The sequence below is a fragment of the Oryctolagus cuniculus genome, chromosome 8, assembly GCF_964237555.1.
Source record: "Oryctolagus cuniculus chromosome 8, mOryCun1.1, whole genome shotgun sequence".
Classification (NCBI taxonomy): domain Eukaryota; kingdom Metazoa; phylum Chordata; class Mammalia; order Lagomorpha; family Leporidae; genus Oryctolagus; species Oryctolagus cuniculus.
Genome location: NC_091439.1, coordinates 118,907,688 through 118,965,731, shown reverse-complemented (window position 1 = coordinate 118,965,731; position 58,044 = coordinate 118,907,688). Strand labels below are relative to the sequence as shown.

Here is a 58,044-nt window from a genome sequence, read left to right as displayed (position 1 = left end):
GTGACCTCATCTAGGGGCCAGGACACAGCCCACTCAGGACCCCTACAGGTCTTCTGATCTCACCCCTGGACCCTGCAGCCCCCTCCCCTCCCCACCCCTGGACCCTGCAGCCCCCTCCCCTTTCCACCCCTGGACCCTGCAGCCCCCTCCCCTTCCCACCCCCATACCCAGAAGCCCCCTCCCCTTCCCACCCTGGATCCTGCAGCCCCCTCCCCTCCCCACCCCTGACCCTGCCGCCCCCTCCCCTCCCCACCCCTGGACCCTGCCGCCCCCTCCCCTCCCCACCCCTGGACCCTGCAGCCCCCTCCCCTTCCCACCCCTGGACCCTGCAGCCCCCTCCCCTCCCCACCCCGACCCTGCCGCCCCCTCCCCTCTCCACCCCTGGACCCACAGAGCCCCCTCCCCTCCCCACCCCTATACCCAGAAGCCCCCTCCCCTCCCCACCCCTGACCCTGCAGCCCCCTCCCCTTTCCACCCCTGGACCCTGCAGCCCCCTCCCCTTCCCACCCTGGATCCTGCAGCCCCCTCCCCTTCCCACCCCTGACCCTGCAGCCCCCTCCCCTTCCCACCCCTGGACCCTGCAGCCCCCTCCCCTCCCCACCCCTGGACCCTGCCGCCCCCTCCCCTTCCCACCCCTGGACCCTGCAGCCCCCTCCCCTCCCCACCCCGACCCTGCAGCCCCCTCCCCTCCCCACCCCTGGACCCACAGAGCCCCCTCCCCTCCCCACCCCTATACCCAGAAGCCCCCTCCCCTCCCCACCCCTGACCCTGCAGCCCCCTCCCCTTTCCACCCCTGGACCCTGCAGCCCCCTCCCCTTCCCACCCTGGATCCTGCAGCCCCCTCCCCTTCCCACCCTGGATCCTGCAGCCCCCTCCCCTTCCCACCCCTGACCCTGCAGCCCCCTCCCCTTCCCACCCCTGACCCTGCCGCCCCCTCCCCTTCCCACCCCTGGACCCTGCCGCCCCCTCCCCTTCCCACCCCTGACCCTGCCGCCCCCTCCCCTCCCCACCCCTGGACCCTGCCGCCCCCTCCCCTTCCCACCCCTGGACCCTGCCGCCCCCTCCCCTTCCCTGGACCCTGCCGCCCCCTCCCCTTCCCACCCCTGGACCCTGCCGCCCCCTCCCCTTCCCACCCCTGGACCCTGCCGCCCCCTCCCCTTCCCACCCTGGATCCTGCAGCCCCCTCCCCTTTCCACCCCTGGACCCTGCAGCCCCCTCCCCTCCCCACCCCTGGACCCTGCCGCCCCCTCCCCTTTCCACCCCTGGACCCACACAGCCCCCTCCCCTCCCCACCACTGGACCCTGCAGCCCCCTCCCCTTCCCACTCCTGGACCCTGCAGCCCCCTCCCCTTCCCACCCTGGATCCTGCAGCCCCCTCCCCTTTCCACCCCTGACCCTGCCGCCCCCTCCCCTTCCCACCCCTGGACCCACAGAGCCCCCTCCTCTCCCCACCCCTGACCCTGCTGCCCCCTCCCCTTCCCACCCCTGGACCCACACAGCTCCCTCCCTTCCCACCCTGGACCCTCAGCCCCTCCCCTCCCATCCTGGACCCAGCAGCCCCTTCCCCTCCCCACCCCTGAACCCTATAGGCCCCTCCCCTCCCACCCTGTACCCTGCAGCAGACAGGCTGATTCCAGGCCTATAGCTGACAGCACAGCTGGTGGCTGCCCAGCCCCCAGGACCCCCCCCACTACAGCCATGCCTTCAGCATCCTGAACGGAGCCCTGGGTTGACACAGGTGCTCAGGGGTCCCTGGTTCCCTCAGCCTAAGAACACCGTATCTGTTGACAGAAGGCCAAGCCTCAGGTCTCACTGCCAGGACGCTGGGGCAAGCACCACACTCCTGACAGGGCCCAGGGAGGCCCACCTCACCCCTGCCCAGTGTGTGCCACTCTTTGCTGAGACCATGTCATTCCCACGGGACCCCTCCCCAGAGCACCAACCCAAGGCCATGACTGACAGCAGAGCTTCTGAGAGCAGAGGTGAGGACGACATGGGGGGGCGGGAACACAAAGACATAGGAACACAAGAAACCACTCACCCTGAAACCTGCACAGCAGGGCCAGGCGGCAGAGGGCAGCACCAGGAGGCTTCAGAGAGGGGAGGCAGGAGAGGCCACACATCTGCCCCGGGGCGGTCAGGGTCACGCTTAGCACAGCACAGACCAGCTGTGGGCCAGGTGTGGCCTCGTCAGCAGCCCTGACGCTCTGGGAGGCCGGGGCTGGCAGAGCTGCACAGACCGGGCACGCATGCCCTGCCTCCCCACAGCCCGACCAGGCAGGAAAACAGCTGTGGCCACCAGAGCTGGCTGGGGCCTGCAGTGGACCTGAAAGGCAAACTGGCAGCGCCCGCTGCCCTCCAGCAGCTCCCATGGCCCCTCTCCCTGCGAGCCTCGGGCACACTGCGCGGCGAACACGGCCGCTCTACCGTCACTCACGGCCTGTGCTCATTTCTGTGGTCCTCAGCTCATGGATGCATTCGTGTCCATGGAATCAAACGTGTACGTTGGGTCTCCCCCTTGCCCACGCAGAAACCCAGGAGTAAGAGGCTACCAGCCCCTTGGGAGAGAACACATGTGGTCCCCTCGTCTGTCGCTTCCAGGAGTGCACAGAAACCCCACAGTCAGGACAGGGCTCTGGGAGGAGGGCCCGGCACTGACCGCAACCCGGACACACACAGGCAAGCAGGGTCTGCGGCCCCAGCCCAGCCACTGCTTCTAGAGAGGGTCCCGTTTGTAGACAGATGACACGGTGCCACTGTGCAATGGCCAGCGGATACTGAGAGGTAAAACCCCAGGCCCCCCGCACCTTGAGGGAGGGCGGAAGGTGCACAGGCCCTGCCTGGCCACACCTCTCTCAGAAACCATTCACTGCTCTGTGAAAGCTCCAACGCATCCTCTGCATCTGAAAATGGTGTGAAAAAGCCAGGAAAAGTGCCACCGGCTCCGGTGACTGATCAGTGCCACAGTAAGCAGAGGCCAGTAACCAGGCAGACTCACTGTGAGAGTTCAGAAACAAGTTTTATTTTTAAAAACCTCACTGTTACCACCGAAGCTAGTAGAAGAACAAATGCAGGAGGCAGCACACGGGCCGCCCACAGCCAGGCCCCAGGCCACAGCCCCACTCACTCGATGACTCCAGAGCGACTTGGCAGGTTCTCTCAAGAAAAGAGCACACCAACCAGTACTTGTATGAAAACTAGTTATTTTAGTTGAAGAGGAAGGACAACCACTGACACATGGTTCTGTGGAGAGCGTGCCCATGCTGCCCCAGTCTGCCCGTCCCAGTGTTGAGACCAGCTGCACATCAGTCACTCGGGGAGGCGGGCGGCAGGCACTTAGCATCAGCACGAGGGCATGGAGTCCCCACGTACCCACGGCAGGGCTGGGCGTTCAAGTTCCCACACAGGACGGCTCTGGCCGGGGCTGCCCGGGATTCACACCAGCATTCACCTGAGCTCGCGGGATTTTCCAATCCACTGTTACCCTAAGAATCCAAAACTTTCCTCTGCTTATGAAACAGAGAAAACCTACAATGCAGCATTTCAAGATTCAGCACAAACTGGAATTATCTGAACACCATTTAAAGCATGTCCCCTTCCCAAGTGAGCTTCTTGTCCTAGCAAAGAATGACAGATGGGTGACAGATGAGTGAGTTTTAGATCACTGACAGATCCAGACTCAGGTGGCAGGCCAACAGAGGGACACAGATGCAGACCACGGATGAGAGGTTGATCCACGGTCATTTTCCACCACCCCATGGATAAGATGAGACAACAGGGACACAGCTGTGACAGAGATGATTGAAAGCAGCCACGGATGAGACACTGGTGATGAATGGCAGGGTCTACCTTGTTCTGCCAGAACACAGGCCCTCGGGAGCGCTGACCCTGACTCCGAGCTCGGCCCCAGCATGCAACGGGAGCCTTTGCTTTTAACCGAAACAACCAGGAGCACACGTGTACATCCGACATCTGGGATACAGGCTGAGGACCTGGGGCTGGCTGTGTGGGAGAAACACAGCTCCCCATGGCTGACACCAGGCACACAGACGGCTCACTTGGGCACGACAGAGAGGCACTTCAGCGCGCACACACAGTTCTAATTCTCAGTGAGCAGCTTAACGTCTTCCAAACAAAACTCAGTCATAAAGTGACGGACCTATACCCACACTTTATAGCATTGCTCTAATATGCAAATAAAAAGAGAGCCAGTTTTCAAAGAAAATAAAGATAAATAGTTAAAAGTTCAGGAGCCATAAAAATAAAACTCCCAGAAGAGCCATCATTGCATCCGGTGCACGGAGGCCGTCGCCCCTCAGCAGCAGACGAGTGTGCAAACTTAAGCCTTGCTTTTCAGTGACTTGTCTACAGGTTTTTAATTCAGGAGGGAAAAGTTTAATTTGTTGAGTTACACAGGAGACTCATCTCATTTCCTGAACTGCAATTTTCTGGCAACTGCATGGCTGCTACATTCCCGTGTCACACATGGGACACGCATGTTGCATGCAGGAGCAGGTAGGAGGTAGGAGGGGCAGACGGCTGTGGTCAGCGGCACAGCCATCCCTGGGGTCAGCGCAGAAACCCTCATCTTGGTCTCGGCAGACAGCGGCGACGCGCAGACAAGCGTCGCTGTGGTGAGGCAGTGGACGGAGCCCGCGCAGGCGCCGCGGCACAGTGTGGAGGTCAGGTCACCTTCAGGCATTAGGTCAGGCACAGAGTGGCTTCTCTACCTCCTCTAGGGCGCCGACGCGGCCACGGCTCAGCCTCACTCGGCCTCCTCCCAGCCGTCCCGCAGGTGCCCCTTGCTCTGTCGGCGGATGCTGACCAGCTTCCCCGCGGACCTGAGGCTCCACCGGGAGCTGCCCCCTGAGCTGGCCAGGCTGGTGTACTTGGTGGAGCCCTTGGTGGCATCCTCCCACTCTGGCCAGGGCGGGCAGCTGCCCAGGGCGTCCCCTGAGTTGGCTGCTGCGTCTTCCAGAGCAAGCCTGGGAGGCTCCCAGCCTTCAATCTCATCCGGCTTCTTGGACTGTGTGTTCTGTTTTAAGACCAAACTGTCCCAAAACCCAGACTTCTTCTCTGTCTTCAACTCTTCTTTTAGCCGTGAATTAGCTCTACAGGAGACGAAAGAGGGATCTTAGGAAAGTGTCCTACATACAAAGTTCTCTTCTAGAAAGTTACAGTGTGCAGAAAGCTATGTGAACACTTCTGAATGTGAAAATTATTGCAGACAATAAGGAAAATCAGTTCCACCCACTGCTTAGCATGCTTGGTGGAGGCCGTATCTGAGCACCTGACAACACCTGGGGACAGTCGCATCCCAGACCAGACTTGGCTGTGGGGGCCTCAGTGAGGCCGAGCGAGGGCAGAGCCCCAGCGTCTGAGCAAACAGACGCTCACACATCCAGGGTCCAGACTGAGGGACAAGGGGAGAAAGTGCCCCAGCATCAGACGGGCGTTCAGTGGCGTTGTTGACAGCACAGGGGTGAGGCACTGTCAGAGTCCAGGAGTCCCTCTGTTTTAAGGAAGTGGGAGCCGGGCTGACCCTCAGGCACTGCTGTCCCTGCAGGCCGTGACAACGAGGGGCCCCCACCCCTCGCCCTGCATGGCCCAGAACACAGGTGAAGCCTTGCTCAGCCAGAGCACACAGGGTGTGAATCCCCGCCAGGGCACAGCAGCGCAGGGACGCCCTGGGGGCAGGCGATCGGTAGGCTCAGCGGCGCCCACCGGCGACCGTGACACCACTAGGTAGCTGCTGAATCTGTTTTCAACTTTAAGGACCCTTCTTAACATTCTGGAATGTTTATAATAAAGTTAGCAGCCACATGCCGGTTCACATCTCTCACGGTCGGTGCCTCCGCCCTCTGCTTTGCAGCAAGTCCAGCGGTCAGCGCTCAGGCCGCTTCGCCTCTGCTCGGCCTCTCAGAAGCCGCTCCCCAGAGGAAAGCCTGCTTTGTTTTGTCTGGAACATGCAAGGCCGCCCATTTCTACTGACTCAAAGAGAGAAGGAGACACGGCACCCAGCTGGGACCCCCAGCAGGGGCAGGCAGGGTGCCCTCCCCACGTGGAAACCACTGCCCCGGTCCTGGTGAGCCCAGCCGACTTACCCTCTGGACTTGGGAGGTTTGCGGCTTTCGAGCAGGTACTGTTCATCGTCTTTGTTGAACAGAGAAGTCACCTCTTTCCAGCCTCGGAAGCTGGCTCCCTGAACCCAACGAGAGGGTGAGGGAGATGTCAGAATCACGTCACGGATTGAGAACCAGAGACGTTTTCCACCCCAGCAACCACGGCGCTGGAACGTTGGAATTCTCACACCTGTGCATGGCTTAACAAGGACACGTCCTGAGACGTGCCTGTCCACTGGCACACACACACCCATGTGGCCAGGCCAGCCTCGTGACACAATCAAGCACCTTGGTGAGCGGCCGGCGCTGTAGTGCAGCAGGTTAAGCCACCAATGGCAATGCTGGCATCCCATAGGGGCGCTGGTTCTAGTCCTGGCTGCTCCACTTATGATCCATCTCTCTGCTCTCAGTTCCAGCTTCCTGCTACTGCACCCTGGGAGACAGCAGGTGATGGCTGGGACCCTGCCAAATTTGAGGAGTGACCTGAAATAATTTTTTGAAAACAAATAAGGGGAAGCTTCTATTGTGTGACCTTCAGCACAGCCGGGAAACAACAGGATGTCAGCGACAGTCACCAAGTTCTGTCCTATGATAGTGGCTGTCTCAAGGTCACATGTACCTGGGGTCTAGGGGCCCCAAGGTGCAGGGGCCCCCACCCCAGGGACCCCAGGTCCTCTCCTACCTTAGACCCTACCCTAAGGTCCTCTTTCAATAAAACCAACCCCTCCTGCCTGACAAGCCAGTGCACACCTGGAAGGGGCAGGGGAGGGGCCCAGGGACCCTGTGGAAGCCCCAGGCCCAGCCATGGCCTCCCTGTTCCCCAGGAGAATGCATATCCATAGCTGGGGGCAGAAGGAAACAGCAAACCAAGAGTTAGTAAATATGGTGATAAATTTCAAAAAGGGGTAATAACGAGACGGTAGTGCTGACTCCTGGAAAACTCGGAGCTTCTGGGAAACCTGCTGGCCCTCTTGAGGGTCCTGGGACAAGAGGCAGTCAGCAAAGCAGATCGATCATCGTTGAAAACCAGGCCGCCCCACCGGTTCCCATACATTGACTGCCAGCAAGTCACAGGTCTCAGCCACCCTGGCTCCAGTCTTGTCTGGAAGAGAGCTCACATCACGACGGCCCCTTCACAGTGCCGGCCAGAACCTGAGGGGTCCATCTCAGCCGAGCAGCCAGGGCAGGCTTGAACCTCCGCTACCACCTGCACTCCCCACACGTAGGGGAGAGATGAACTCCGTGGCCAGAGCCTCAGCAGAAGGAAGCCACCTGAGACACCTCGGCCTGCAGCCACCGCAGGAATGCCATTCCTAACCCGCGTTCTCCAACTGGAAAGCACCAAGAGGACCCTACTGACGACCTTCTCTCAACAGAAGCCGAGAGAAATCTGGGGACCATCAGCTGTGACAGCGGTGGCCAGGTGCCAGGGGCCGACACGGCGTCAAGTGTCAGCCCCTCTCCACCGCCCACCTCCTCGTTCACAGGGAGCCTCGGGTTCGGACAGGTCTGACGCAATCCATCACCCAGGCCCACAGACCTACGTGGCACAGCTGTTTAACACCCAGGAATATCGCCAAATCACGCAGTCAGTGCTAAAACGCCTGGAAGAGCATGCTCTGAGACTGTAAAGGTCCACTTTCCTGAAGACAAATGAAGCCCTGGAGTCTCGAATGCTGGAGAGCTGTCAAGAGGCTCTGTTAAATGGCGGGAAGGCAGGAGGAGGAAAGACCGTGAGTGTGAACAAAACCTCAGAAGTGCTGCAAGGGCCTGAAGCGAACCCAAGTTCGTTCTGAGAGGCCGTGTGAGGCTTTGTGTCCACATGCCCTCGACCCCGAAGTGGCAGAAAATCAATGGGTGGTGGACACCACCTTCGTTGGCCAGGCCCAGGGAGACATCAGACCCAAGCAACACAAGCGAGAGGGCTTTGCTGGAGGTCGTCACCAGAGGGCTTGTCGGGGGCTTCTGGAAGCCTGCCGGGAAGCTGCCTTGCTCAATGCCACAGCTCAGTGCAACAGTCAGGACACCCCCAGAGAGGCACTCCAGCAGCTGCATGGTGAGGACAGGGAGAGGTCGGCCAGACTGGGATGGAACCAACGTGCCACTGTCACCAGGAAGGCCACTGGAAAACAAGCGTCCCCAACAGTTGGGAAAATGTCACCCAACTCCCTACCACTACCAGCCCTGACAGTGACCGCCCAAGACCTCAGGGGAAGACTCTGTGCACCCAGGACCACGGGGAACGACGAGGGAGCCTGTGTGCACCCAGGACCACGGGGAACTACGGGGAAGAGCAGGATAGACTGGGCCCCCAGGAGCCCATGCTCAGAACGACTGTAGGGGGCCTGTGTGCACCCAGGACCACGGGGAACTACGGGGAAGAGCAGGATAGACTGGGCCCCCAGGAGCCCATGCTCAGAACGACTGTAGGGGGCCTGTGTGCACCCAGGACCACGGGGAACGACGGGGAAGAGCAGGATAGACTGGGCCCCCAGGAGCCCATGCTCAGAACGACTGTAGGGGGCCTGTGTGCACCCAGGACCACGGGGAACTACAGGGGAGAGCAGGATAGACTGGGCCCCCAGGAGCCCATGCTCAGAACGACTGCAGGGGGCCAGCCCACGGACTTCATGGAGGACACAGGGGCAGAGCTCTCAGGGGTGACCCCATCTGTGGGCCCCTTGCACGGAGGAGGCTTCTACTACGGGAGCCACAGGTCTCCAAGCTCGTCACCCTGTTCTCTGCCACGGCGATGTGGTTTAGGCGGCCATGAAGTTATACAAATTCCTCTCTCTCCCTGTCCAGTGGCCTCCATGGGTGAAGATATGAGGGAAACCGCAGGCTCAGAGAACTTTCAACTCCCGTGGCCAAGCAGCCCTCAGCCAGGGAAGGCCGGAAGCAAAAATCATGGCTCTTAGTTCCCCAGAGAGAACAGTGGTGCCTTATATCCTCTGAGAAGAGCCCCATGAAGGTGCCTGCGCTATGGGCTTTTTCTGGAACAGTGACAAGGGCCAGCTGACTGAGCCTAGACTGCACAAGGATTCAAAAACTCTCCAGCCATGTTAGTTCCGTGCTGGCCTCTGCATGCTACTCCAGTATGTGGACCTCCTGTGAAAAGGGCAGACTGGGGAGGATTGCATGGGGGCATACACCTGCTCCTCACCCTCCTGTGGGAGGCTGGCTACGAGGTCTCTAGGAAAAAGGCTCAACTCTGCCAAGGAAATGGAGGTAACGTACCTCGGCTTCCACCTGTCCCGAGGGCAGCATCAACTCGGTCCAGAGAGAGAACAGATGGTCTGCCCCCTCCCAACCCCCCTCAACCCGACACCAGGTTCTGCAGGATCTGGATACCTAATGTCTCCCTTTCGGCAGAGCCTGTGTGTGAAGCCACAAAGGGAGGAGAGAGGGAACCTTTGCTGGGGAACAGGCACGGGAAAGGGCCTTCGAGCAGAAGGGCACTCACCAGCGCCCCAGCTCTGGGGCTCCCGGGCGTAGCTAAGCCTTTCCTCCTGTAAGCACGTGGCCAGAGAACTGACTCCAGTGTTGGGGCCTTGGCTTCTTCCAGTGGTGTCTCTAAGGCTGGCCACCCTGTCTCCGAGCCCTCCTAGGATGGGAGGAGATAAACTTACTACGGGGCAAGAGCGAACACTCCAGGTGCCTCACCCAGTCCTCACGAACGGAATACAAAGGGCAGTACCGGCTGGCGACAGCCCACTTGGCCGGTGTCACAGGATGCTGTGTGAAGCCTGCACACTCACCCGGAGGTGGCAGAAACCTTAAACCCAGCAGCTCCACTGTCTGGTCGGGCCTGGCGGGCCAGACCCTGGCTGCCCAGAGGTCACGGAAGAGGTGTTCTCCAACCAACCGGACTGACCGGGCCAGCCCCTAGGTGAGGACAGTTCCCTCAGCCACAGAAGCTGAGCCCCTGCTTGTGTCGGCTTCAGCACCAAAGGTGGAGCCTGCCAACCTGCAGCAGGAGTTGCTGGCGACTGGTACACAGACCCCCCAGGACACGCTCACCACTCTGCACGGGCACGGGCTTCCTGTGGAAAAGGGGGAAAGAAACCCTCCAGCTGTTGGACACTGGGGGGCCCCTTGGGGTGGCCAGGGCCAATGGCCCGGGGCGACCAAAAGACTGACCAGGAAGCCAAGCTGGCACCACCAAGCGATCCTAGAGCCAGTCGCCCTGACCTTGTTCTCCGTCCACCTAGCAGAGTGGGACCCAAACTACTCCCAACATGAACTCAAAGTGAGAAGCCAGCTCTGTGGTATAATGGGTTAGGTACCGCCTGTGATGCCAGCATCCCATATGGGTACCGGTTCAAGTCCCAGCTGCTCCACTTCCAGTCCTGCTCCCTGCTAATGTGCCTAGGAAAGCAGCAGAGGACTGTCCAAGTGCTTGGGCCCCTGCATCCATGTGGGACACCCAGATGGAGCTCCTGGCTCCTGGCTTCAGCCTGGCCCAGCCCTGGTTATTGCAGCCATCTGGGGAGTGAACCAACAACTGGAAGATATCTCTATCACTCTCTCTCTCACTCTGCATTTCAAATAAATAAAATAAAGTTTTATGAAAAAAAATGGAAGTTACATCCCCAGTGGACGGTGGAAGTCTGAGGACAGGCGAGCTGCAGTCCCGGGGCCCTGGCCCCAGCTTTCATCAAGCAGTTCCACCAAGGGGCTTGTACTAGCCAGAAGGCCCTGGAGTCCACACTGGGCCAACACCTGGATATCCCAAGGTGCTCCTGCACAGCTCGAGCAGTATGTGAACAATGCAAAACGTGTGCCTGACACAGTCCTCGCTGGGGGCAAGACTGCCCCCTCCAGGCACAAGGTGTAACTGTGGACTCCACAGAGCTCCCTGTGTTGGAGGCTGCAGCGTCTTTTTTTTTTTTTTTTTTAATTTTTGACAGGCAGAGTGGACAGTGAGAGTGAGAGAGAGAGAGAGTGAGAGTGAGAGAGTGAGAGAGAGAGAGAGAGAGAGAAAGGTCTTTCTTTTCCGTTGGTTCACCCCCCAATGGCCCCTGCGGCCGGCAGTAGGGCTGGTGGCCACCGCTCCAGCTAACGGGAGCCACGGTTCTGTCAATTCACTTCCCTCTTGTGGCTGGGACTCGTTGTCATCCTTGGCTGCTTCTTCCTTGGCTTGCTGTATAGACATAAGCCCCTCACTGTGACTCGTGTATCCGTGTGACATGAACAGGTCAGCATCACCACAACTCCACTTCCCCACACCCATTTCCCCTACCAGGGAGCGGTCTCAGGAGCCTGCAGGCAGCTCCACCTGCCAAGAGGAGCCGTACACTTGTTCCGACCCATGGAATTCCTCAAAGAGCAGTCAGAGGTCAGGAGCAGTGACAGTGAAGGTCAAATAGCGGAATCCAGATCACCAATGCGGAACAGCCAGTCCCCTCTGGTGTCTGTGGGGACTTGGTGTACAACAAGCCACCCCACCTGTACGTGAGCTGTAAGGGGTGCTGGTGGAGACCAGCTGCTACAGTCCACGTGGAGCTCTGTCTTGGGAGTGAAGAATACAGGCTCAACGACAGAGCATGTGCACAACAACCTCAGGCAGTGCCCCTAACTGTCCTTGTTAGAGTTGTGATCCATGCGCCACTTGGTGCAGACAAAACCACGCTTCTTCCCGAAGGAATCACCACATCAGATGGTCGTCCTGGGGCCTGTAACCCAGTTAATTTCACTGTCTTCAACCTAAAAGACCCTGCGTGGGGACTGAGCTGGCAGGCTGGGATATATGTCTACGGAGGAGGCTAAGACCCTGGAGTCTCGTTAGATTTCAAGAGTTACGATCAAACCCCAGGCCTGCTCTCACAGGAAGTAAAGAAAGCCCTCCCCACCACATCCATCACAACCAGGAACCTGTTCCTGGCCCTGGCAGAGACTAACGCTCATCTTGGTGCCTCTTCCTGCCATGTCTGTGGAGGAACCAATGTGGGGACCAGTGGCCATGGGAGGCTACAGAATTAGACCCTCGGAACCCTATAATGAGATAAAGTCTCCCTGCCAAGCTAAGGGTGTTTAGTTCCTAAAAACACCCTTGCCTGATGGGGAGGACTGTAATGCTCCAGTTGGAAACCTGACATGCATGGGCCAAAAATTCTAACACAACCACTCAGGAAACCCAATGGTGGGGAGCCCCAAACCACACAGAACGAGAGCCCCACTCCGTGTCCAACTTCTCCAAACTCCAGCTGGCCTGGGACAACAGCCCTTGGGGGCCCCGCCCTGGGAATGCAGGAAGGCCGCTCGCATTAAGCTGCCCTGATACTGGTCTGGGTCTCGTGTGCTGGAACTATCCACCTCTCCTTCCTACCCCCACCAGCCAGGGGAGGACAGAAAAGCCGCCTGAGTAATCCACTACTTGGGTCCTGCCACCTGGGCAGACAGGTCCTGGGGATATCATTCACCCATCTACATGTGAAACTGTATCACGGGTTACAGGCTGCTGCTGCAATTATAAGGAAGCTACAAGGTCTCCACTGGCAGACTACACAGATGTGCAGTGCCATCTGTCAAAACCCACTTGCTTGCTTCTGAGGGGGTTTATGGGAAATTTAACTCAAGCAACTGCTGCTTACATATGATGAGGGCAAAGTCGTAAGTGAGGAAGGCTGGAACTCCAGAGACTTGTTTGGGGGGTGGCTTTCAACCTTTGGAGATCCAAGCCCCTTGTAAGTGCTGTAGTTCTAATGTCAGGGGATTGTCTGAGTCTACCTTGCCTGGTGCCCGATGGTGAGATCCATCTGCAGCCACACGGAGGCCAGTGATGGTGCTGCACCAGTGTACATCCCCGAACCAAGGTGACGCTCCTTGACCCGAGAGGGTCCCAGCATCAGGGGCAGAACAGGGCGGGGCCTTCCCCAGGGAAGGGGACATGACAGCTTCAACTTGCGTCCCTGCGACCTGTTTCTCTGTGACAGTTTCAACAACTCCTTGTAGCACCATGTCAATCAACAGACAGTTTGCTGTGTACAGGGGGAAAGTACCAGATCTACAAGGAGACTGGTTGGCGCGGCCAGCAATCCCTACAGCCACCATGTGGCTTCAGACACCCGCTGGAACGTGCGCAGCCCTGTAAGGACACACGGGAGCGGAGGGCTGTGTAAGGCAAAGCCCCCTGTGCAGGCTCAGTCTTTCGCATGTGAGTGCTCTGGGCCTCAGCCCGGCATGGATGAAGCTGCTCCCGCCAAAGCCTCGGTGTCGCGTCTCTGTTCAAGTATCCCGCAACGTGAGCAAAGGCCATGTCCTCAGAGTTCTTGGGACCTGAGAGCCCCAGGCTGCTGGCTTCAGTCTGGCCCAGCCCTGGTGCATGCGGGCATTTAGAGAACCACCCTGCAGATGGAAGCTCTCTGTTTTCACTCATATAAGACCAAAATAAGTAAATGAAACCTCTAACATGTTTAAAAAATAAGTTTCAAAGGGATGGGCTTTTAGTGCACAGCAGCCAGGATGCCGCGTGGGATGCCTGCATCCTACACAGGAGTGCTGGGGTCCAGGCCGCTGCTCCTGTTCCGATCCAGCAAGGGTCATTGTACCCCTGCCCAACCAGACAGACCTGGCACCTAACCCCTGGACTGAGTTCCCGGAACATAGAATGACGACGCCTTGCCAGGGTCTTACTGTGTACCGTGGGGGCGTGGGCCCTGCACGCGGCCTGGGAGGTGCTGGCTGCTCTGAGACATTCCATATGACTACTTTTTAAAGCACAAATGCCATGATTTTTCTGAATTTGAAAAACAAAATGGGGGCATGATTCTAGGGAAACTGCAATATAGAATGATAAAAATCTAAACTTTTCATCGAGAGCAGTGTTTTTACAAAACAAGAAGAAAAACAGCCACGTAGAAGAATGGGCCGAGCAAGAGTGCCTGTGACCACAGGAGCCTCCCTCCGGGCCGCAGGAGCAGGCGGGCAGGCACCGCCCTAGGCCAGTCCTTCACCTCCGTGATACGCCTGGGCCAGGCAGACGAGCGGAGGAGTGCAGGCAGGCTCAGCGCCCAGGAGCCGGGCAAGGTGCACAGACTCTGCTGCCCTGAGCCAGCCAGCCCAGGACTGAGGAGCGGGCAGAGGTTCCCAGGCCGGCAGCAGTGAAGCAATATGAGAGTTACTCTGCCCCTGTGATTTCTGTTTCCACCAGCCAGGCAGGCGTTGTCCTCGAGAAAGACCCCCGCCAGCCCCATCTGGCTGTGCCCGTACTCTGAGCAACGCTCCCACTTCTGGGTACTTTCCCTCCTTTCTTTTTCCCATGCACCCTGGGGAGGTCGTAGTGAGGGTTCCTGAGCCCAAGCTGTGAAGGGAGGCAGAGGGCCCCTCTCCACAACATGGTGTCCCCTCTGCATCAGGGTTCAGTAGACCCCAGACGCGCACCGACCCTGCTGAAGCCGCCTGTGCCCGCTGCTCCCTGGAGGGACGGCAGGCGACAGCCAGAGACCAGCCTCGCCCCCGAGAGCTCGCACCACGTAACTCCTCACGCACACGGCAGCCCCCGAGCTCTCCCTTGCACTTTGCAGAACCCAGAATTCATAAATTCACAGCCTGTAAGCTGCATGGCCATCATTCTCATCATGAAACATTTCTAGTACCTCCTTCAAAATATGTATTTGACAACTCAGTGTCTGTTGTATATTAACAACGGTAATCATGGACTTGGAACAGGAGTTGGGGAATGGGAGAAGGGAACTTTCACTCTCCAGGCCAAACTTTTCTAACAAGTGATTTTGCTGAAATAAAAAGTAACCTTCTATAAATGATTACTTAATATTCAATTTACAGAGCTGGTACACACAAGCTTCACAAGACCGTGCAAGCCTGAGGAAAACCAACATGCACCGCTCGGCACATGTGGAACTGCTCAGGAAACCCAGCCTCGAAGCCACAGGGAGCCCCCCTCAGCACGTGGCCTGCAGGCCGGCGTGAGGCTGTGAAGCACGCAGAGGGCTCCCCGGAGTGTGCTGACCCACGCTGCAAGCATCCACACGGGCTGTCGCTGAGCACCAGCTGCACCATGACATGGCCCTCTGTCTCTCTGAGGGATGATCATCGCCTCTCACCCTTCAAATTTCTCTCCTGCTCTTAAGGAACTGAAAAGGCAGTCCCACCACAGAAACGTACAACCCACTACCTTCATCAACCAAAATCAAAAGCAGAGGTGGGGGAGGGAGTGCTGCCGTGCTGCCAGAGCCCACACTCAGTTCCACCCCCACCCCGCCCCCGCCACTTCCTGCAGTCTCAGCCACAGCCATGGAATAGGAGCTCCAGGCCTCAGGGGTGAGGATAATGTGGGAAATCATGGATCCACGGTCCAGGCTCATGCACAGCAGTGCAGACGTCAGGACCCAAGCATCAGCACCAGGGGCCACAGGGTGGCTGCAGGCACTCCCAGGACGGGAGCATCACGTCCGGAGCCGGCAGCTGCTGGATGCTGTTGCCTCTCCCCCACCCTCCCTCCTTTCCCCCCTCCTTCCTGTTCATGTTGTCCCCCCCCCCCCCAGCACAAACGCCTCCCTCCTGGGCCCAGGTCCACTTCAGACAAATGCCATTTTTTTTCAACAAGGTCGCCGCAGGCAGTAAGAAGTGGACGAGGCAATGACTTCCTCTGCCCCTTCAGCCAGGGGAAGGCGCCTGGGCTCCTGAGCCTCCCCGGAACCAGGACAGCTGCCCAGCTGTGCCACTCCAGGTCCCCGCTGTGGCGGGGACCCAGGCAGGGCCGAGCATGGTGCGCAGAGCGCTGTGGACGGAGCTGGCTGGCCCTGGATGGGGAAAGCACCCAGATTTCTGGGACTTCCAACAGCAAACTGCAAGTGCAGTAGGAGACAGGAAGAAAGGGGTGCAGGGGTCACTGGGAGGTGCTGCTGGGATGAGCAGGGCTGGGCACAGCTGGAGACAGGGCACCCCTACGGCACTGAGGACGCTGCTCGGGACGCCCACCCCCCCCCCCGGGAGTCTAGTTCCAGCTAAGCTCCCCACTTCCAATTCCAGCTCCTGCTAATGCACCACGGGAGGTAGCAGGTGGTGGCTCAAGTACTTGGTCCCTGCCACCAACACAGGAGACCCAGAAGGAGCTCCTGGCTCCTGGCTTCAGCCTGGCTCAGCCCCAGCTGTGATGGATATCTGGGGAGTGAATTAGTGAACGGAAAATCAATCTCTCTCTGATACAATAATGAAAAGAGTAACTTTTGACATACCACCTTTTGCTGTAAGTGGTCATTTCTGTGTCACCACCCTTGCTCTAAGTGCTGCCGGCTCCTCGGTTCCACAGACCAAGGGCTGACCACCCTTCCAGCCTCGCAGGCAGCCCAGGGTCAGCCCTGTGCCGTGGGGTGCCTGGCTTCCTCCCCTTGCCTGTGCCTTCCTGCAGTTGTTAACCAAGCTTGCAGCTCCACCTCCCTGGTGCAGAGGGTCCATCCATCCACAAGGGGGCAGCAACGCCCCTTCACCTTCTGTATGCTCCTGGAACCAGCAGTGTGCAGGGCTCCTGCTCACAGGCACCTGGGCTGCTCTTCCCCTCACGTCCGAGGCTCCCACCCCAGTCTGCAGCGTCCTGAGCACCCACACACCTGCAGAGCCTGTCGCCGGCTGCGTGCTGTTCCAGCCACACTAGTCTTTCTGTTCACATAAGGTTGAGCTCGTGCCCACCCCTGAGGAGCCAGCAGCACTTGGAGCCGCAGAGACACAGAAATGACCACGTACAGCAAAACAGCAAACCAGAGGTGTCACGGCTCCCCTCCTCCCGCTTCGCAGGCGCTGTGCAGGCTGATCAGGAACAGAACTCACGGTTCTGCCAACAGCCTGGGACTCTGCTGTCAGCTCCTACAGCTGAACAAGCAGCAGTCACAAGTCAGCCTAAATTTTAAGTACTTGCAATCACACTATAAAAATAATTGGTAATAAGAACCAAATTATATGAAATTTCAAGACAGAATACTTCCAAATTGAGTAAAGACACCAAAATAAACACATCTGAAATGCAGACCAGAGGTGGCTTCTGTCCGTGGCAATAGCAGCATCTTGGCCATGATCTCAGCTTGAACCTCAGGTCAGAGGCAGGGCAGACCATGGTGCCCAGGTGGTGGGGAAGTCTGCCTCCCTCCCAGTGCCAGCCTCCTGCTAACGCAGACTGAGAGGCAGCGGGGGGTGGTTCAAATACATGGGTCTCACCTCCTGCATGGGAGGCCTGGATTCAGTACCAGCACCTGGCTTCCACCTGGACCAGCCCTGGCTGCTGCAGGCACCTGGGGGAGTAAACCAGCAGATGGGAGATCTCTATCCCTGCTGCTCTTCCTCTAAAAAAAAAAAAAAAAAAAAAAAAAAACTGCACACGCTTACGAGCAAGCATAAGAAAGAATAAACAGAGAAGAATTGCGTCTTGAGTTACCATCCCTTAGAAATCGCTGGGACCTGTGCACACACTAACAGAGCTAATCTCAAACTCAATTTTAAAAAATGATTTAGGGGCCAGCACTGTGGCCTAGTGGGCTAAACCTCCTCCTGTGGTGCCAGCTCTCTGCTATTGCCTGGGAAAGCAGCAGCAGAGGATGACCCAAGTTCTTGGCCCTGTAGCCACGTGGGAGACCCAGAAGAAGCTCCTGGCTCCTGGCTTCAGGTTAGCCCAGCTCTGGCCATTGCAACCGTTTGGGGAGTGAACCAGCAGATGGAAGACCTCTCTGTCTCTCCTCCTCTCTGTAACTCTGCCTCTCAAATAAATAAATAAAATGATTTCAGAACTGAGCAGGTGAGGAAGCAGCAGTCTGGTCAGGGCTGGATGCACTGAGCTGCCTGCAGTGATGAGGGGCTGACCACGGGCTCCACACGTGGCTCCCACGGTGCCCTCCCTTTCCTCCCCATGCCTAGGTCACGGAAAGCACAGGGACCCCCAAGTCTGCCTTGTGCCTCCCCATCTGCACACCGTGCTCAACTTCTGCAGCATTCCTGCTAGAAACCACAGTCCCCACTAGGAGGGGAGGCCAGGACAACTGTACCTACAGCATGAGCAAAACCACCAGGCGGTACTCTCAGAATCAAGCTCAACACAGCTCCAGAAGACTGCCCGTCAGCCCCCACCCACACTTCACCAGCCCTGGGCTGCCCCCTCTGCTGACCACAGTTTCCATAACTCAGGCGTGTGCTGCCCTTTCAAGCACCACAGGAGACACAGGGAGAGGTCTCGTGGAGGCACAAGTTCCTGGCCCTGTTCCCGTGGGGTCCGGATGCTCCCTTGCCCAGCACATACATGCACCAGCACATATCTGCAGTTCTCACGGGGATCTCGTTGGGAAGGCATGACTGCTAAGTCACTGGCCACAGGACTCAACTCGGCCTCTGCTCCCCTCCCTCCCTGCAGGTCTAGCAGCTGAAATCCTCCCACTACCCAAGCCAGGCCTGTGCCTGGTCTCCATGGTCACCAGCGCCCACCTGGCAGCCAGCCAGGCCCACCCTGAGCCACTTCATTAGCCCAACAGACACTCCTCCCACTCAGCAGAGGGGCTGAGAACCAGGGAGAAGACTAGCGTGCCCTTCTCAACGCTACATAGAAACAAGCAGAGACTCTTGGGGGCAATGAGAGAGCAACTGCCACCGACCCAGGGACCCAGAGGGAAAGCTGACCTCAGCAGGCAGCGGGACAACGGCACCACAGAGCACGTGGAGAGGACACGCCACAACCACGGGGGACCAGAGTCCAGGCAGAGGGCACTGTGACACGGCACAGTGCAAATGCGATTGTGGGAAACGGTGTATGCAGACAGCAAAAAGCCTCAGCCTTAGGAATTTACCTGTAATGCACGTTGATACCCTGACCAACAGCACCACGGATTGGGAGGAGCTGATTGTGTGGGGCTAGGAAACCACCACAGACAGCAAGTAATTGAAAGGAGCCAAGAGCCACCATAAAAAAATGGGGCTCCTGAGACAAACCGTTCCAGAGACGGCCTTGGGAAATGGGGAGTAAACCGGTTCACAGAGAAAGCAGTCAGCTACTAACCAGAGATACACAGAACACCTGCCTTGTAGATAAGCCCCTTCCCTACGCTTGCTCAAGGTTAACAGAAAGCTGCAAGGCACGTAGCAACCTATTCCTCTCTCCTAGAGACCCCCTCCCCTAATGTATCCCTTTGACCTAGTACTTTTCCACCGACATTACCACTTTTAGACTGCCATACAAGGCCCGCTACTGAAAATTATCCAATGAATTTACGCCAGCCTATAATATGTTAATTTTGTGGTTTTGCCCTTTAAAAGCTGTGTGAGATAGCTGCTCGGGGCTCCTCTCACTTGCTTGCTGCTTGCAGCAGTAGGGGGGCCCATTTGCGCAAATGAAATAAAATTACCTCCTGCTCTATTGCATCGTCTGGTCTGGAGTCTGTGTTTCTGGGGTCGTCACAAGAGGACACCGCTTTTGGGGTCCTACAGTAATAAAGTTGAAATGCTTCGTTAGAAACAGACTACAGAAAACAAAAGTAATATTAAATGTAAACAAACTGGCCAGCGCCATGGCACTAGGCTAATCCTCCATCTGCAGCGCCAGTACCCCAGGTTCTAGTCCCAGTTGGGGCGCAGGTTCAGTCCCAGTTGCTCCTCTTCCAGTCCAGCTCTCTGCTGTGGCCTGAGAAGGCAGTGGAGGATGGCCCAAGTGCTTGGGTCCTGCACCCGCATGGGAGACCAGGAGGAAGCACCTGGCTCCTGGCTTTGGATTGGCGCAGCGGCACCGACTGTGGCGGCCATTTGGGGAGTGAACCAACGGAAGGAAGACCTTTCTCTCTGTCTCTCTCTTACTATCTAACTCTGCCTGTAAAAAAAAAAATGTAAACGAACTAAAAACTCTAAACAAAGGCAGAGACTGCCACACTGAACATTTCAAAAAATGATCCAACTAAAAGCTGCCTATAAGAGACAGGCAAGATAAAAGCTATTCTGAGATAAAAGTGACTAAAAGAAATGGAAAAGATAAGCCATGGGAACAGCAAATTTATAAATGTTAGTGAATATAAAGATAATTTCAAAATGATACATGAATTAACCCATCTGAAAGATAAAACTACTAAAGACAGAAATGCAAGTAACAGAGTAATAAAATACAAGAGGCAAAAATGGAGAGAAATAAGAACCAGACAATCTAGCATTTCCAGAGACTTTTGTCAAAAGGGAAGCCAGAAGACACTCTGCAGTAAGCTGAAGTGAGCTCTGACCACAGCTCGTGGGGCACAGTGAACTGGACAGCTGGAGAGAACCATGCGACTGAAACATCTAGGAAGAGAAGCAGCTGCACATCAGAAACCAGAAGTGGGAAAAGGAAGAGCAAACAGCACAGCAGGCAGGAAGAAAGCAACAAGAATGGCAACAGACATGAGTCAACAGAGAGTAACAATCAACACAGCTAAAATGTGGTTCTTTCCAAAGAGCAACAATTTGACAAATCTTCAGGTAGACTGACCAACAAAAGAGAAAAATCAAATTACTAGGATGAAGTATGAAAGAAGGAACACCGGTTTCTAGTCCTGGTTGGGGCACCGGATTCTATCCCGGTTGCTCCTCTTCCAGTCCAGCTCTCTGCTGTGGCCCAGGAAGGCAGTGGAGGATGGCCCAAGTGCTTGCGCCCTGCACCCGCATGGGAGACCAGGGGGAGGCATCTATCTCCTGGCTTCAGATCAGTGCAGCGCGCTGGCCGGAGCAACCATCTGGGGGGTGAACCAATGGAAGGAAGACCTTTCTCTCTGTCTCTAATTCTGCCTGTCAAAAAAAAAAAAAAAAAAAAAGAAGAAGAAGAAGAAGAAGGAACACCACTGTTGACCCTACAGAAACACAAAGGGTATAAAGAAACACTATGAACAAGTGGACATCAACGCATCAGAAAACTCAGATGAGAAGGACAAACTCCCAGGACACAGCTATCAAACTGACTCAAGAGGAAACAAAAGGCCAGCACCGAGGCTCAATAGGCTAATCCTCTGCCTTGCGGCACTAGCACACGGGGTTCTAGTCCCAGTCGGGGCGCCAGACTCTGTCCCGGTTGCTCCTCTTCCAGTCCAGCTCTCTGCTGTGGCCCGGGAGTGCAGTGGAGGATGGCCCAAGTGCTTGGGCCTGCACCTGCATGGGAGACCAGGAGGAAGCACCTGGCTCCTGGCTTCAGATCAGCGTGGTGCACCAACTGCAGTGGCCAATGGGGGGGTGAACCAATGGAAAAAGGAAGACCTTTCTGTCTCTCTCTCTCACTGTCCACTCTGCCTGTCAAAAAAAGAAAAAGAAAAGAAAAGAAAAACCTTAGTGGTCCACCAAAAACCTATCAGGATGAATATAAGACTGCAGCAATGTTAGAGGACACCCAATCAACACACACAGCTCAGCCATGTTCCCAAACACCTTAGCAAAGAACCCAGAAACTCAGGGAACAACTCCGCTTTCAACTGCATCAAAAATCACACATAGGAGTAAATTCAATGAACATTCAATTTTCTGAAAATTACAAATAATTGTTGAAATAAATGTTTAAAAGATCAGAATGAACAGAAAATCTTCCCATTTTCATGGATCGGAAGATACACCGTTACGATAGCAATACTCCCCAAACCTATCAACAGATTCGATGCAATTGCAGCTGACTTCTTTGTAAAAATCAACGACTCTAAAATTCACATCAACTAATAAGGGATTCCACATAGCCAAAACAACTTTGAAGAATAGTTAAGGGGGCCGGCGCCGTGGCTCACTAGGCTAATCCTCCACCTTGCGGCGCCAGCACACCGGGTTCTAGTCCTGGTCGGGGCGCTGGATTTTGTCCCGGTTGCCCCTCTTCCAGGCCAGCTCTCTGCTGTGGCCAGGGAGTGCAGTGGAGGATGGCCCAAGTGCTTGGGCCCTGCACCCCAGGGGAGACCAGGAGAAGCACCTGGCTCCTGCCTTCAGATCAGCGTGGTGCACCGGCCGCAGCGCGCCGGCCGCGGCGGCCATTGGAGGGTGAACCAACGGCAAAAGGAAGACCTTTCTCTCTGTCTCTCTCTCACTGTCCACTCTGCCTGTCAAAAAAAAAAAATAGTTCAGGGGACTCACACTTCCCACTGCCAAACTTACCACCAAGCAACAGGAATCGAGACTGCGTGGTGGGATTCTAAGACAGCAGCACTGCTTTAGGCTAGGGGGAAATGGTAGCAAAGAAGTGGAGGACGTGCACTTCCAGGGAGAACTGGAGGGAAGTCTGCTGTGGAAATTCTGCAGGAGGAGGAGGGATGCCATGGAACAGTGTGGAAGCTGCAGACGCGCGGCAACAGCAAGCACACAACACCCGACCCCACAGTGAGAGCAGGAGCCGCGCCAGCTCCGGGGAGCGAGGTGAGCAGACTGCCGCGGCACGAGCCACTGCCAGTGCTGCCAGAGGAGGGCCTGGCGCAGCTCTACAGGGGACAGGCTACCTGGCAACCCAGCAAAAAAGAGCCCATTTCTCCCTCCCCAGTCCCCCACAACAGCACCCAGCAACCAGCTGGGAGAGGGCACCATCTTGACACCAGCAGCAGCAGCGGCGGCTCGTGTGCCTGAGCCCAGTGGCTCGGGGGAGAAGGTGCCACTGTGACCTCAGTGGCTGAGGCGGCTCTTGTCCATGCTCCCAGCAGCCGGCGAGGAGAAGGCGCCATTTTGACATGAGCAGCAGCTGCAGTGGCTCCTGGCATGTGTGTGATCCAGGGATTTTACAGAGGCAACATCCACATTCCCCCCTGAGTCTGGCTGGGAAGACTGAGAAGGGCTGGGCACCGTGCAGGACTGTGAGGCGCCCTCAGCCTCCCAGCCTATCACCGGATCCAGGGCTCAGACCGCCAAGGTGGAGCACCCACAGGCAGCTGGCTCTGGGCTGTCTCAGCCTCTCTGTGCTGGGACAGACTAGCAGGATGGAGAGAGAACTCTGCATCCTGTTAGTAAAATGTACCATCTTCCTAAGCCCAGCTGGCTTACTAGAAGTCAGGTGACCAAATGGCCCAATCACAAGCGTCAGCTCCACCCCCACCTTAACGGGATTTGCGGCTCCCACTTCCTCACCTCTGCAAAGCCATATAAGACCTGTTCTCCCAGTGCAGGCCGCTAGTCTCCGTGCACGGGGAGGCAGCCTGTCGGGGTTCCCCACCTGACAAGAAACCCCCCTTACTCCAGTGTTTGGTGTGTTCTGTGGTGGCCTTTCCTCTCACAGAGTCCCATGACTGCAAAACTCTGTGACACATGGCAGGGCACAGGTGCAGCTGGGTCTCTGGACAGTCACTGGGAGCAGCTCCACACACTCAGAACTCTCCGACTGCCTGGGCTGGGTCCTGGTAGTGGGATCTGTGCTCACACAGGACTGCACAGATCCTCAGTGTGGTTCACACAGCAGTGCAGATGAGTACTACACCTACTGAGGGCTAACATCCGGGCACTGATCACCTTGGAAGAGAGGCGCTGAGGGTGTGATCACCTCTGTTGGGTGATCACACCCTCCTGTTAACAGAGGCAATCTGCCACGCCCAAGTAAGTGGCATCCAGGATACTCAACCTCACCCTGGAGCATGAACCGGGAGCCCCCTGGCCATACTCAGCGCCTGCCTCAGGGTATTCACTGAAAGGGCAGACACTCCACTAAGCCACAGAGGTTCAGTTTGAAGATAAAAGCCATCAGAGGAAAAAACCAAGTATATTCTCAAATGCCTAAAAATAAATGCAGAAAAGTAAAGAAACAAGAATAAGGCAGGACCGGCGCCGCGGCTCAATAGGCTAATCCTCTGCCTTGCGGCGCCAGCACACCGGGTTCTAGTCCCGGTCGGGGCGCCGGATTCTGTCCTGGTTGCCTCTCTTCCAGGCCAGCTCTCTGCTGTGGCCCGGGAGTGCAGTGGAGGATGGCCCAAGTCCTTGGGCCTGCACCTGCATGGGAGACCAGGAGGAAGCACCTGGCTCCTGCCATCGGATCAGCGTGGTGCGCCGGCCGCAGCGCGCCAGCCGCGGCGGCCGTTGGAGGTGAACCAACGGCAAAGGAAGACCTTTATCTCTGTCTCTCTCACTGTCCACTCTGCCTGTCCAAAAAAAAAAAAAAAAAAAAAAAAAAAAAAGAATAAGGCAGACAACATGACCCCTCAAAGCAACACAACAACGCTTCAATAGTATTGAAGATGTGAAGATGAGGAGACTGAAGAAATGCTATAAACAGAACTCAAAAGATTAATCATAGGATTATTCAGAATTAATGAGAAACAAATTCACAAATTAAAGAAATCCATAGATGACATGGAAGAAAAATCTTCCCATTTGAGATTTTGAAGACAAATCAAACTAAAATATTAGAAATGAAGAATTCAAAATGTCAAATAAAAAATACAGTGGAAAGCCTTAACAACAGACTTGATCAGGCAGAAAAAGAACATCTGAGTTACAAGAAAATCTGTGGAGGTTTCTTGTTCAGACAAAAAAAAAAGAAGGAAAATTTTAAAACAGTGTTGGAAATTTATGGGATACTTTGATAAAACCTACCATTCGGGTCTTTGGAGTTCCTGAAGGCATGGAAAGAAAGAAAGGATTAGAAGGCCTTTAGAGTGATACAATTACAGAAAATGTCCCTAATTTGGAGAAAGAAAAGGACATCCAAGTACAGGAAGCATATAGTACTCCTAATAGAAATGACCAGAAAAGATCTTCACCATGACACACTGTAATCAAACTCAACACAGTAAAACATAAAGAAAAAATTCTAAAATGCGCAAGAGAGAAAAGCCAGATTACTTTCAGAGGATCTCCAATTAGATTCACAGCAGACTTCTCATCAGAAACTCTACTGCCAAGAATGGCGAGACATAGTCCAAGTCTTTAGAGAAAAATTCTGTCAACCCAGATTGCTGTACCCTGCAGAGCTCTCATTTATGAATGAAAGTGAAATAAAGACCCTCCATAACAAACAGAAATTGAAAAAATTTGTCATCACTCATCCAGCCTTACAAAAGATGCTTAAGGATGTGCTACACACAGAAACATGGTTATCATTATGAAAGAAGGTGAAGGCAGAAAATCTCCCAGTAAAAGTAAAAGCAAATCTGATGAAACAACAGGAATATTTATGGAAAAATGGCAGGGCCAGGTCTTTACTTATCAATAGTCACCTTGAATGTAAATGGCCTAATTAAAAGATAAATTAAAAATTAATTTCAATTATTAATTTCAATTAAAAGATAAAGACTGAATGAATGGATTAAAAAACAGACCCACCTATTTGCTGCCTAATAGAAACTCAACTCACCAACAACGATAGACACAGACAGAAAGTCAAAGGATGGAAAAAGATAGTCCATGCAAATGGAAAGCAAAAATAAGCAGGTGTAGCCATCCTAATAACAGACCAAATAGACTTTAACAAAAAAACTGCTAAAACAGACAAAGAAGGGCACTATGTAATGATTAAGGGATCACTTCAACAGGAAAATGTGACTATAATAAACGTATATGCACCCAGCGCCGGGGTGCCTGGCTACTTAAAACAGATGTTACTGGACATAAAGGGAGACATACACTGCAATACAATAGTAATGGGGGAACTCAATACCCCACTTTCATCAATGGACAGATCAACCAGACAGAAAGCAAGGAAACAGTTAATCAACACTACAGACCAAATGGACCTAACAGATACCTATAGAACTTTAGAACACACATTCTTCTCGCCAGTGCATGGAGCATTCTCCACGATACACCACAATTCAAAGAAATTGGAATCATACCATGCATCTTTTCTGACAATGAAATGAAGCTGGAAATTAACAACTCAAGAATCTCTAGAACATATGCAAACACCTGGAGACTGAACAACATGCTCCTGAATGAACAGTGGGTCACAGAAAAAAAAGGGAAATCAAAAATTTTCTGGAAATAAATGAAGCTGACAATACAACATATCAAAATTTATGGAATACAGCAAAAGCATTGTTAAGAGGGCAGTTTATAGCAATTGGTGACTATATCAACAAATTGGAAAAGCATCAAATAAATTATCTAAAATCAATCTCAAGGAACTAGAAAAACAACAAACCAAACCCCTGCCGGTGCCGCAGCTCAATAGGCTAATCCTCCACCTAGCAGTGCCGGCACACGGGGTTCTAGTTCTCGTCGGGGCGCCAGATTCTTTCCCGGTTGCCCCTCTTCCAGGCCAGCTCTCTGCTGTGGCCCGGGAAGGCAGTGGAGGATGGCCCAAGTGCTTGGGCCCTGCACCCCATGGGATACCAGGAGAAGCACCTGGCTCCTGCCATCGGATCAGTGTGGTGCGCCGGCCACAGCACACCAGCCGTGGCGGCCATTGGAAGGTGAACCAACAGCAAAAGGAAGACCTTTCTCTCTGTCTCTCTCTCTCACTATCCACTCTGCCTGTCAAAAAAAAAAAAAAAAAAAAAAAAACAAACAAACCCCTAATTAGTAAGAGGAAACAAACACTTAAAATTAGAGAAGAAACAAAACTGAAACCAAAAAAGTAATACAAAAGATCAGTGAAATGAAGATCTAGTTTTTTGAAAAATAAAATAAAATTGGCTCGACTAACAAAAAAAAAGGCAAAGATCCAAGTCAATAAAATTACAGATGAAAATGGAAATTTAATGACACCACAGAAATAAAAAGAATCATTATGAATTACTACACAGAGCTATGTGCCAACAAAATGGAAACTCTAGAAGCAATTGACAGATTCCTAGACACAACCTACAAAATTGAGTCATGAAGACATAAAAGAAAACCTAAACAAACCCATAATCAATACAGAGATTGAATCACTAAAAAAAGATGCTCCAAGGAAAAGCTCAGGACTGGATGGCTTCACTGCTGAATTCTACTAGCCATACGAAGAAGAATTTTTCTAAAACACACAAATATAAAGAGAAATAAAATGTAATTTTAAAGGAAAAAAAATAAGAACTAACTCCAATTCTTCTCAAGCTGTTCAAACAATTCGAAGGGAGGGAATCCTCCCAAACTCCTTCTATGAAGCCAGCATCTCCTTAATTCCTAAACCTGAAAACGATACAACAGAGAAAGAGAATTACAGACCAATTTCCCTGATGAATATACATGCAAAAATTCAACAAAATATTAGCCAATTGACCCAGCAACAGATCAAAAAGAATATTCACCCGTACCAAGTCAAATTTATCCCTGGTATGCAGGGATGGCTCAATATTTGCAAATCAATGTGGTACATCACATTAGCAAACTGAAGAATAGAAATCATATGATTATCTAAATAGATGCAGAAAGAGAGGGCAGCGCTGTAGCGCAGTGGGTTAACACCCTGGCCTGAAGAGCTGGCATCCCATATGGGCGCCAGTTCAAGTCTCGGCTGCTCCACTTCCAATCCAGCTCTCTGCTATGGCCTGGGAAGGCAGTAGATGATGACAAGTCCTTGGGCCCCTGCACCTGCATGGGAGACCCAGAAGAGACTCCTGGCTCCTGGCTTCGGATTGGTGCAGCTCTGGCCATTGCGGCCAACTGGGGAGTAAACCATCAGTTGGAAGACCTCTCTCTCTCTCTCTCTCTCTCTCTCTCTCTCTCCTCTCTCTCTCTCTCTCTCTCTCTGCCTTCTCTTCTGTGTAACTCAAATAAATAAATAAATCTTAAAAAATAGATGCAGAAAGAGCATTTGATAAAATACAGTACTCCTTCATGAAGAAAACCTTAAACAAATTGGATATAGAAGGAACATTCCTCAACACAATCAAGGAAATTTATGACAAACCCACAGCCAGCATCCTATTGAATGGGGAAAAGTTGGAAGTATTCCCACTGAGCCTGAGATCTAGAACCAGACAAGGATAGCTACAGAAAATATTAATTACCTTGGAATACAGTTAACCAAAAAGGTGGAAGATCTCTACTATGAAAATTATAAGCCATTAAAGAAAGAAATAGAAGATGAGAACAAAACGGAAAAATCTTCCATGTTCATGGATTGAAAGACTCATATCATAAAAACGTCCATACTACTGAAAGCAATTTACAGACCCAGTGCAATCCCAATCAAAATAGCAAAGGCATCCTTCTCAGATCTAGAAAAAAAAACGATGTTGAAATTCATATGGAAACATAGGAGCCTCGAATAACTAAAGCAATCTTACACAACACCACCAAAGCCTGAGGCAACACAAATTGAGATTTCAAGACATACTTCAGGGCAGTTATTATCAAAACAGCCTGTACTGGCACAACAATAGATATGTAGACTAATGGAACAGAATAGAAACTCCAGGAATCAACCCACACATCTACAACAAACTTACCTTTGACAAAGGAGCCAAAATTAATCTCTGGAGCAAGGACAGTCTGTTCAACAAACGGTGCTGGGAAAGCTGGATCTCCACATGCAGAAGTAGGAAGCAAGACCCCTACCTCACACCTTATGCAAAAATCAACTCAAAATGGATCAAGGTTCTAAATCTTTGAAATTACACCATTAACTACTAAAAGAGAACATTGGGGAAACTCTGCAAGACACTGTCACAGGCAAAGACTTCTTGGAAAAGACCCCAGAGGTACAGGCAATCAAAGTCAAAGTTGACAAATGGGATTACATCAAACTGAGACGCTTCTGTACTGCAAAAGAAACACCCAGCAAAATGAAGAGGCAACAGACATAATGAGAAAGATTATTTGCAAACTATGCAACTCACAAAGGACGAAAAACCAGAATACACAAAGAGATCATGAAACTCAACAACAAAACAACCCAGTAAGAAATGGGCAAAGGCATTTTTCAAAAGAGGAAATCCAAATGGCCAACAGACACATGAAAAAATGTTCAGGATTATAGCTGTCAGGGAACTTCAAGTCAAAACCACAATGAGTTTTCACATCACACCAGTTAGAATGACTCTCATACAGAAATCAACAACAGGTGCTAGTGAGGATGCAGGGAAAAAGTTACCGTAATTCACTGTTGGTGGGAATGTAAACTGGTTTAGCCACTGTGGAAGACAGTAAGAGATACCTCAGAAATCTGAATACAGACCTACCATATGACCCAGCCATCCCACTCTGGGAATCTACCCAAGGGAAATGAAATCAGCATATGAAAATTATCTGTACCCCATGTTTATTGCAGCTCAATTCACAGTAGCTAAGATATGGAATCAACCCAGATGTCCATCAAATAATGACCAGATAAATTATGAGATATGTACACTAGGGAGTACTACTCTGCTGTAAAAAATGAAGTCCTGTCTTTCGCAACAAAATGGATGCAACTGGAAACCATTATACTTAGTGAAATAAGCCAGACCCCAAAAGGACAAATAACTCACGTTTTTCCTGATCTGTAGTAACTAACAGATAACCTAAAAGGTAATCAAATCTATAGGCATGAAATGGACATTCTGAGCTTTGATGTTCACAGCACTTGTCGCCACTATTCAGGAACAGTGGGATTTTTTTTCTTCATACTATTTGTTGAACTCCTTACTGAGTATAGGGTTGATCTTATGAGTATAAAGTAAACTGAAAAGGAAATCATTGCAAAAATTAAGAGGAGGGAATGGGAGAGGGGGAGGAGAAAGGGTGGAGTGAGGGCGGGAGGCAGGGTAGGGTGAGGAATATCACTGTGTTGCTAAATCCCTATATATGAAAGACATGAAATTTGTAAATAAAATTTTCTTTAAAATAAAATTTTCCTTGGGGCCGGTGCTGTGGCACAGCAGGTTAACACCCTGGCCTGAGGCGCCGGCATCCCATATGGGCGCCGGTTCCGGTTCCGGTCCCGGCCCCGGCTGCTCCTCTTCTGATCCAGCTCTCTGCTATGGCCTGGGATAGCAGTGGAAGACGGCCCAAGTCCTCGGGCCCCTGCACCCACATGCGAGCCCCAGAATAAGCGAGTCCAGGCCCAGCAGCGCCCAGGGAATGAAACCACACAGAAGCATCATGGCACCTGGCCACCAGTTGCTATGGTAAAAGGATTCCATGTCTCAGTGCATGGTGCAGATCTGAGTTCTCATCCTGTACGGTGAGGCTCAGGACTTTCTGTTCCAGGTTATAGCCTCACCTAAGAGGATCAGGCTGTGTCTGTCCATCTCACTGAAGTGAGTGTGGCTCATTTCACTCGGCCCAGTGTCCCAGGTGAAACCACATGAAGAGATGACTGGTTGTCTTTTTAATGCCGATTAATATTACATTATATGCATGTGCCACCTTTTTATAAAGATTTATTTATTTGAAAAGGAAGAGTTGGAGGAGAGGGAGAGGGAAGGAAGGAGAGAAAGAGGGAAGGAGAGAGAGAAGGAGAGGAGGAGGGAAGAAGAGAGAGGAGGAGAGGGGGAGGGAAGAATGGAGGAGGGGAGAGAGGGAGAGGGAGAGCTCTTCCACCTGCTGGTTCACTCCTCGAATGGTCACAACAGTCAGGGCTGGGCCAGACTGAAGCCAGGAGCTCTATCTGGGTCTCCCACATAGGCGCAGGGGCACAAGCACTTGGACTTTCCTCCACTGCTTTCCCAGGCACATTAGCAGAGACCTAGATCAGAAGTGGAGCAGCTGAGATCCAAACTAGTACCTGCATGGGACGCCAGCACGGCAGGCAGCAGCTTAACCCACTGTACCAAGGCACATGCCCCATGCACTATGCCCTCATTACTGACGCACCCATGAGCATGAAGACTGCTCCCACCCCTTGGCTGCTATGAAGACGCTGCAGGACTCCGAGTCTGCCTTCAGTTCTGTGGCCTCTGCCCAGCGCATGGACACGGATCCCATGAGATTGCCTGAGGGACTGCTGCCATTTCCCACTGTGGCTGCTTCACGCTACACTCCCACCAGCAGTGCAAGAGTGTCCCTGCTTTCCACACCCTCTTCCATGCTGGTCGTCTCCTGGGCTGTGCTAGTGGGCACACTCATGGACCAGAGAGGACGTGTGCTACCCTGGGGAGGGTAAAGTTGGGCCTCTTTCCCTCTCCTCTGTCCACAGTGTTCTGTGCCTCCATCCAGGTGGCCAGGTGGGCGCTCCCTCCAGCACACACCTGGGAGAGACTTACCCCGCCTCAGAGGGCGTGCACCCCAGTGCTCTGCTCACGGCTTCCTCGGCTGCACAGCAGTAGCTAACGGTGATACCGTCACATTTGCCTGGGCTTCGGTGTCACAGCCAATAAGTCACTGCCAACTCCAGTGTCCTGAGCTTCCCCCTGGCTTCTAGCTTTATGGTTTCAGGTCATCAGTCCCTAAGCCAAGGGCCCAACGTTGTCCTGTGCTCCTTGGGGATCAGTTTCCCCAATATCACTGGTTAGAGATACTGTCCATCCCTACTGCGTGACACGCCCCTCCACAGAGAGCCCCCCTACCCACTGCCCCTACTGTGTGACAGGTGCCTCCTCAGAGAGCCCTCCTATCCACTGTCCCTACTGTGTAACAGGTGCCTCCTCAGAGAGCCCCCCTACCCACTGCCCCTACTGTGTGACAGGTGCCTCCTCAGAGAACTCCCCACCTACTGCTCCTCCTGTGTGACAGGCCCCTCCTCAGAGTGCCCCTCCCCAGTCTCTGGGGCTGGTTCTGTGTCAGTTCCGTGTGACTCTGTCAAGTTTTCAAGTTGGGAAGCAGGAGGCCTCCACTTTTGCTTTTCTTCCTCAAGATTTTTCTGGCTGTGGAGCCCTTTGAGGTTCCACATAAATTTTAGAGTGTTTTTCCTACTACTGCAAAAAACTGCATTGGGCTTTCTATAGGAATTACATTCAGTCTGTCGGTTGCTTTGGGTAATATGGTCACCTTAACTCCATTAAGTCTTCTCATCCATGTACATGAGATTTCTTTCCATTTGTGTCTTAATTTCTTCCAGCAATATTTAGAGTTTTCAGTGTGCAAGACTTCCACTTCCTTGGCTAAGCTTATTTCTAAGCATTTTATTCTTTTTGACACTGTTGTAAGTGGAACTGTTTTTTAATTTCCTTTTCAGATTGTTCATTGTTAGTGCACAGAAATACATTTTGGCCCAGAGATTTTTGTATTCTGGAATTTTATGGAATTTGTTTTGTGAAATCTGTTTTATGGAATTTATTATATGGAATTTGTCGCAACTTTATTCTGTGGCATCTTTGGGGTTTTCTAAGACCACAGGCTCCATTATCCCAGTGTGGCTGTTTCTCCCTACAAGTTGTCAGTGTCCACTCCAGGCATCTGTGTGCTGTGCGGCTGGGAGGTCTGTCACCGCTGCTTCTGCCTGCCGAACCGACCCTTGCACAGCATGTGTCTTTCCATGTCTTGTGAAAGTTCTCCACCTCTGTCTGACGCCAGCAGTCACCAGGCTTTCTCTGGACGGAAAGCAGGGGACATCCTTTTCATGAATTATCTTTTACTATATTTTAATGTTTATCCTATGTGTGTCCTTTCATCTAAAGTAACTTAGGGATAGCATATAATTGGATCTCATTTTTTCAAATTTATTTTTATTGATGCCACTTATTTGAAGGGCAAACAGACAGGTTCAGAGATCAGCCATCCACTAGTTCATTCCCCACAAGCCTGCATCAGCTGGGGCTGGGCCAGGACAAATGCAGGAGCTGAGAAGGTTGCAGAGAGCTGAGTACTTGAGCCATCAACTACGGCCTCTCCAGGTGTGCATCAGCATGACGGACGCAGGAGAGGGGCCAGGTCTCAGACCCCAGCCCTCTGATGGGGGACACAGGCATTGGCAACGCCAGCTTAGCCACCGAGCCAGACGCCTGTCCAGGGCTCCTTCCTTAAATCCATCCACCGTGGTGTCTTTCAACTGTGGAGTCCCACCCCAACATTCGGATGATGCCGCCTCGCTCTCCGTGGTCTGGTCTTGTACTGATTCTGTTCCTCCTTTGCTCCCTTCCTCTGTTTCATCGTTGTTTCCTTTTTTCTAACATTTCAATTCCTTTCTCATTTTCTTTTGTGCATCTTCTCCAGGGACCTTCCTTGTGGTCACCCCTGAGACTACACAAAACACCTTCTACTTAAAAAAATTGTCTGTTTTAAATGAGTAATTTACTCCGTGCCTTCACATTCCAACCTTTGTGTTGATGTCACAAATTATATATTTTATCCCTGAATACAGTCACTCTTTTACTTTCACCTTTTAAAATATTTATCTATTTATTTGAAAGAGTTAGAGACACAGAGAGAAAGAGATCTTCCATCCACTGATTCACTCCCCAACTGGCTGCTGGGTCAGGCTGAAGCCAGAAGCTGGGAGCTTTATCCTGTTCTCCCACGAGGGTCCAGGGGCCCAAGCACTTGGGCCTTCTGCAGCTCTTCCCAGGCCATTTGCAGGGAGCTGGATCAGAAGTGGAGCAGCCGGACTCAAACCAGCACCCACAGGGACACCGGTGTTGCAGGTGGTAGCTTTACCTGCTAGGCCACAGCACTGGCCCCAGCATATTTCACCTTTTAAGAGCTGTACTAGAACTAACAGTGGTTTACTGGTGTCACAGGTGGTATTACAGGATCCTGTGTTCACCTGTATTGGAAGGTTCCAGGTTGGTCTTGCCCACGTTGCTGTGCACATCCTCCCAGTGTTTCTCACGAGGCAGGTGGTACATATGGACATCCTCTGTCTTCATTGGGAGGTCCTTCTCTCTGCCACCTCGGGGTCCCAGCCTGCAGCCCCCACTGCTCTTGGCACTTGCACGCCTCTGCTGGGAGACGGCTGCAGCTCTTGGGTGGGTGACAGCCTGTCCGGCTGTAGGCTTTTTGGCTTCATCCTTGCTGGAGCCCTCTGGACTTCTTGGAATGGTGCCCAGCTCCTTTGGGGCTAAGCTCGTCCTTCCTCCCTCCTCCTTCCGGGATTGGTCCACTGCATGTGTATGTGAGTCCATAAGCTTTCTCCCTTGTATGTACTCCTCCTCTGACGTGACCACTTCAAACCCGTGAATTTCACGCACTCTCTTCTCCCTCGACTGAGCTTTTCCTTCCCCAGATGGTGTTTGGTTCTTTCCACCGTTTGTCTGTTGGTGCACCCTGTTTCTGATTTCACTTGGCCGACCTGTCTGTCGTGTGTGTCACCCTGCACTCCAAGGTGATCGTTTGAAATCCCGCGAGTCCCGGGTCTGGGGAGCGACTCTGGGGTGGTGTCTGCTCCGTGCCTCCCCGTCGCACAGGCTGGCCGGTGTCGGCTCAGCTGCTCGTGATCTCGGCACTGCTCTGGGATTTGCTGTGATGCTGCAGGTTGTCTGGCACTGCAACAATCTGCTGAGCTCTCTGTCAGGGCCCCCAGGCCCCAGCCCAGCCTCAGGGAAGAGTTAGGAGAGGAGGGCTCCTCCTGATGAGCCCAGCTGTGCCTACCTCCATCTAGGGCGCCACCATGGTGCTGGTGCTCTGATTCTCCTTCTCTGGTCAGGAGAGGCAGAGCCCCGTCAATCGGGCAGTGCCCAGAAGGCTAGGATACCACTGTGGCCCCGGCTCCCAGGCTGCCCTGGCTCGTGCTTGCCTGGGTGCTCAGACTTCTCAGCTGGTTGGTTCTCCGCACTCACAGCTGTTGTTCGCCCGGCCCACGTGGGAGCGAGGCCTGGGCCTCCCCTCCCACCACCTTGTATCTCACACCCCAGGTAAAGACGTGGGCACCTGGCTGCAGCTGGCATCTGATGTGCATGCGTCTGGTGGGACGGGACCTTAGTCCGTGGGGTCTGTGCTAATTCTCAGCAGTGGGCCCAGACCTGAGCTCAACTGCAGGATACTGGTTGGCACTGGGGTTTGGGTGGTATCAGAAACACATAGGGACATACAGTTTTCCCTGTGACAAAATGAGAAGTTTTATGTTTCTAAGAACACCTCATTACATGAGACAATACATGTGTGAGTTATACTATGGGGAAGCCTGCAGTTGTTTTTAAAACCACCACCAATATGAAACAGCTTTGTTTTCAGAAAGGGTTACACATCTGTGCTCGGTCGCAGCCAGAGCCCTGCAAGGGACTAGGAGGTCTAAGTGGTGACACAAACGCACCAGTAGGCCCCATGGCACTGGGGAGGGGGGACAGACACACCTGCAGGCTCATGGCTGGGGGAGGGGTGACACAGAAGCACCTGCAGGCCCCATGGTGGGGATGGGGGTACAACAAACCCCATGTGCCTGTGGCCTCTCTGCCAGGGTTGAGATACACATGCGACCACACAGCTCTTAATGCCGGCTCCTCAATGCACGGTCGTCACTCATTTCCTCCCGGAAGGAGATAACAGATCCGATGAGACAATTTATGTGCAAGCACTTGGAGCTACACTTTTTATTATTATTTTTTTTTTTTTTTGACAGGCAGAGTGGACAGTGAGAGAGAGAGACAGAGAGAGAAAGGTCTTCCTTTGCCGTTGGTTCACCCTCCAATGGCCGCCGCTGCAGCCGGTGCACCGCGCTGATCCGATGGCAGGAGCCAGGAGCCAGGTGCTTTTCCTGGTCTCCCATGGGGTGCAGGGCCCAAACACCTGGGCCATCCTCCACTGCACTCCCTGGCCATAGCAGAGAGCTGGCCTGGAAGAGGGGCAACCGGGACAGAATCCGGCGCCCCGACCGGGACTAGAACCCGGTGTGCCGGCGCCGCAAGGTGGAGGATTAGCCTATTGAGCCACGGCGCCGGCCGGAGCTACACTTATAATGCACATTTGTTAACAAAATGGAAGCTCACAGGTGGGTGTGGCGCAGCAGGGGAGACGCTGGGTGAGACACCTGCACCAGAAACTGCAGGCCTGGGTTCAAGGCCCTGCTCTGCTCCCTGTGAACGCACACCCGGGCATCACCTGGCAGCAGGTGATGGCTTCAGTGCTGGATTTCTGCATCCAAGTGAAGACACAGACCCACCTAGCCCCAGCTTCTGCAGGCATTTGGAGAGTGAACCAGCGGACAATAGATCTTTGTTTCTCTCTCCATCTTTCTGCCTTTCAAATAAAAATGGGAAAGTGTAAATAAAACCATATGGAAGCTCAGGAAGAAGGCGGATGAGCTCCAAGCTGCTTGCTTCTGGGCCTAGCAATGGAGACTTCCCACTGTGCCTTTATCAATGCTCCGAACACACCAACCCTGGAACCCCTCATTAATTCCTTTAGATAAAAAAATAAGAATTTGGAAATAGTTTTAGAGAGCATCCTACACGGACCACAACTCGTACCGCGAGGGCAATGATGATACGGCAGAGACCACAGATCCACAGCTGGGCTCCATGTCACATCACAGTCACCAGCCGCCCCTCACCCCCCCAGTGTAAGAGGAAGCATGGCAGCTGCCCCAAACCCTCCCAGTGACAGGGGCAACGCCAGCTGAGGCCTTCTCACCCACGGCCTCCTGGCCTTGCCTCACGATTCATTACACTGAACTCACGGCCAGCAGCCAGGACAGGTCTGACGTGAGTCATCGTCAACTGTGCTCGGAGACACAGGACAACAGCAAGCCAGCATTCGGAATGCGGAACCTCCAAAAGAGGGCACGGAAGTGGGGAAACAGCACTTGAGCCGTGCAGCTGGCCAGGGCTCAGCTCTCCAGTGAGAGAGCACAGGAGGACTGTACCTAAATGGTAAGCAAGTAGCTGAATCTGCAAAACCAGATCCCCCAAGTAATGGAGTCCCTTAGTGAGGTCCGCCACAGCATGCTCCCAGCACACAGCAGGGTCACTGGCTGCATGGCCACCTCCCAGCCAACACACACCCAGTCAGCAGCAGCGGCTCGGGGCAGGCGTGCGGTCTTGTGCCCAAGACACCGGCTGAGCTCCTCGGCTCCAGCTCCAGCCGGACTCTACCTTCCTGACAACGCAGACCCCAGGAGGCAGCCGGACCACCCCTACAGGCTGCTGGGGAGAGAGCCAGTGGACCCTGGGGGTAGCCGCTCTTCCTCTCAAACAACACTGTCTTACAAAAGTAACTGTTGGGTAAACCTTCATCCACTGTGCAGGCAAGGAAGCAGTCAGAAGGGCTCCACCCGGTCTCCAAGGCTGGAGCTGAGGCAGCATTTGCAAAGACTGTCTCCCATCCACAAGGTTATAAAGCTAAACTGCAGCTCGCTTTCTTCAGTAAACATCTGTTAACATCTTGAACCCCTGGAGTCCCTTCTCCACCTTGGTCCAGGGCCTCCCCCTGGGCCCTGTGTGCACTGCTGTCCAGCCCCCTGCCCACACCCATGCTGTTTCCTGGTGTTAGCAGAGGCTGCAGTCCCTCAAAGCCAAGGTGAGAAACGGCCAAAGCAGACGCACAGCACCAACACACCCGGCTCCACACGGCGCAGACAGCAAGACCCACGACCACTGTGCACGGCGGCTCCTGTGGGGTGTGGATCCCCTGGAGCCCCCACATAGGCCCCACTCCACCAGAGGGCAATGCCGTGACCTCCCCCTCACTGTGGGCCCCACCTCACAGGCACAGGTTGGAGCCCGGGCCCTAGCCCAGCAAGCCAGGGTTCAGCCTGAGTGACACGGGAGAACCCACAGGGTCTGACACAGGCTGAGCGAGAGGGGCAACTCTGGGTCATGCACCGGGTCCTCCAGCGAGGACCGCCCAGGCGACTCTCAGCCATTCTTCTTAAACTCACTTCAGCATCTCACGCCGGCACTCCAGGTGAGCAGGACAGAGCAGGATGCCAGGCCCTCACCGGCCACAACAGCAGCACACGGCATGGCCTTGGAATCCCCGCAGCCCACTCCTCCAGGGGCCCGGAATCTGGGAGAGATTCTAGGACTCTGCTCTTTGGCCTGAAATAGGGCCAGTGGGACTGAACTGTTATTTTTCAATTTAAAAACAAATACTCAATTTTGTTTATTGGAAAACTCTCAAATTTGTGTTATTTCTGTTTTGTGAGAGGCGGGGACACAGACAGACAGACAGAGATGTCCCAGCACACGTTTTTCACTCCACAAATGCCCAGGACGGGCCAGGCTGAAGCCAGACACTTAACTGTGGATGCACCAGGTGGGTGCCAGGGACCCGGCCACGTCAGCCCTCACTGCCACCCTCCAGGGTGCGCACAGGCAGGAAGCTGGAGGCACAGAAGAGCTGGGACTGCAACTGGGGACCAGGGACACGGAACACGGCATCCCATACCGGGTCCAAGTGCACCCCCAATTCCTGCCGCTGGGAAACGTCTCACAGTGCACAGAGCAACTGGGATGGACCAGTCTGCTTCCTCAACTGCAAACTCACACCAGCCAACGCTGGCCAAGCACTGCTGAGGAAAATCCCGCAAGCACAAGAACATGATGGTGGCACACACGGAGCACGCCCCAGCGAGCTCACCCCACTCAGGTCACATCACCAATTCCACCTTAAACTCTGTGGATGTTCCAGCACAGCTCCTAGAAACCCTGCACGACCCACGACATGTCCATTGCTGTCCTGTCTGGGCTCCCCAACCTTCCTTAGGCCCAGGGAGCTGGACAGAGGGAGGAGGCCCTGTACCCAGAGAGCTGGACAGAGGGAAGAGACCTCACATCAGAGAGCTAGACAGAGGGAGGAGGCCTCACACCCAGGGAGCTGGACAGAGGGAGGAGGCCTCACACCAGAGAGCTGGACACAGAGAGGAGGCCTCACATCAGAGAGCTAGACAGAGGGAGGCGGCCTCACACCCAGTGTGCTGCAGAGGGAGGAGGCCTCACACCCAGGGTGCTACAGAGGGAGGAGGCCTCACACCCAGTGTGGTGGACAGAGGGAGGAGGCTTCACCCCCAGGGAGCTGGACAGAGGGAGGAGGCCTCACCCCCAGGGAGCTGGACAGAGGGAGGAGGCCCACTCCTGCTCTCTTAGAGTCTCTTTCCCCAGAACTCACCCACCCAGATTTGACGGAGCTCATTCAGTATCTTCAGCTGTGACGCGCGTCTCTAAGACCTTGGTACAAAGGAGTACGTGTCTCCAGCCACAAATCTGAATGTAGCCACAAACCGGACCTGCCACGGCTGCAGAGCCACTCGCTCTCCCAGGTGCTGCCACAGGCCCTTCAGCCACATGTCACACACCAGCACAGGGGTTGTCACCAGGTGACAGGGGGCCTGGGCCCCCTGGGCCTCCTCTGCCTGCCCCCTGAGCACCTGCAGGCCTCAGCCTGGGCCCAGGGGCCCCACACTGACACAGATCAAGTCCTTTCTCACCGGACGTCGACCAGACCTGAGAGAGATAGGTGCACTCTACGCACACCTCCACGGGGACGTCCACCATCACCGGGGGCCAGGGGGTAAAGCAGCCGACGAGAGCTGCTCAGCACTGCAGCTCATCACACAGACCTGCTTTCTTCCTGCCACACAGGTTTGCCAGAGAAAGCTGGGGGAGGGGGCTCGGCTTTATCTGTCACTCTGTCCTGGCCTACAGGAAGGGCCCTCCACACACTGCTCCTCTTCCAGCCAGGGTGACCACACATGACCCCGGGACGACCTATGCCCTTGAGATGCTCGGCCACAGTCCAACCCTTGCTTCCCCTCCCAGCTCCATGGGGAAGGTTCTGGGCTGGCAAACACTGTGTGTGTCTGTGAGTGTGTCATCTGTGTGCATGTCATCTGGGTGTGTGTTGTGTGTTTGCATGTTGTGTGTACATGTGTCATGTGCATGTTTCGTGTGTGCATGTGTGTCATGTGTTGCATTGTTGTGTGTGCATGTGCCTTGTGGGGGGGGGGGCTGGCAGACTTTTTAAACCCATTTCCCAGCGGAGTTACAAGGGGAGGGGGGAGGGCCCACAGCCAGGCTCCTCCAGATGCCCAGCACAATCTTGCCACAGGCAGGTCAGTGGCTGGGACACAGGTCAGCGTCAGAGGATTCTCACCAAACCAACTCAGCAGGATTTCTGGGAAGACTGGGCTAGGCAGGCAAAGGCGCCGACCCACCCATCACCTCGAGGCCTTACCCGGCTGCCCTCCTGCCTCGTGACTCGTCCCCTCCCACGGCAAGCAGTGGCGCTGACCAGAGTCAGGGCTGCAGCAGCACCGGGGGCACCAGGCTGCTCTCCCCTCCCAAAGCCTGGCTGGGCCAGCTGTGCCGGGCAAGGCCAGCAGAAACCAAGGCCCAGGCACTTCCATGGAAGCACAGCGATGCCAGACCATGGCTGTATCCTACAGTCAATAACATGACACACATCTGAGCCACACACTAAGGCACCACCTTCCCCATTGGGGGTAGCCTTCCTCAAGAACCGCACGAGACACCGCAGGAAAGACGGCTCCCACCTGCTGCTGCTCCTCTACCTGCAGGCAGCCCCCTGACGCCACAGCCATGGTCTGGAATGGAACCAGAGATGTGAGCCCCCAAAGGTCGCCCCAGGAGACCAGCCTTGTAAACAGAATGCACCCCTGCTCCTGCCACAAGGGGATGGCGCATGAGGTGGTGGGGGCTTCAGGGGCATGGGGAGGCCCGGGCTGAGGTCCCTAAGCATGAGGAAGAGCCAGAGGTCTCTCTCCTCCACAAGGCTGGCTGCAGGAACCAAGTCCAACCGTCACTTTCTGCATCAGCGTGTACCCTGGCTTCTATTTTTGAGGGAAGTAATGAGAGCAGTAGCGGAATGTCCGCTCTGGAGGCAGGGTGGGGGGGACAGGATGGAGGCACAAAGGCCTCGCTCTGTCTGGAGGCCCAGCTCTTCCTGTGCACCATCCATCACGCAGGCCAGGACGTGGCACGCTGGCTTTCTGCACTCGGGAGCACAGAGCAGGGGCCAGCGTGGACGGTCACACCCTGGACCCTGCCCTGCACCAAGTCTGACTGAAACAGTCCTTGAGTTCCTTCCTTCCTTCCTTGTTTCCACAAGCCCCGAGAACACGTCCCAGCCTCTCAGCAGGAACACAGGCCAGCAGCTCAAGGCCATACTCTGAGGCTGGTGCCTGGCTGACGACCCGACCACACGGTCAGTGCGCCGCCCCTCCCGCTGTCTGCACAGAACACGGGGGCAGAGGAAAGGGCTGGGCAATCCCAGGGCCCGTGGGGAGAGGCCCAGCTCCACAGCCTTTGGTGCATCCACGAAACTGCACGGACGCCACACGGTCTCAAAGCCCATCTTTTCTCCTCAGCTGGCCAAGCTCAGACAGGAAGCACCTCACGGAGGAACAATTCCAGGCCCCACGTGGGGGATGTGAAAGCAGAAGCCAGTGTACAAACACGGGAGAGGCACACACAAGACACACACAACACAGACACGCACATACGATGCATACATGCACACATGACATGCAGAAGCACACATTCACACAACACATGCTTACACACATGACACATGTGTGTGACACACATGACACATGCATGTGACACGTGCACGGCACAATGACACGCGACTTGCGCGCACAACAGATGCGCACACATGACATTCAACACATGCACACATGACACATACACATGGCACATGCACACACACGACACTCAGCATCCCCAACGGCAAGGGGACAGGCGAGAGTCTAACACGTGAGCAGCAGTGAGCAACACTTCGCTGTCGGCACTGGGGTTTTGCTTTCAGCAGCCATCAGACTCATGAGAGCTTCTCTCTGCTCTAGTGCTGTGCCTTCACGCCAGATGGGTGTGAGCGCACAATCCCACTCCACAGCCTTACCCCTTGTCTCCCGAGGGCGGCCCTGAACCCCAAGGAGCCAGTTCCTCCTTAGAAGGCAGCAAGACGTGGCACGGTGGGCTGCTTTCTCCGTCACTGCTGGGACAGCCACCTTCTGTGTCAGTGTGCCTGGGATGCAGTCCTGCCAACACCCTCAGGTCCAGCTCCCTGCTAACACCTAGGAGGCAGCAGGTGATGGCTGCTGCAGGCACTGAGGGAGTGAATCAGCAGACGGACGGACGCACTGGCCCTGGCACTGGCACACTCTCTCTTTTTCTCCCTCTCCATCTCCCCTCTTCCCCTTTCATGGTAGACTTGTCCTGAATGTTAAAATCTAATTCCAGAAGTTAGCTCTGAGAAACAAATCAACTCTCATGAAGAAACTGAGAGCATGACTAAGTGTCACAGGGTCTTTCAACACGTCAGGCACCGCTCAGACGCAGGCCACCCGAGCGGGAGACTCTGCCAGGAGAAGCTGGCCAGGCGCCTGTGACAGAGGTTGTTACAGAGAGCCGCTACAAGCACAGGAAAACAAACCTGACAGTGGGGCAGGAGAGGGACGGGGACAGAGATGGCCAGCAAACCCAGCCGCACCCTCGGGGACATAAAGCACCCCGCAGGCGCCTGCACTCAAAGGAAGCGTTACAGAGAGGGAGAGACAGAGCTCTTCCACCTGCTGGTTCTCTCCCCAGATGGCTGTGATGGCCAGTGCTGGGCCAGGCCGCAGCCAGGAGCTTCATCGGGGTCTCCTGTGTGGGTGCAGGGGCCCAAGCTCTTGGGCCATCTTCCATTGCTTTCCCAGGCCATTAGCAGGGAGCTGGATCAGAAGTGCAGCAGGGGCCGGCACTGTGGTGTAGTGGGCTAAGCCTCTGCCTGCAGTGCCCACATCCCATACAGGCGCCACTTCAAGTCCTGGCTGCTCCTCTTCCGATCCAGCTCTCTGCTATGGCCTGGGAAGGCAGAAGAAGATGGCCCAAGGGCGTGGGCCCCTGCACCCACATGAAGACTCATGGGAGTTCCAGGCTCCACCACTGCAGCCATCTGGGGAGAGAACCAGTGGACAGAAGATTTCTCTCTTTCCTTTTGCCTTTCAAATAAATAAAATGAATCTTCAAAAAATAGCTGACAGTGTGTCAACAGAGACTAAGGGATGCCACTTACATAGGCGCTAGGGGAGGGGCACGGGTCTCCCACTCCCTCGTGCTAGAAATACTTTACAATAACAGCTTAGGGCCCGTGGCTCTGATGGAGGCCTCTGCGGGCAACTTCCCTGGGCCGGGCCTGCAGGGCGCCACAGGGTGTTGCAGGCTCCTCCAGCAGCCGCAGCTGGGGTGCAGCCTCGGCCTGACCCCAAACCTGAGACTGAAGAACGCGAGGGACGCTGCACACAGGACCCAGGGTGGCAGGTTCAGGTGGTGACCGTGCCCCGCGCGAGCTGGCAGCACCTGGAACACCCGCTCCGCACAAGGGGCTGCAACCAGGGGGCCCCGCCTGGGACGCCACAGACGCCACAGTGCTGGGGGCAGGGGGCGGCCGGGCGCTGACGTCAGCACCCGCAAACCTCAGGCCCCTCGCGCGGCTCTGTGGCCTCCGTTTCAGCGCAGGTGAAAGGGGGCAGCCCGGGAAAGAGGCGGCACGCACGGGCCCACTTGGGCCCCCGGGGTAGAAGCTGTGGACATTCTACGCACGGCCACACCTGGCCAGCGCTCAGCTCTCCGCAGAGGGCCCGGGCTTCTCCCCGGAAAGCCGAGGCTCAGGAGGAAACGCTGGGACCGCGGACGAGGGCTTCGCCGCTCCACGTCTCACCGCGCCGTCCCGGACTCCCCTGCGGGGGTCGGGGTGCGCGCAGCCAGGGCCCGCACCCCCGAGAGCACAGACCCGCGGGGAGCCCGCCGCTGCCAGGGGTCAAGGACTCAGCCTGCGCTCGGGAGCCTGGCCTCACCTGGCGCCCTCGCCCGCCTTGCCCTCCTGCCCAAGTGGCCTCACCTGCGCTCTGCCGGCCGCCCCAACAACCCGCCTGCGCGCCCCCCTCACACGTCCGGCCCCCTCTCGAGCACCCCTCACCTGTCCGGACCCCCCCCAGCGCGCCCCTCACCTACTCGCCCCCCCCCAGCGCGCCCCTCACCTGACCGGACCCCCCAGAACGCCCCTCACCTGATTGGACCCCCCAGAGAGCCCCTCACCCGACCGGACCCCCCCACCCCCTCACCTGACCGGACCCCCACCCCAGCGCGCTCCCCACCTGCCCGGCCCCTCCCCCCCAGCGCCCCCTCACCTGCCCGGCCCCGCACTGCGTGCCCCTCACCCGACCAGACCCCCCCCACCCCCTCACCTGACCGGACCCCCACCCCAGCGCGCTCCCCACCTGCCCGGCCCCTCCCCCCCAGCGCCCCCTCACCTGCCCGGACTCCACCCGCGCGCGCCCCTCACCTGACCCCTGACCGGAACCCCCAGCGCCCCCTCACCTGCCCGGCCCCTCCCCCCCCAGCGCTCCCTCACCTGTCCGGAACCCCTCCCGCGCGCTCCCCTCACCTGCCCGGCCCCGCACTGCGTGCCCCTCACTTGACCGGACCCCCCGCGCGCGCCCCTCACCTGCGCGGGGGCGGCGGCCAGTGCGGGCGGCGGCAGCTCGGGCAGGCCGTCCTCCTCCTCCGGGGGCTCGTCCAGCAGCACCCGACCCCGGCTCAGCTTCCACATGCTCGGGCAGTGCCGGCGTCCGCGCGTCCCCGCGTCCGCGCTCCTCCTGCGCTGCGGCTCCTGCGGGATGCGGGCCCAGTCGGCCGGGCGGGGCCGCCTCTGCCCGGCCGGCCCCGCCCACCTGACCCCTCACCAGGCCCAGCCCCCCAGCCGGCCCCTCACCCGGACCAGGCCCGACCCCCAACCAGGCTCAGCCCCACCCCCGGACAGGCCCAGCCCCTCACCCGGACCAAGCCCGACCCCCAACCAGGCTCAGCCCCTCACCCGGACCAAGCCCGACCCCCAACCAGGCTCAGCCCCACCCCCGGCCAGGCCCAGCCCCTCACCTGGACCAGACCCCCTCCCTCCAGCCCCCCGCGCGGCCCGCCCCCTCTCCAGGACCAGGTCCGGCCCGCCACGCCCCGCCTGCGGTGACCCAGGGAGTACCCGCCCCCTTTCCGGAGCGACCCCCCGCCCCTCGCAGCCCTCAGGGGCGGAGGCCTCACTGTAGCCTCTCCCCAGGACCCCCTCACCCCCACCTCGCCCCGCCTGGTGGGCGTGGCCACGGGCGCCTGGCTACCATGGCAAAGCCTCAGGTCACGGAGCCGCTCAGTGCGCATGCCCGGCCCTGCGGCGGCCCCTGGGGCGCGGGGGCGGCCCCGGGCGTGGGGGTGTGGCCGGAGCGGCCCCGCGAGGCGTGGCCAGAAGGCCGAGCTCCCACCCCGCGGCCTGTGTAGGGCCTGGGCATGTGGGGCAGCAGGAGAGGGGTCCGGGCCAGCGGTTCCAAGGCCTGGACTCAGCCGCGGTGGGTGGGAGGGTGTTTGGGTGGATGGGGATGGGTGGGAAAGATGGACAGACACGTAGCAGGTGGGCAGAGATAGGCAGACGGATGGATGGACAGAAAGATGGAAGGGTGTAAAGAGGAATGGATACATAGACAGATGGTCGGATAGATGGATAGAAGGACGAACGGGTGGATAGAGCTGGATGGATGGATAGATGGATGATGGGTGGATGGACAGATGGATGGACGGGTGGGCAGAGGAATGGATGGATGGACTCACAAATAGATGGACAAATGGGTGGACAGAGATGGAAGATGGATAGATAGACGGAGAGGTGGATGGACGTGTCGATGGACAGATGGATATGCAGATGTACACATGGATAGATGGATGGATGATGGACAGATGGACAGTGGGTGTCCAAACAAACCAGAGGCAGGGAAAGGGGGGGGGCTGTGCGTGTGCAGGAAGTTCCTAGGGTGGCAGAGGACAGGAGGCAGGGTCCCAGACTGGGTGGGGACAGGTCCTGTGTTCAGATGCAGGCAGAGTAGCCACAAGTAAGAGGTGTGGCTGGTGGGCAGTGTGCAGTGCACAGGCGCTGGACGCGTCTGCCCTGGCAAAGGCAGGTCCCCATCTCACTTGCAGGGAGCGAGGTGGCCCCAGCCCACCCCAGCTGCCCAGAGAGTATTTTCCAGAATGGAAATGAGTGTGTGAGCACCAGGCACCGTCCTGACTCTCACCCAGCAGCCAGAGCACAGGGGACTCCTGCCTCCCAGCACAGTCAGGAGCGAGCAGTAAGATGCAGAGACTGCCCCGCTGCCGTCTGGCAGGAGGGCCTGGACGGGGGGTGGAGGGGGGACCCTCGAAGGCTGCCTGGAGCTGGTGGCCTCGAGGGCTGCTGTGCATCTTCCCAGCTGGCACGTGGCTGCATCACCAAATCTAGATCCACATGCATCTAGAAATCCAGAACACTGGGCTCTGTGAAAACTCCCCAAGCCCTTCTGGGCTTTGCAGAGTGAACAGCAGTGATACTCCCCCAGGGAAAGGGGGCTCTGCGGTGTCTCTGAGAGGAGGCAGCGGGGATCCCAAGGGCACCTGAGGCATGGGAAGGCACGGTGGGCTCAGGCGTGCACAGCAGGCTACGGTGAGGGTCCAGGAACAGCCCGAGAACCAAGCGGCAGGAGCCACAGATTAATCATCAACCAGCCATCTGGAAACCAAGGCAGTGTGGCAGCCATCACGCCAACCCCCCTTCAGGTTCCCGGACGGAAGCAGGAATCAGGAGGCAAAAGGTTCAGACATGCCCGTGCCCTCCCCCAGTGACTGCTGCACCCAACAGGCATGAACCTTGAACATCTAGGAAACCCGAAGGGGGCCTGCCAGAGACGACTCCACCGACCAAATGGAAAGCATATGCACGCCGATGGACAGTGTGTGTTTCATCATTATTTCATTTGTTTGAAAGGCAGAATTACAGAGATGGAGAGTCAGAGATCGAGATCTTCCATCCACTGATTCACTGCCCAGATGGAGCAGCCATGTCCCAAAGAGGCAAGCATTAGCTGCATCCATGGCACCATGGTGCCAGCCCCTTGTGTACCATTTCCAGGCCAGGAAAACTCCAGGGACTGGAGGGCAAGGGCCTGGTGATTATGGGATGCAAAGAGACATGCTATAAGCAGCAACCTGCAGAAAAGTCAAATCCATAGGCAGGGGTCAAATAACAAAGCCAGAAACCAGATGCCTCTCCCAAGACACCGCAGAGGAAAAGAGGGGTAGCGGGGGCTCCCTCACAGTCCCTCTGCCCTCTTCCCCCCGACCCCACCAAGATCTCCACTGTGGCTGGAATGCAAGCTGCCGCAGGGCCATCAGGAGGACAAGGCTCGCCAGGCCTGAACACCCCGGGGGGAGAGAGGGCCGTGGAGAGAGGAGCCGCTGACCTGGGCCACCTGCAGGCTTTCCTGGAATTCTTCCACAGCTAAGTTCCTAAGGGCATTTTGCACAATCCAGAGTTACAAAAGTACAGCTCTGTCAGTATGAATCTACTGCATCTAGAAAGTCGTGGTTAGAGACCCAGCTGGGGGCCGGTGCTGTGGCATAGTGGGTAAAGCCTGTGACACCAGCATCCCGTATGGGCGCCGATTCGTGTCCTGGTTGCTCCAATTCTGATAAAGCTCTCTGCTATGGCCTGGAAAAGACAAGTGAAGATGGCCCAAGTCCTTAGGCCCCTGCACCCACACAAGAGGAAACTCCTGGCTGTTGGATGAGGCCTGACCCAGCCCTGGCCATTGAAGCCACAGCAGATGAAAGATCTCCCCCCACCCACCTTCTCTCTCCCTGTAATCCTTTCACATAAATAAATAAGTCTTAAAAAAAAAAAAAAGATCCAGCCCAGGAAGCTAATTACAGCGTGGACTGTCTTCCTGGCTGAGGGGACACAGGAACACCTCCACGCCCAACAGAGCCTGCCTCTGCCCGGTGGCAAGTGCCAGCACCAGCACAAGGCTCAGCTCTGTGAGTTCACTCTGGCAGTTAGAGTTGGAGGACAGGAGGGTTTGGGTTCCACGAGGAACTTTCTAGCGGCCTCGGGACACAGTGAAGCCAGTGAGTAGAGGCTGCCTGTGAAGGGGGCAGAGGGTTCTGCCAGGCCTCCCCGACTCTGCAGCCCGAGTCCATGAGCGGCCCTTCCCTGGGGCGCCCTCCAGAACTGCACCTGCCCTGGTCCCCAGAGGGTTCTCGTCATTGTCCAGGGAGCGATCACATATCGGAGAGTTGAGGTAATCCTAAACTTTAAGAGCAACACGACCAGGACAGGTTAAAAGCCAAGACAGCTTTATTCAGGTGCAGATTTGGAAGTTAGGACCAGGCTGGCCCCCCACCTGCAGGCCTGGTCCAATCGGGGGTTGAAACCCTGTGGGGCCCTGGGACGCCCCACCCAGTCAGGAGCAGACAGGTCTCTGTGCTATTTCTTCTTCCTCTGGCAGCCACAGTGCCCGCCTGAGGCCTGGAATTCACCCTATCTGAAAAAGCTCCCTCTTGGACCATTCTGCACCCATTCTGACCTGAACGTCCCTCAGCACTGAGGGCAAGAACACCCTGGACAGCCACCCTCTCCGCACCTGGCCATACAGGTTCTGCCGCTCAGCCGGTCACTGATGGTCAGTAGATTCTCTCCACTGAGCCGTGATATGGAAGTGAGGACAGAAGCCACAGCCAGTGTTGACTGAGGGTCACCATGGACTCCCTGGTATTTGGTGAATCTGTGTGTTATCTCACTTACTGGAAAGAACACAGAATTTTGTGCGCATTGACCTAGATTGCAGTCCTAGCTCTACTTAGAGAAAAATGCAACCTGCAATTGATGGAAGAACGGAACATGGTTTGACCCACTGTAATGTTGGTTCCCTGTGGAGAGTAGGCTTGGGGAGACTTGCAAAAGAACACTCTGTATTGCACAGCTGTGTGTGTGTGTGTGTGTGTGTGAGATAGTGTATATATAAACATTGTGTATACAGAGCTGTGTGTGTGATATAAACACTGTGTATTACAGAGCTGTGTGTGTGATAGTGTATATATAAACACTGTGTATTAGAGCTGTGTGTGACATAGTGTATATATAAACACTGTATTACAGAGCTGTGTGTGACATAGTGTGTATATAAACACTGTGTATACAGAGCTGTGTGTGTGTGTGTGATAGTGTATATATAAACACTGTGTATACAGAGCTGTGTGTGTGATAGTGTGTATAAAAACACTGTGTATACAGAGCTGTGTGTGTGATAGTGTATATATAAACACTGTGTATACAGAGCTGTGTGTGTGTGACATAGTGTGTATATAAACACTGTGTATACAGAGCAGCGTATGTGATAGTGTATATATAAACAGTGTATTACAGAGCTGTGTGTGACATAGTGTGTATATAAACACTGTGTATACAGAGCTCTGTGTGTGTATGTGATAGTGTATATATAAACACTGTGTATACAGAGCAGTGTGTGTGATAGTGTATATATAAACACTGTATTATAGAGCTGTGTGTGTGTGACATAGTGTGTATATAAACACTGTGTATACAGAGCAGTGTGTGTGTATGTGATAGTGTATATATAAACACTGTGTATACAGAGCAGTGTGTGTGTATGTGATAGTGTATATATAAACACTGTGTATACAGAGCTGTGTGTGTGATAGTGTGTATAAAAACACTGTGTATACAGAGCTGTGTGTGTGATAGTGTATATATAAACACTGTGTATACAGAGCTGTGTGTGTGTGTGACATAGTGTGTATATAAACACTGTGTATACAGAGCAGCGTATGTGATAGTGTATATATAAACACTGTGTATACAGAGCTGTGTGTGTGTATGTGATAGTGTGCATATAAACACTGTGTATACAGAGCAGTGTGTGTGACATAGTGTGTATATAAACACTGTATTATAGAGCTGTGTGTGTGTGACATAGTGTGTATATAAACACTGTGTATACAGAGCAGTGTGTGTGTATGTGATAGTGTATATATAAACACTGTGTATACAGAGCTGTGTGTGTGTGTGATAGTGTATATATAAACACTGTGTATACAGAGCTGTGTGTGTGATAGTGTATATATAAACACTGTATTACAGAGCTGTGTGTGTGATAGTGTATATATAAACACTGTATTACAGAGCTGTGTGTGTGATAGTGTATATATAAACACTGTGTATACAGAGCTGTGTGTGTGATAGTGTATATATAAACACTGTATTACAGAGCTGTGTATGTGATAGTGTATATATAAACACTGTGTATACAGAGCAGTGTGTGTGATAGTGTATATATAAACACTGTGTATACAGAGCAGTGTGTGTGATAGTATATATATAAACACTGTGTATACAGAGCAGTGTGTGTGATAGTGTATATATAAACACTGTATTACAGAGCTGTGTGTGTGTGTGACATAGTGTGTATATAAACACTGTGTATACAGAGCTGTGTGTGTGATAGTGTATATATAAACATTCTATATACAGCTCTGTATACTGTGTGTGTGATAGTGTAAATAAACACTGTGTATTACAGAGCTCTGTGTGTGTGATAGTGTATGTAAAAACTTTGTATTATATAGCTGTGTGTGAGTGATAGTATATATATGCACACTGTAATACAGAGCTCTGTGTGTGTGATAATATACGTGAACACACTGTGTATTATACAGCTGTGTGTGTGATAGTGTATATATACACACTATTACAGAGTTATGTGTGAATAATATATATAAACAAACTGTATATTTTTATAGAACTGTGTGCATACATGTGAATGATTTTTTTAAGATTTATTTATTTATTTGAAAGGCAAAGTTAGAAAGGCAGAGGCAGACAGAGACAGTTCTTCCATCTGCTGGTTCACTCCCCAATTGGCAGCAATGGCCAGAGCTGCACCTGTCCAAAGCCAGGAGCCAGGAGCTTCTTTCTGGTTCTCCCCAACTGGAGCAGGGGCCCAAGGACTCCTACTACTTTCCCAGGCCATAGCAGAGAGCGGGGTCAGAAGTGGAGCAGCCGGGACATGAACCGGCACCCATATGGGAGGCCAGCACTGCAGGTGGCAGCTTTACCTGCCACAGCACAGTGCCGGTCCCTGATTTTATATATATAAACACCCCAATGGACGGTATTGGGGGGAAGCCATTGTAATCCATAAGCCGTACTCTGGAAATTTATATTCATTAAATAAAAGTTAAAAAAAAATTTAACATTTAAAAAAAAAACCATTGTAAACAAGCCTCATAATTATATATAATTTGTATAAGTTTAATAGTTATTTAATATACATAGGAATGTGTTTAAAAAGCATTTACCATTTTGAATTTCTAAGAAATTTGTTATTCTACATAGTACAACCAATTTGCACATTGCATAGATAGGGAATTCACAATAAATTTAAATGTGATTTTTTTTTCCTAATATTGCTCTAATTTTTCATGTAAAAACCCTACTATGATGCGACAATTTCCAAATGCATATGTAATGATAATGAATATATAAAGCTCACATTGCCATATTTAAAGGAATGTACACCCTAAGTATCACCAGCAGTCACCCATATTTTCATAGTAAGCTTGTGTTGTCTTGTAGTTTTCTGTATGTCTGTAAGTTAGAAAGCTATGTGACAGATAAACAGTCATCACCTCAGCCGTGGTTCCACTGCTAAGGTTCCAGTTGCCAGAGATGATAATACAATAATATATAAATATATCTGAAAATATTATTAAATGGAAATCTGAAGGCAAACAATGCATAAGTTTTGAATAATTTCATTTGAATATAATTATTTCATTGTATTATTAGCTACTGTTAATCTCTCACTGCGCCAAGTTTACAAACTAATAGTTAATGGGAAAATAGAACAAGGTGGAAATGAAAAATGCAAACTTCCTTTCTCAACACAAGCTCCGTCAGGCTGAGACGCTGTAGCGTGCTGTTCGCCCGGGGCGTCCACCCCTGCAGAGCTGCAGTCCTGGGCGTGTGGCCTTCGCTGCTTTGTGAGCTGAAGGCTGGGAAGGCAGTGGGTGCAGGGAGCAGTGGTGGGAGGAGGTGCCTGCAGCCCTGGCCCCCTGGCGCTCCCGCCTGCCCGGGTGCTGCAGGGTTTCCAGCCCCAGTAGTGGTCCAGTGGTTCTGGGAGGGTGGAGAGCTCTGTGTTGGGGGGATATAGTAGAGACATAGAAGCCCCGTGCGGCGTCATGGGTGGGCCTGGGGCTTCGTCCACTGGGGGCTGCCCAGAGAGCGTCGTGACCCAGGCCCAGCTGGGCCCGTGTGAGCCCCTCGGTGGGCTCTGCTCTGCCGTCCACTGCCCTTCTCAGAGGCCAGCCCAGTGGGGCTGCCCCAGCTGCAAGCTGACCCTTTCTCACATCCAGCTCCCCTGGGGCTTTGCTGTTGTAAGAAAGGATGACCGACACACGTCGCAGACACGCGTCGCAGGCAGGCGTCCCTGAAGGACACCGTGACGGCTGCTCTGACGGGGCCACCTCCCCCTCTCTTGGAACCCTTGTCCTCAGGGTGGCGCTGGGAAAGCCACGTTCCATGTTTCCCGTCCAGCTCCTGGAGGACATGCTTCGGGATCTGATCTGACCTGTGGGAATCTCGGGGAGGCACCGCCAGTCTGCAGCTGGCCTGGGCACAACCTCGTTGGTGTCCATGGAACAGAGAGTGGGCTCTGCTTCAGTGCCCGGTGGGAACAGGGCAGGCGGAGCCCCCAGTGTCCACGGCCCAAGCACGGGCACTCTCTCCTCACACACTGCTGTGCGTCATCTCGTCTGACTTCTCTGGGGTGCCGTCCCCACAGGCTGTCGGTGGCTTCACCGCTCTCCCACCTGAGCATCACCGTAAGCTTGACATGCGTCCTCGCACCAGTTTTAGCAGAATCAGTGTTGCTCCGACATGGCTCCCTTCAGCCTGTGTTGTCCCTGGGGGCAGGGGTGACCGAGCTCCCTGGATTCCCGCTGGGTCTGCTCTTGGGTCCAGAGTTCTCCACAGTCCCAGGAAGCTGGTGAAGCGTTACTTCTGGGTGTGTCCGTGAGGCCACTGCTGCAAGAGACCAGCATTTGAGACAGGGGCTGAGCAGGGCTGGCACTGCCCAGCCGCCAGGGCCAAACAGAACTACCAGAGGCAGGACAGAGAGGCCTAGCTGTCTATCACCCATCCACCCACCCATCCATCATATATATGTCATCCCTCTGTGTGTGTCCACCTCTCTGTTGTCTTGCTCCTGATGGCTCTGCCCCTCTGCAGAACCCCGGCTAATGCAGGCACTGGTGAACTCCTGTGAGTGTCACGCAGGGCAGTCTCAGAGCTGCCTGGGCAAGGCCCTCACACAGCGACTCCCGCCTCCAGCTGACAGCAGATGTGGTCCTGGACAAGTCAGAATCACACACGAACCACCTGCGAATGACAGATGTTTAAAACGGCTACAGTTAAGGATCTGGGGAGAGTTCAGTGGACAAGAAAAATATTTTCCAGTTTTTATTTATTTAAATTGATTTGAAAGAAAGAGAGAGAGAGAGACTCCAGGTTTTTGCTGGTTCACTCCCCAAATGTCCACAATAACCAGGGCTGTGCCAGGCCAAAGCCAGGAGCCTGGAACTCCATCTGGGTCTCCCCCATGGGCGGCAGGGGCCGAAGAACCTGAGCCGCCACCTGCTTCCTCTGGGGACACACATTAGCAGGGAGCTGCACGGGAAGCCAATAGCCACGGCCAGGACTGGAGCCAGGCACGCCAGTATGGGTGGCTTAATCCACTGCACCACAAGGTCCACCTGGAAACTTTTTGCTTTTGTGTCACATAAAACTTAGAACAGCAGGAAGCTTAGGCCGTGATGCCATACTGGACACAGATGATGTGCAGCAAGGGTGTTTCCGTAATGCTTATTCAAGTGAGCTTGCCTGTGAGGAGGCGCCCCGGAGCCCCCCCTCCTCCTGCAACCCCACACAGAGAGGACACAAAGTGCGCGTCTGTCTCTCACCTGCATTGACGGTGGAGGAGCATACCCTTGGGAATTTTCTGGGCTCCTCCGAGGAGCCCCAGGGCCAGCTCACAGCCAAGATCTCACGGAGGGTCTGCTTTAGAAAGGTAAAAATGTCGAACACGTTTTCCAAAGCTTGTTTTTGTTTTGTTTTGTTTTGTTTTTTTAAGGTGAGAAGTCTCCATTTTCTTAAGTATTCAAGGGCATGACCTGCAGAAAGCATGGGGACTCATTCTCAATGAGATTTCAAGTCTTTATAGAAATAAAGGAAAACGATCCTGCTGCCAATCTCGTATTAAGACAAGAAAGCATTGTCGTCCTAACGAATGCGAGAGGCCGGATTCTGGCTTTGCACCGCGTACTGTGGACATCTCGTTCTATAAATTCTTGAGTAAATCCCCACAATCTCGCCAGCCAACCACACCCAGAGTTCCTCCTCTGCGAGCTTCCCACAGCTTTCCACGTCCAGTCAGGCTTTGTCCCTTCTTCTTGCTCTTCCTGAAACCACTGGCGTCCGACTCTAGGACCAAACCACCCACTTTTCATTGACAGAAGCCCTGCACACCTCACACCTTCCCGGCAACACTCCTGGCCTCCCTGGCACACTCTCCATGGGCTGCTTCCGTGTTGTTTTTACAGTGGCTTCCATGTGGCTGCAACGCTCACCCCTTGGTGAGGGGTGGGAGTGGGCACCTGGACCCACCTCTCCCGTGCCTCTCCCTGCATACCGTGAAACTACAATCTCACCTTTCATGGATACCTGCTTCGAAGCCCAAACTCTTTTTTTTTTAAAGATCTATTTATTTTGAAAGAGTTAGAGAGACAGACACACACAGAGAGAGGTCATCCTGCTGGTTCAACTCCCCAGATGGCCTCAGCCAAGCCAGGAACTTCATCGGGGTCTCCCACGTGGGTGTGGGCACCCAAGCACTTGGGCCATCTTCTGCTGCTTTCCCAGGTGCACTAGCAGGGAACTGGATTGGAAATGGAGCAGCCGGTACTTGAACCAGTGCCCACATAGGATGCCAGCACTACAGGCGTCAGCTTTACCCACTACCCCACAGCGCCGTCCCTGTTCAAACTCAAAGCAGCAACAAAGGCAGGTTTCTTAAGCATGTAACAGCTCTTCTTTTGCATTAAAATAGAAGTAAGACTCTGAAACTTAAACTTGTACCTAGGGTTTTCTTACAGTGGCTTATCTAGCTGGCTGCTTTGCCGCTGTGACTGGAGACATTTAACTAATATCTGCTTCTCAATTTAATGTCGTGTAACTCGACCGTTTCGAGTCACTAAAAAGAAACTCTTTCTGAGCAGACAGAATGTTAATGAGGCTAGCTCTCACCTCAAGCTGTTTTCCCGGCAGCCATGGAAACCTCGCTTCATGAGTAAACCCAGGTGTTGGCCTGGCACTGGTAACTCAGAACACACTACTCTGTTCAGCAAAGCAGCAAGACGCGGCCCATCCTGTGTGCCAATGCAGACCCGCACAGCGCCCTGCGAGGTTCCCGCTTCTGGGAGCTTGGTAATATTTAAGGAATGTAAATGCTTATTTTCCTGTAAGTCAATTTCAATGGAGCTCCTTCGAGGGTTTCGTAAGGGAGGTGGTGGCTAGGTGACACCAGGCACACGGATACACATTCCTCGGGGGCACTGGCAGGCAGGCAGAGAGGACGTGAGGGGTTCCCTGTGCCAGCGTTTCAGCCTGAGTCGGCACCCACTCGCCTGTTTACTCTGTGTTTGTGCCCGGACCGTGCATCCAACAGGTACAACACGGGAGGACCCTCCCCTTGGCCAGGGTTTCCTCCTGCTCTGATGCAGCCGTCACAGAGGACGGCAGCGCTGTCCAGCTGTGCGCCGGCGTCTGCGTGGCTAAAACACCACCCCGGAGGCATTCGCCTCTCCTCCTCGTCATTCTCAGGGGGTGAGGAGCCTAAAGCTGAAGGGAGACCTGTAGGAGGCCACTCCACAAAGCCACCCCAGGACTCGGGGAGGGGCCCCTTACCTGGGAACTGCAGAGTGTGGCAGGGCCAGTGGCCTCACCAGGCGATTGGGGTCCCACAGCGCAGGGGGGAGGAGACTTGGGAGCACCAGTGGAGGGGAGCAGGAATCCTGGACCTTGCTGGTGGTGACGCTCGCACCCAGGACTGGAAACCAGCCGAGGGCAAGGACTGTGGGGATGCAGCCTCTCCTCGTCTCCCTGGACAGGCAGGTCTGTGCACAAGGACTCACCTGGGGCAGGTGTGAGAGGGCGCCCCAACCCACACCCACTCGGATTCACACAGCAAGTACAGACTGCACACACACACACAACTCACACCACACACAGGCACAACACACACACCAGATACACATTACACATACACAACTCACACCACCCACAGGTAGACACACACCAGGTACACACTACACACACAACTCACACCACACACAGGCACAACACACACATCAGGTACAAACCACACACACACAACTCACACCACAGACAGGTGTATCACACACACCAGGGACACACCACACACATGTAACTCACACCACACACAGGTAGACACACACCAGGTACACACTACACACACAACTCACACCACACACAGGCACAACACACACATCAGGTACAAACCACACACACACAACTCACACCACAGACAGGTGTATCACACACACCAGGGACACACCACACACATGTAACTCACACCACACACAGGTAGACACACACCAGGTAGATACTACACACACAAGTCACACCACACACATACCATGCATACAACATTAATCCACACGGACAGACAACATACACTGCATCACACCACAAAGACATACATACAACAGAACTATACACACATGACTAACACTCCATATACCACAGAATACATAACACACAATCGTACATGCAATATATTCAACACAAGACACACACACCCTGTCCATGCCACACACATCCTACATGCCATATACATGTGAACACATACCTGCACACACCACACTCTACACATATGCACCACTTACATTTACACCATCCACACAAAACCATAGAACACACCCCACCCCCACCTGACACACAGTACACCCCGCAGAGCCCTACCACACACACTGCAAACACATGACACAGGCCACCTACAACATCCCACCCCCCACAGACGTGCACAGGCCCAGCACTGGCAGTAGCAGCACCATGGAAGTCACCTCCCTGTGTGCCCAGGATCCACCCTGACCTTGGCAGTGACTGGGTCAAGGGAAGCAGGAGGTGTCCCCAACCCAGGCATGGGTGGCCACTGAAATTCCTGCCTCCTCTTGGCAAAGCCAGCAACAGGACAGGAAGTCCCAGGGCGGCCTCCCGGGCACCGTCTCAGAAGTCCAGGCACTTGGTCATTCATGGTCCCTGCCACACACAGCAGCTCCCAGGTTTCTGTCCCCCTTGCAGACGCTGTCCTAGCTCGGATGGCCACAGCCGTGGGGGTGCAGCTGTGACTCCTTTTTACAGTGCTTCTAATTTTAAAGGATTTCTCCTGCCGTGGGGATTGTGGCAATAGGAATCTGACAAAGATGCCGGGTGCAGAGAAACAGAGCCGCCTCCCTCCAGAGCCTGAGGCTGGACACGGTGCAGCCTGGAAGAGCAGGCTGGAGGCCGAGTGGGCACCGCTGTGGCAGGGACTGGGTGCATCCCCAATGCTGTCCCAGGCCAGAGAGACCACTTGAGCTAAGCTGGACGGTGAGATGCAAGCCCCTGAACCCTGTTCACAAAATCCCCGGACAGGTACATGGAACGTCGAAATACTGTGTAGTCATTTAAATTCTGCGAATAAAAATCTGTCTCCAAAAATTCAAAAGGAAAGGAAAACGTTTTTAAATCTAAGTCATACATGTCCAGTTTGAGAATCTAAGTAATACTGAAAACATGTGAATGAAGGGAAATTATGGACTCCTTTCACAGCGTGGAGGAGATGTGGGTGGGTGACCCCATGGATGCAAACCAGATTCTCCTCTGGGGAGAAGGGTGGGCTCAGGGCACCGGGGCTGGGGGGAGCAGCAGGGCTGGTGGCCAATGCCCCTCACATCTCCCTGCAGCTCGCACCATCTTGGAGCCGCGAGGATTGAGGCCCCAGAACCCTCCCAGGCACCAGCAGGGGAGAGCTGAGAAAGGAGGAGAGCAGCCGAGACGGCCGCCTCCTGCCCTCTGGCCAGCGGCACGTGGGCCCCAGCCATCTCCCGCAGCCTGGGCAGGGCCCCCACCCAGTACCTATCCTGGGCAGTGAGAATAGCAGAAGCACAGGTGGTCAGGGAAGACAGTGGCTGACTCTGAGGTCAGCAAGGCCTGGCCGGCAGCGTCCCACCATCATTCAGAATATTCCCCTGTGACACAAAGATCCACCCAACTGCTTCCCAGGTCAAAGGGCTCCCCTTCCTGTAACCTGAGTCCCAAATCGTCCTGGGGCTGGAGGTGGGGCCGGGGGAGTTCTGGGTTCCGGGGCCCCTCCCCTGGGTGCTGT

General features: G+C 54.4%; 1 protein-coding gene across 2 annotated transcripts; it reads right to left on the bottom strand.

Annotated features, from left to right (window-relative positions):
* Positions 1–3,000: 3,000 nt before the first annotated feature.
* On the bottom strand, positions 3,001–44,926 carry TDRP (testis development related protein). Of its 2 annotated transcripts, XM_051839247.2 has the most exons (5): positions 44,801–44,926; positions 44,178–44,342; positions 9,586–9,726; positions 6,105–6,202; positions 3,001–5,111 (listed from the first exon to the last, which is right to left on the bottom strand). In XM_051839247.2, the coding sequence occupies exons 1-5, from the start codon at positions 44,879–44,881 to the stop codon at positions 4,766–4,768; spliced, it is 831 nt and encodes a 276-aa protein (XP_051695207.1). In that variant the 5' UTR covers positions 44,882–44,926; the 3' UTR covers positions 3,001–4,765. The 2 variants fall into 2 exon arrangements, with proteins under 2 accessions (XP_051695207.1, XP_051695209.1); XM_051839249.2 differs by lacking the exon at positions 9,586–9,726.
* Positions 44,927–58,044: the final 13,118 nt, after the last annotated feature.

Coding starts and splice junctions, on each gene's coding strand:
- TDRP (XM_051839247.2), bottom strand. CDS start 44,881: ATGCGCACTGAGCGGCTCCGTGACCTGAGGCTTTGCCATGGTAGCCAG. Junction 9,727..44,177: donor TGGCCGCCGCCCCCGCGCAG/GTGAGGGGCGCG, acceptor CTCCCATCCTAG/GAGGGCTCGGAGACAGGGTG. Junction 6,203..9,585: donor GCCCCAGAGCTGGGGCGCTG/GTGAGTGCCCTT, acceptor CGTTGGGTTCAG/GGAGCCAGCTTCCGAGGCTG.